Source organism: Thunnus maccoyii, chromosome 4, assembly GCF_910596095.1.
Source record: "Thunnus maccoyii chromosome 4, fThuMac1.1, whole genome shotgun sequence".
In the NCBI taxonomy this organism is placed as follows: domain Eukaryota; kingdom Metazoa; phylum Chordata; class Actinopteri; order Scombriformes; family Scombridae; genus Thunnus; species Thunnus maccoyii.
The window spans coordinates 11,772,410-11,842,446 of NC_056536.1; the positions used below are offsets into that span (position 1 = coordinate 11,772,410).

The following is a 70,037-nucleotide window of genomic DNA, read 5'->3' on the forward strand; positions in this document are numbered from 1 at the left end:
AAACGGTATTCCTCTTGATCTCCAGCTTCCGGAAGTTCTGTCGCTTTGACAAACACGCCAAACTCTGTTTATAATTCTTGATACTTCAAAAGTTTCCTCACTGAATATCGGAGATGAATACTGGTTTTTAATGACTTTTAACTGATCTACATTACGTCATTACTCTTGGACTTGCTGGGCCTAATTACTGTAGTTTGATCCACAGACAGCCACTGTGTGGACACCACAACACGGCTAGCAGAGCTAAAAGCTAACCTCCGCTCTAGAAAAGCCCCCCTGAAACCTGTATTGTATTTTGTGAAGCACCTTGTAACTCTGGTTTGAAAGTGACACACACACACACACACACACATGCTCCGTTCAGTGAGTGTATCCTTAAAGCTATCCTCTTTTCAAAACAGTCACGTTACGTGTGTGTTTGTGTAATGTTAAATGTTAGTCTATGCATATGATATCAATTTAGATATGTGGATTGCAGTCTAAGACAAATGTTGTTGAATCATTGCAGCTAACTATTAGCAACCCGAACCAGCTGTGTTTTTACTGTCTTGAACACACCCCATTCCTCCTGCAAACAAATGACTTGTGTCACTCACTCAGTCAATTGTGAGCGAATGTGATTTGTTCGAAGGGACACACTCACTCCCTGAGAGCTCACCTGAACTGACTTCAGGAAGTGATTCACTTCAGTTTGTTCACCCAAATGATTCGTTCTTTTGAACAAAACATTGCTGAATGACACAACACTACTGAATGTATATTTTGGAACTTCAGGGGTATCAGCAGATGTACGATATTTATTTAACGATGTAAATGCATATTTTTTTCTCTAAAACATGAGATGCATATCAGCCATTATACAGCCATGATTCATCTTCCAACTGGTGGCACCTTGTCTTAAAACTCATTATACCTTCATCTATTAAATGTATTATACTGATTATGCAAAGAGAAACATGTCATTTGTCATTTTGGGACACAAGTACACAGTTGGGCCTTTTTTTGGAGTGACAAAATGTGTCATCTTTTAGGTTTGGTTAAAATGTTGTGGAGGTTGTGATATATAAGATGTGAAGAGAGACATGGTTCTGTTTCATCTCACAAACACTACTTTCCCACACAGAGGTAACTTCTGGATGTCTACGAAGAATTACTTATTGATGAGAGATTTGATACAGCTCATGTGGCAAATCACATGTTGCTCTAATCCCTTCAATCTGTTTTCACCCTGTGCTTTTCTATCCCTTTTTCTCCTCTCTCCCTCTGTCTTTATTCTTTTCCCATCTCTGTGACTCCCTTCTCTGCCCCGCTGCTTTGTTTTTGTTTTTTTTGTATTCTTTTGGCGAGCACTTCTTACTGTGGATTAAGTTTGGTTAATGAAACTGTTGGGGGCTTGGCCTGCAACACGAGGAAACACAGAACATCTATAGGGATGTGGCTCCGTGCTGAAAGACACTTGAGATCCTAAAATATAAACCAACACACACACAAGCACTAAACGTTTAAACTGACAAACTCACTGAGTTTAAATCACCATATTAGTCAACACCTTTTATTTCCATCATGTCTTCATTATTTTAAACATTAGACTGTTGATCCTTTTTCTCAAAGCAATTTCTGCTGTTATTTTTGATAGTTTCACCCAAATTACAATTTTCACATCCATAGAGATATCATGCCATTAAAGACGATTTATTTATTTGCCCAGGTTCTGACAGATTCATCTCTGAGATTTCTGCCTCCACCCCAGTACAATGGAGGAGAACGGTACCTTGTTTGTTGTGCTAACAGCATGTCCTGGTTACGCACTGTCAACAATTTTCAGCGATGGTTTCTTTGGTAAAAATTGGAAACTGTTGAGAGCAAGTTCTGTTGATTATTTGGGATACTGTTAGTAAAAAACAGGCAATAATCTGAGACAGTACACATGATAAGTACCAACTCATTTATTTGAGTTTTTGAGAAAGAACCAGGACGTTATACAGTAGTTTTTGATTGCCAAAGGAATTTAATTAAAAAGCTGCAGAAATCTTAATGCCTGAAAAAACTCCCTCTGGAGGTGTTCTGAACAAGGCACATCCAACTGGTAGGATACCCTGGGGCAGACCCGGAACAGGCTGGAGGGACTACATATCTCTTTTGGGAACGACCTGGAACCCCCCAGGAGGAGCTGGAGGGCGATGGGTGAAGGAGGTCTGGATTTTCTTACTCAGTCTGATGCCACCGCAACCAGGCCCCAGATAAGCAGCAGGAAATGGATGAATGAAAAAAATGACTGAGATCCAAACCAAAGCAAATGTTAACAAATTATTGGGAACTTTATTCGTCATATGTGTTGTACTGTATGCTTATTGTACCTGTAATTTACAACTAGCCTACAACAAAAAGAGAAGACTTTCTAGGAAATGTTTTTGGCCTGCAACTTCTCCACACCCCCTTCTTTCATTTTTGCTTATCAATCTTGACAATTGACAAAGACGCCCTCCTTCATTCACAGATGTTTGGCTCTGAGCCACGGCATCTGACACAAGAAACAGAGAGGACAGAGGGGTAGGCGTGGGGCCGGCCCAGTAGGAGATGTGATTGGGCCAGCCTGATGTCATTTTAGAAAATGGGCCAGTTGTAAAACAAAATAAAAAAACCCAAAAACACACATACACACTCACACATACATATATATTTTAATATTAAAAATAAGCATAGACTGTATAAAAATACGGACATAGTCACCATGATGTCACCTATTGGTTTGTGAACTGCTGTTTTGAAGCCTCGAGTGTAGCGATTTGACCATCGTCATCTTGGATTTGACCGTTGCCATGTTTGATTTTTGGAGCCAGAAGTGACCATATTTGGACGAGAGAGTGGAGCTGATCATAGTGCTAGCTGCTAGCTTGGTTAGCACAGTGCAAAAGATGCACTGCACTGGAGTTAGCTCAAAGCTAATTTACATCCGCAGTCCCAGTATTTCTCACACTACAAAAAGAAAAAAAAGGATATAATTAACAAGACAGGCTGACTGTTGCAGGACTAGCCATTATCTAATTCTATTTCACCACGTGTTCACACCACTACCACCAGTCACACACACACACATACACACACGCTATCACTGCAAGCTAACACCCTTAGGTGTCATGCAGTACTTATCTGCATGTGCAGTGGGTTCATCTCACAAACAGAAATAAACAATAACACAAATATGTTAAAAATATGCTAAAACATAAGAGACAAAATAGGACTAAATAGATTTAGGCCAAAAAGGGAAAAAAAGAAAACAAAGGGCAAAACAGGCTATAAGCTAAACAGCAGCAAACTGAAAATAAAGAAAAGAAAAGACAGAAAAGAAAAGTTATTAAAGAAAAAAAATCCTCAGGTGGTTTCAATAGAGTATATACTGAATTGTTTCATCCTACCTCTACTATAGTCACGCCTGACAAATATGTTGCAGCTCAAATGCCCCCCTCACTGGACACCTATATCATAAAGAAACTTGACTTGACTTGAAACTTGACATTTTTTGAAACTTGTCATTTTTGATAAAACTCAGTACAAAAATAACGGGCAATAAAACAACTAACAGCACCTACCCCTACAGGTGAGATCTCCCTGGTCTTCAACAACTCTGGGTGCTCAATGCTGGGGTTATCTGTACCTGGCATTTACAATTGCTACTATTAATGGAAAGATAAAACCAGCAGTTTAACATAAAGTAGAATAGTGCACTACACATACCTCAAATAGGATTTCAAACTCCCTGTCTGCCAGTTGAACGCTGTTGTGGAGACTCTGACTACACATATACACTACTGGATGACAGCTCATCTTGTTGCTGTCAAAACTGTTCCCCTCTCTGCTACTGTTAACTGTAATTTCAGTGTCAGATTGATTCAACTCTCCTCCGCCCCATTTACCTCAAGTGTTCTTCAGATCCAGTGTCCTTGGGTCCTTCCACTGAGCTTATCAGAGTCCTGTTCCACATTACATCCATCCAGATCTTCATCTACCTTCACCACCACCACCAGTGTCTAGACTCCATCAAGGGGATATTCCTGTACAGCTCATGGCATCATTTCACCCTGAAAACAATGATGGCACGATTACGCCTAACCGCCAAAGACTTCTCACATATTCTTCAATTTCTCCCTATTGTGCACACCATGTCAAATAAATTTAATAACTCTCTAAACCTTTCCTAACAGTTAAATCAGACCTGGCACCTAAAAAACCAACTACTTTCCTGGATGCAATACAAGGCAACCTCATTTTAACACATGTAGCCATCATCTTACAACAAAGGTCACTCATTTTAACCATCTACAGAAAAACAATATGGATTAAAAACAAGATTACCTGTTCTACAACAAATGTAGTTTATATGCTAAAGTGCATCTACGGATTGGTTTGTGTGGGGAAAGACAAACAGAGCCTTAAAAACCTGTATTGCAGAACATCACAGTACAATGCAAACCAGTATGATACATGTTGTGGAGGCAAAAAGACCCTGAGATATCTAGAAATCGAGCATGTCTTCCCCCACCAACAAAAGGGTGACACAGAGAAATATCTCCTCCAAAGAGAACTCTATTGGATTTATCATCTCCAAACCAAACCAACTTTCTATTAAACCCTTTCTCATGAATAGGGTGGTTTTGACAGCTTATCTTATGGTTCTCTGCCCCATTCTGTTTACCCTCTGCATGCTCTCCCTTGGTCGTGTCATCAGCAGACATGAGATGTCTTTTCATTGCTATGCTGATGATACCTAGCTGTACGTCAAAACTGCCCTACTGCAGCCATGTCACACATCAGCGCCTGTTTTAAGGAGATAAAGGCCTGGATGAGCACAAATTTCCTCCAGTTAAACAGCAGCAAAACTGAAGTTCTCCTTTTTGGCACTCCACACCAGATTCAGTCATCCCCCATACGTCATCTCACCTTTGACGGCCAGGACATCCCCCTTTAGTCCTCAGTCACTAATCTGGGTCTTATGTTTCACCCTCACATTACTTGTGATGACCATATAAGACATCTGCGTAAAACCTCTTTCTACCAATCCCAAAAACATCTCTAAACTCTGCCCCTCTAACCTTGTCAGATGCAGGAAAACGTGTCCACGCCTTAACCTCCTCAAGACTGGACTACTGCAATGCACTGGTCCACAGGGATCCCTGGCAGGAGCATCCAGACACTCCAGTACATTCTGAACAGCGCTGCCAGGATCCTGGTGAGAGTGCAAAAACATGAAAACATAACACCAATTCTGTTGTCATTGCCCTGGCTCCCTGTCTCCCTCAGGATCGACTACAAAGTCCTGCTACTCACATACAAATCCATTAGTGGACATGTACCTCCCTACGTACAGGAACTGATCATACCACAAACCTTTTTATTCAGGAAGGCTTTTTCATCTTAAGTCTTGTTATTTTCTGTATGTTATATGTTTTTTAAGTTGTAGCACTTTGAAATTCACTGTGAATGAAAAGTGCAGTACAAATTAAATGCATTATTATTATTATTATTATTATTATTATTATTAGTTTAGAAATCACAATTTTTTGGACTCAGCACCTGGACATGAAAGATGTGAGTGTGTTAATCACACTGATTGCATAAATGAACAGAAGAAAAATGTTTTCTGTGAAACCTCTAGCTTTATCGTTTTTGAGGCAAACCAACTTAATCAGATTAAATCTTCAGTCAATTATGTTGCTAATAGTGGATTATACAGGTAGTTAAGAGAAAGTTATCAGCGGTCATGGGGTCATGAAATCAAAACAGAGTTTGAGGTTCAGATATGCAGGTTGTCTGAGAGGCAGATATATGCTCAGGTTGAGATGCTGAACAGGTACTGACTGACAGGCAAAAAAATTCAGGCTCAGAGAGTTCAGACTCATTCTGCACTGTCAAGATATCTTGTTGTCTTATTTAGACAGACTGAACGACTAACTGTCATCCTTTGTATATTCTATTGGAGAAAAATAATAACTCTCCTAAATCCTGTCAGTTTATGAACTATAACATTTAAGAGAAAACAAATCAGTTTACAATCTGTTTAGTTTTTAAAGTATTGCTTATCACTCACCACATTATATCCCACATGTTCATTGGAGAAAAAAAGGAATTTTAATTGAAGTTAGCTCACATGTTAGCTGCTTAGCCATCTGGAGAACAAGCTAACTGGACAGTTTCACAGCCAAGATGCCGACAGCATTGAGATTATCAGTGAGCCAAACCCCATGGTGTGCTGTGAAATATGGCGTTGTGTGATATTTTACTGCTCTGCCTTGACTCTGAGGTGATAGGGGGGTTTAAAGGATTAAGAATGATGAGTGACCAAGGATTAAAGAAGGGAGGTTCAACTTTAGGTAGAATTGTTTCTGTCATATTTACTTTTCAGTCCACATTGATCAACATGTGCTTAAAGCAGAAAAAGCTGATCTGTGACATGACCATGCACAGGTTTCTGTGAATCACACAGAAACAGTTCCACACAGTCAAGGGTTGGTTTCTGTTTGTTCATAAAACTGCATCTCTTAAAGCAACTGGAATTTAATAAGTTGTACAAAATTAGCTGCCATAAAACATGATTTATATCTGAGTTTTGTGCCATATTAAATGTGTCATTTTTAATCAATTACATAAAAAGGTTTATTATCCACGTGCACTGTTCAGTAAGAACCTAATATTTTGATGTTGTGTTTACATAAAAGATTTCATCTTCTTCAGCTTGAAAAGGAAGCCAAAGAATCCCGCACACTGTCCAGCACTTCAGCTCACCTTTGGTCTTATTTTGAAGTTAAGAGTTTTTGATCCTACGCACCTGACACTGAGACTTTATTGTGTGTGAGAACTTTATTGAGAACTTTATTGTGTGAAATGTCTAACTTGAACTTTTTCATCTTGCAAGATGTAGTAACTATGTATATTTTTATTTATGTAAATTTAGCAGCAACACGAATAAAAAAATATGTACCTATAAAACACAACATCAAAAGATCAGTAAGTAATCAAGACAGCTAAACTCTCATCAGAGGCAGTATAGTCTTGGCAAGTGGGAGGATTGAGTGGAAGAGGCTGTTTTTAAACAGGAATTATAATGTTGTGAGTAAGACTATACCATTGAATGACAGATGGTTCATGCTGGAGAGACGGGGTTTTGGGATAGGTTTGAGATGAAGTGTGCTGAGGAAGACAGGTGAGCAGACAAAATAAGTTTATTATCTCCTGAAGTGTAATTATATGATATCTCTGCTCCCATCGCTCACTCTCTCCATCTCTCTTTCTTTCAGTGCTCTCTCTGTCATGCCTTTCTACTTTTTCTCCTATGCCATTCATCTCACCATCTGTTTTTTTTCTCATGCTTGTTAATAATCCCTTTCTTGTCTCTCTTTCATCGCTTGTTAGCAACCTCCCACCCTTCCTCCACTCCTCACTCTCTCTCTACCTCCCATCTCCAGCAGTGAAAGACGTCGGGGTGATAGACCTGCTATTATTATCCTCTCCTGGGTGACTACTGGAATGACGTGTGTGTGTGCTGGCAGACTGATGGAGATGATATGAATATTCAGGAACAAAGAAGGCCTTCACTGTTGGATGGACGGCACATCAGCCTGACATTCCACAGAGAGTCTTGGACTTTGCATGGAAACATCACAGAGGAGAGAACCGGACCTACATCAGCACTTCAGGGATACAGCTGTGCATCAAACGTCATCTTGTGACTAGTGGCTGCATGTTATTCAACTGCAGAAAATGATCTCACAGTCCAAATGAACATGTACTAAACACACAGTCAAAATTTGATACTGGAGCTGATCCGAGATGCATTTGCACACATTAACAAAAATGTTCAGACTGTAGTTTCACTTACGGGATGATCCGCAACAGTAATATATTTTAATGCCTAACTTGGAGGCAAAGACATGTAGAGGGGGTGAGGTCACTTTTCCCCTGGAGGGAAAGCTGATTTTATTGTCGCTGGTGACCTGGATGCTGGACACACACAAACACACAAACAGAAATACACACACAAAGCTCATTTTCAGAATGGAAGTCTGTATAAAGTGACATAAATAAAGGTTTGCACACATACACACTAATTATTGTTCAGAGAGACTCAGAATCAGAAGCATTTGCATTTTCTTTGTATGTTTCTCTTCTAGCATTTATTCTCCTCTCTGCATAAGGACCTTGAAGTGAAAATTTCTTTCTGCAACTGGAAACGCAACAACTTTTGGATCAGTAGTGACATAAAATCTAAGTGAAAATCAGAGCAAACCTGTTAATCCTTTCCTTTTTTTAAAAAAAAAAACAGGTGTTTTTTAACTGGAACTGTGTGTTGTGTGTACACAATAAGGGTGTGTGATAAGATGTGTGTTGGCACCAGTAGCTACAGATAAAGAATTTTAAAAGAACCATTAGGCTTCCTTTACTGTTCTGTTAGAGAGAGAGAAGAAAAAGAGGGTAAACCATGAACTTAACCCTGCTTTATTTAAAGGACTTTTAATGCCCAAACCAGCTCAGCCCCTTGGGTTTTTTTATGCCGTGTTATTCTTGGTCTGAACTGTGTAATCGGCTCTTCTGACCAGAGTCCCCACCTGAATTCTGTAAATTCTGTGTTTGACAATCAGGAAATCCCCATTTCCCACAAAAACCACTAAAAGATCAACAGGTAGACACAGTTACAGTATAACAGTTTTTGCTTTTGTTTCTGGAAAAAAGAGAAACAAAATGGAAAAAATAAAAAGTGAAAATGCAGTTGCTAAATAATGCTTTTTGAGGCTATAATATTGCTAGGTATAAAACCTGGGGTCCAAAGTTGAGTAATATCTATCATTTCACCTTTACAATGCATGTCTACACAGGCAAAATTTCTGAATAATTCACTGTTACTAATGTGACAGTTTCTGCTTTCCTGCTTATCCATCAGAACGTCCTGCTGCTTTATTGTCCTGATCACATCTCTGAAGCAGCATAGATTCAGCTTGTGTCTCCTGACGGTTATTCTGGTGAGCTACACGGTGCTTAGTTGATCCGCAGCCGCTGTCGTCCCATACTGTGAGGGGTGGAGTGGGCTCTGAATGGACACTTGTTGAGGCCGGTCTGGATTTACTCATGTCCAGGGTATAGTCAGCTGGGCGGTGTGCTAACAGTCTGCTCTGCTTGGCTTTTGCCTTTTGTGTGTGTGTGTGTGTGTGTGTGTGTGTGTGTGGGGTGTTCCCAGGTGCCTTAAAGGGGTCTGATTGTCTAAATGTTTCCAGTGAAAGAATTTAACCTCTGAACTCCGAGCGAAAGTGCTTTTCATTCATCAGTAAGAAACTGGACACACACTCGTACTCACATACATCCACAGGCAAACACATTAATAAGCACGTATGGGAATACTACACACACATACATTTAGTTATAAGTTGCCATGATGATTCATGTAGACATGGTGCATGATAATTTCCCTAAAGGCCGGACTCTGACCTTTCACCCCTCCAGTGGCAAAAAGCAGTTCAGCTCTCCCCCAGAGAGGTCACATCCGTACAGTTATCTGCGTGTCCTCTTCTTTCACCTCAGGTTTTTTCCCATCCGTCGCTCTTCACCTTCCGCTCACCTTTACTCTTTGCCTTCTCCAAATTTCTTCATGACGTTTTCTTGTCAGCCACTGAGCCTACTTAGAAAGGATACATACCAAACAGAGAGTTAATGTGATTTATGAGCTCCTGGAATGTTTTTCTGTTTGTCATCCAGAAATTCACAGCTACTCGTTTCCAAAAGTTAACGTGTAATTTCCTGCATCTGTGTGTTTTATTATGCTGACTGACTTGATTGATGACCTGACGTACAACACAACACATGCATGCAGGCATGTGAGGACATTTGTGACCATTCTGCATAGTGAGTACTTTTGATACTTTTGATAAGGACTTGGATAAGAAACCGAACCCTGTCTCCTCACAGAATTCATTTATATACTACTAATTTGCTTTACCATATATGTTTTCATTCTGATACTGCACATGGGGATGTGGCCACCATAGAGTTTTTCAATATTAAAAGAAGACCATAATATTTCCTGAACATAAACATAACCATTAAAACAGTATTGTATCATCGGTAACTGTATGAACACTGACTAACTGCCACTTTAAACAACTGACATGGTACTGGTTAGTGTTTCCATAAAGAGCTTTCCACACTCCATACCTACATTAAAATCTCTACTTTTCATGTGAACACACACAAAAAAGACAACAGACAAGTCTCTTCTCTCCTCCTCTGTGGTTCCTGCTTCTTCTTCTCTGCTTGACAATCTGTTTCTAACTTCCTCTCCTAATGTCCCCCTAATTTGTGATTAAGTAATTTGTCCAGTGTTTCCTATCATTATCCACCCTTATAAACACACACAGACCAGTCCCAATCCCTCCTCGTAATTTCCTTTCTTTTCCTTATCATTTGGAGCCGAATATTAAGTCTACATACACCGATCGTCAGCTAAGCACCGTCTCATATCTAATCTTCAGTAACCATTAACAGCCGAAACCTGCTTACCTGCAGCAACAAGGGAAAGAGAGCAAGAAAGAAAGAAAGAACGAAAGAATGAAATAAAGAAAGAAAGCTCAGCAGCCTGCTAACACTTATCCGTGCTCCTCTTCCCTCATCATTTTCTCTTGCTCTCTTTTTCCATCCCTTCCCCCCTCACTCTATCTTTTTCCACCTATCCTAAACCCCATCCATATGTGTCCAGCAGGCCTGTAAGACCATTATAGAAATGTAGACTGGATAAATAATCTCATCTGTCCAAAATTACACACAGTCCTTCTACAAAAAATCCCCCAAAAATATACAAACTCTCACCTACACATGCTCACACACGTATTTGTGTTTCCTGTTTCAGGACACATGATAAGGTTACAGGTAGAAGTGCCCACTCTCACACAGGCACACTCTCATGTGCTCGGTGTACACTCACTGTCAACACTTACTCTCACTTGAAATGTCATTTGTCTGTGGTGGGAAAATATTTCCACTTATTTTCCTTCTCAGAATTCACACTCTTGTTATGCATTTTACATTTCATACACTAAAATTGGATTTTCAGTTGCCTGTTACTTAGATTATATAGCTTATAGCAGAGTGCATGCTGTATTGTACACCTAAAGTTACAGGAGAATGAGAGGGTAAGAGAGATGAGGGAGTGGAAAACAGACAGTGTGCTCAGCAGAATGTGTGGACTGCCATATATATTTGCCATATATTTCATCATGTAAAGTGATGATTCTGTTGAAAGTTCCTCTTATTGTGAGAGGGCCGGCCCACTCGGCCAAGTGAGGGTGTGAAAAATAGCCGACCCCACTACTTAACACTAATGGACTCATCAATTACAGTCTTGTGAAAACACAGTCTAAGTGGGAGACACATTAGCAACAGGGGTCTGGTTGTGTGTGTGTGTGTGTGCGGGCGGGCGGGTGTGTGTGTGTGTGTGTGTGTGTGTGTGTGTGTGTGTGTGTGTGTGTGTGTGACTAGCAAGTGATTGTCAAAATGATTGATGAGTGTTTGCATGTGTGTGTGCATGCCTACACACCTGTATGTGTATGTCAAGTGTGTATGCATATATGTGTGTGTGTGTGTTTGTGTTAAAGGTGAGGTGTGTTGCAGAGAGATTAATATGACCACAAGTATTTAGTTGTCTCCCCTGTTAATAAACCAGAAAAAGTATAGGTTCTGCTGGCGCAGCAGACACACACACCAGCATAGCATTGCTGTAAAAAATGTTAATTGTACAGAAAACCTGTTAAAAGGTTGAAAAAATAGAACTAAAATGATTTACACTGAACTGAAATGAAAACTTTATCCTAACACACGATGTAAAACAAAACATTATTTTTGTTCTCTACAGCTTGTTCAAAGTGGGAAATACTTAATGAGTAATGAAGTGTAAGTACACATAATAGAGAAAAGGTGAGTCAACCACAACATTGCATAAAATAATCCACGGAAATCACTGATGAACAAGTCACTTTCATTCTGAGTTTCATTTAATGTTGCTCACTATTCATGAACAGACAGGAGCTTCACTATTATCTACCCCGTTGCTAAGCTTTGTCAGAGCTTTAATGAAATCCATTCCTCACTAGTAATGTTTACATCTAGATTCTGACAAACATTTATCAGATTAAGAGTTTGCCCTGTAGGTGGCATCAATATGCACAAACCTTACAACAGTGGCTTCAATACTGTAAAGAAACATAGAAAAATGACAGCACTTGTTTCTTCACCATTTCGGTAAATAATTTAATAATTTTCAGTAAAGGAAACAAATTTACAGTTTTTATTTTATTACAAAGACATAAACTGAGTATTCTGTTGTTGATCTAAAGGTTATCCTGTTAGTAAGATGTTTGAAAGGCTACAAAAATATGAACATTTATGCTTTTCAACACAATGATCCCCCCACTCTCTTGCATCAATAACTCTGTGACCTCTGTGACACACTGACAGTCTGACTCAGTGTTTCTACTTAGATTCGCCACAATTCAAAGCTTAATCACAAAGACACACACATATGCAAAAAACATAAGCTGATTGCTAAAATCTCTCTAACCTTCCAGCCACAACCCTTTACACAAACACAGATATCTGAGATCAGTGCTGCAGCACGCTGAACAAACCAGCCACCATTTGCATTTTGTCTCCTCTGTTCTTCAAGTCCTCACGCATGACCAATCTACTGTAATAATTTCCAGAAACTTCTGTGCGTGACTAACATGGTATATGTGAGCAGATAACCGTGTGTTTTGTGTGTTTGTGTGTTTGTGTGTGTGTCACAGGAACACATCAACATAAACAGGCATTGAGAAATTTAGTGTTCGGCCTCATGTGTTTCATTCTTCTCAGTTTTTTCCTCATTTCTCCTCATCTTGTTCCTCTTTATTTATTTATATACATATTTTTCCTCTCCTCGTCCTTTCGTCTTTCCTCTCACCTTCAACCTTTTCTGTACCCTCACCTCTCGTGTGTGTATTACAGTATAATCATTGTTGCAGATGTGGGCATCAAGTCATCAATAAAAGAGAAGAAAGTGTAGCTGCAAACCTCAGATCTCACCAATGTAACTGTTGAAAAGGATGTTAAAACATAGCAAAAACCACAAAAACAAGCAAAGATTGCATTAAAAATGTATTTACTTGTAACAATCTGAAGGCAGCCATTCAGATTACTCTGACTTCCTGTGCTTCATTCTCATGATGACATCAAAACTGTGTGACAGCCAGCTTTCAGCTTACCAACGCAGGTTATTGATCCATCTAGGACTATGAGAAAAAGAGAAGTCTGTGTCATCATACTCCCATTTGAATGTGGCCATACTCCTGGGAAAAAGGGGGATCAAGTCAATAGATAACGTCATTTCCTAAAAATCAAACATGTCTTGCAGCCAAAACAAAGGAAAAAGCAAAACATTGATGCAATAGCTATTAAACCATCTTGTCTTATCCCCCTCACTCTGCTTACAAGGAGACATATCAAAAATCAACCTGAACAAAACAAACAGTAAATTACTCCTCGTGGATTTAACTATCGCCAAGAAAACTATCCTCATTAACTGGAAATCAAGGAACACCACACATATTGCACAGTGGAAAAACTTACTCATAAAATACATCTCTATGGAAAATGTATCCACCTCTGTCAACAACACTGCAACTGAACCCAACATCTGGTCATCTTTTATTAAGTTCTTACAAACCTGATTCCATCCAACTGTTTTTTTGGGGGTTTTTTTGCCTGTCTACCAATCATAATTTCAACACATTCACATCAGTATCTATACCTACATGTTCATCGAAATCTACATACATACATACATATATACATAAAACAAAAGGAAGAGGAAAAAGGTTATTAATTTTTTATGTTTATCATTTTGGTTAATTGATCACTATTTAATCCTGTTCTTTTTTATTTTTGCATCGCACCCATAGATCCTATTCCAAAACATAGATTAGTAACTTATTATTACAATTCATTTTGATATAAATGGTGTTGAATGATGATGAAGATCTTTATTTCAATGATCATTTTAATGATGATGACTGTTATTATTACTATTAGAATATTACATATGCTACTATTATATTTTAGGATAAGAATGAGGAGGATGTTGATGCCGATACGTTATTATTATTATTATTATTATTATTATTATTATTATTATTATTATTATTATCACTATTATTATTATTATTATCATTATTATTATTATTATTATTATTATTATTATTATTATTATTGTTGTTGTTGTTATTATTGTTGTTGTTGTTGTTGTTGTTGCTGTTGTGATATAATTATTATCATCATTATTATTGTTATGAATGCTATAAAGACAGATTGGTAGGATGAGGATTAAAGTGGGATTATTATTATTAAACATTTATAAGACAATGATTATGAGGCTGATTAGTATTATTAAATAGATTATTATTGGTAGGTCAAATGATGATGATTTTTTGTTTGTTTATTTTGTTTTAAATTATTACCATTATTATTGTTATTATTGTATTATTATTACTACTATTATTGATATGAATCTGATAAGAATGACTTCACCACCAGACAGGGCTGTTCTAGAGGGGATCTGACCTGCAACAGTCCAGCCACCTCCTACGGGCCTGGTGGTGGCCTAAAGCAGGCGAGAGCAAAGAAAGCAAGGAAGAGGGGAAAGAGAAAAGACATAAATACTAAGAGGGGAAAGGATAAAACAAGCAAACAAACAAAATTAAAAGGAAGGGAAAACAAAAAGTAAATACATAAAATTCTTCCCTGACCCAGCTGTCCTGACCTGGCCCATCCCGGATCCACACAGATGCCTCTTTGTCCTCAGAGCCCAACCAGACATGCTACAAGAGCATTGTAGCTATTTTATTTATTTATTTTGGTTTGTTTGTTTGTTTCTTTGTTTGTTTGTTTGTTTCTTTGTTTGTTTGTTTTCTTTCCTCCTTTGGTTAATACTGTTCCCCCTTATGCTCTCTGTCCCTTCTATTTCTCTCGTACAAACACACACACACCTACCTAAACACATGTGTGCTACAATAAGAAAATCTAAGCCACACATTATGCCTTTTTTGTTTGTTTATTTGTTTGCTCTTTTGTCGTTCTTGTTGTTGTTGCTGTCTTGCCTTTTTTCTCTCTTTTTGTTGCAGTTTGTTTGAGTGTCGTTTTCCCTATTGTCTTGTGCTGTGTCATATGTTGCTTGTTATATACGGCATATATATTAAACCGTCTTTTCTGTGAGAAACCACAATGCTGACTTGAAGAGTGCTTAATTCATTTGAACATCAGTTCAAACTTCAGCATGTAACCCCGTCAGTGTGTTTATGTTAAGGATAAAAATCACCCTTAACCGCATTTTTATCTCTACTGTACAGCGTCTGAATGGAAAATGTAAATTAAATAGATTCAGTGAATTTTTCCTTCAAATTCAAAGAGTTCACAGTTTTCCAAGTCTTTCTTAAAACAACAGTTGGGTGCTGAAATTAATATTGAAACAGGTTTTTCTTGCTATAATCATTCCTCTTGTTCATACTGACCATTAGATGATCCCTTCACATGCACTTACAATCTAAGTGATAGAGGCCAAAATCCACAATCCTCCTTCTGTGCAAAAGTATGTTTAAAGTTTTTCTGAATCTAATATGAAGCTTCAGCGTCCAAATGAGTCAAATCAAGTAGATATCTTTCAACATTACAGTCTTTTTAGTGTCTTTTTGTTACTATACTTCCACCGCAGCTCAACAAGGAAACACTGTCTGAGGAAACACAAAGAGGGAATTTGATGCTAAAAAGACTTTAAATGTGGCAGAAATCCACTTGATATGACTAACTCAGACTGCTGGAGCCTCATATAAGCTTTGGATAAACTTTTAAATACAATTTTGCACAAAATGACTGTGTGGACACACTGTGGATTTTGGCCTCCATCTCTTACATTGAAAGCACATTTGAAGGGGATCTTTTAATAGCTAGTATGAACAGGAGGAATGATTACAGCAAGGAAAACCTGTTTCAATGTTTATATGGGCATCTGACAGTTGTTTTAAGACAGACTTGATAAATTGTGAACCTGTCCTTTTAACAAAGCAGCAATATCTGTGAATGATATTTGACCCCAGTCAAAGATAAAGAGCAAGTGATGGAAGCAGAAAGAAAAATTCACGCAGCACATTCCAACAGTCAACAAGCGCTGAGTGTTTCCCTGTTGAGCTGTACTGACATTAGTCGACATTAAGCTGACAACTGCACTCTGGCTGCAATCCATTAAGAGTTCATGTATCTGTTTATGGGTGTGTCAGAAGAATGTCATTTCTCAATCATTGGGGTTAAAGGAACGGAGTGATATGTATTCAGAGAGACAACGGACTCAAAGCTAACCTTGGAGAAAAGAAGACATAATGTTATTTAAGTTGCTGTCATGCAACAGTTTAATTTCACTAAAGATGCCTTAATGTCAGATGAATGATATAAATTGCACATAAATAAACATTTTAATATGGAAAAATACACTTCATGAATACTCTTCTCACCATCTCTCTTGCTCCTTCTGTTCCCATGTGAGGTCACTATGCTGATCACTTGTTGTGTATGAACTTTGACCCCTCTGCCTGGGTCAGCCCTCAGAAGTACAGCGCTGTTTTGTCTGAACTTGCCACCTTGGACCTTCAGTCTGGGGTCATGGCCATCAGGAGCAGCAGCAAAGGAACATCAGTGTGGTTACAAGCTGCATCAAAGACGCACAACCTTCCAAGTTGTAGAGCTGTTTCTTTTTAATTCATTAGTCTTTCCCAAAGGGAGGTCTGGGAACCTAAAGGGGCCCTCGCAGGGTCAGAAAGGTCCCTATGAAAGTAAGGAATAGTATATTATCACTGTTAGTTTGTTAATGAGAAGGTAGAGCAGTGGAGCCAGACGCTCTGTAAACATGTCTGATTTGAACATGTTTTGATCATTCTGCTGTCTCTGCTGCCCTCTAGTGGTCCTAAAGTAAAAAACAACATTCATAAATGTCTTATTGTGGGGCAATCACAGTTCTTTCATTAAAATATAATAGACATTACTATCCTCAAAACACAGCATTTTTATTCACTCATTAATTGTGTTTGAGGTCAGTTCTTTTAAAATTTCCCAACCGACTTACAGAGAAACAGGACAAGAAAAAGACTGTGATCATTTATTTCAACATTTTCACATTACCCAGATGATAAGATTATGTCAGCTGCTGTTTCCAAGGTCAAGAATGTGTGATTTTGTTTTGACTATAACTAATAGTGGTGGAAGAAGTATTCAGATCCTTAAGTAAAAGTACCAATACAGCAATGTAAATAAATACTCCATTACAAGTAAAAGTCCTGCATGACAAGTCCTACTGCAGTAAAAGTATGTATGTATTATGAGCTTGATGGAGTTAAAGTATTGCAGTAAAAGTAGTGGTTTGGTCCCTCTGACTGATATATTATTACATGTGACATCATTAGATTATTAATACTGAAGCTTCAGTGTTAGAGCAGCATGTTACTGTTGTAGCTGCTGGAGGTGGAGCTAGTTTGAAGTACTGTATATACAGTTAACTTGTTTAGTCCAGTGGTTCCCAACCTAGGGTCGGGCCCCTCCAAAGGATCACCAGATAAATCTGAAGGGTCGTTAGATGATTAATGGGAGAGGAAAGAAGAAAAAACAAAGTTCTGATACACAAATCTGTTTTCAGTTTTTGGACTTTTTCTCTAATCTTTGATTTTTGGTGAAATATTGGATCATTTGAGCATTTATTGAAATGAAACCTTGTGAGAAGTTTAGATGGAAAAATCACTATTTGGTGGAGCTGTTAACAACTCATAGACATCTGAAATGTGACCCCGACTACACACTGCTTTTTGTAAGACGTCAAAAACCAAAAAGGTTGGAAACCACTGGTTTCATCTTTAACAATGTGTTGTATTTTAAAAGCTTGTTATATTATCCATTGTGTCAAATCTTCATCTGAAAAGTAATTAAAGCTGTCAAATAAATGTAGTGGAGTAGAAAGTACAATATTTCCCTCTGAAATGTAATGGAGTGGAAGTACAATGGCGCACAGAGTTGAATAGCATTATGACATATTACTTTATTCTGTTTAGATTTTCGAAGCCTTTGTGTGCCTTTATTGTGAAGGACTTGTGCCAGACGTGTGTTTAATGTCACTGCCAGCAGAACAGACACAGAGGGATGATCTGGTACTAGAGGAGATATTAGTATTAATCAATACAATATGGGAACATGGACATTTGCCAAAAGAATGGAAACCCTCAACTGTTGTCACAGAAACCTGGTGAAACAACAAATGAACTGGCTCTTACCGCCCAGTAGTGGATGTGTTTCTCAACATGAGGAAGGCATATGATATGTCATGGAAGGAGAGTTTAGTGATAAAGTGGTATGATGCTGAAGTACAAGGTAGGAGGATCAAGAACTGTTTGAGAGATCGTACTATTCAAGTGGGGCTATATCCTGTGACGAAACCCCCCAGGGAAGTGTAATCAGCCCAGTCAAAGTGGGAAATGGTTTTGGGTGTATCGTTATTTGCTGATGAAGAGACCATATGGAAAAGAGTTCGAAATTTAGACCATATTCATAAGCAATTGCAGCAGGCATTGGATAAAGTAGTGACATGGACGGAGGACTGGGGTTTTAAAATTTCATTTACAGAGTCAAAGTATGTGGTCTTTGGTTTTAAAAAGAAAGAATCACAGCAGGACCTCAAGCTATATAACAAGCCTACTGAAAGTTAAAATACTCAAATTTCTTGGTGTCTGCTTGGTTTGAAGAGGGAATGACATGGAGGGTTAATGTAGAGAGACAGTTGTAAAGTGTGAAAAAGTCATTAATGTCATATGATGTCTGGTAGGATCTGACTGGGGAGCAGATAGAGGAGCATTAATGATGATATACAGGGTAATCAGAAGATATGCAGTTGATTATGTCTGTACAGCATATGGGACAACAGCTTCCTCTGTTCTAAAGAAGCTTGATGAATATGTGGCAGGGTTTATTATTATCTCTGGTCTAAGCTACAGAGTTATAGGTTCTTAATACCTGCTAAGTGTTTGTTAGGGGAGCACTGGGAACTTCAGGGAAGGGGTGGAAAAGTAAGGAGGGGAGTAAATTCCACGAGTGAGAGAGCACAGGAAGTGGATGTAAAAGATTTGTCGATGGGCCCGGCAATGTGCTGGCCACCTGTTTCACCATGGCTTTAGTTAGTGACCATCTTAAAGAAAAATGGGCAGATTACATACAGATTTACACTAATGGCTCCAAGAATCTGAACAATGGAAAAGCTGCAATATGAATAAGCATTCCACAATTGCAGATGCATGGGAAGCGGATGTCAAATCATGTGCCAGTCTTTAGTACACAGCTTGTGGCAATCTTGTGGGCACGGAGGAAGTTAGACCAGGAAATATATGCTTAGATTGTACGGCAGCACTAATGGCACTGAAGGGTGGGAAAAGTGGGGCCGGACCAGATCTAATAGTAGAAATTTTGACTGTGTTAAATAGAGTGTCTAAGTTTGGGAAAACTGTTGTTATTGTAGCGCACTGTTTTCTGGCTCCCAGCTCACGTAGGAGTACAGGGGAATGAAGAAGCTGATAAGACTGCAAAAAGAGCCGTCAACAGGAAGGAATTAGATCTGGAAGTACTGTATGAAAGGGTTGGTGTAAGAGCTTCATACAACAAGGAGTAGCAAAGTTATGGCAAAAAGAATGGGAAGAGGGAAACAATACAACACTGAAACACATATCAAATAAAAGAATTGGCAGGAGGGACAATGTGGGAATAACTAGGCTGAGACTGGGTCACTGTGCACTGAATCATGGGGTGGCACTGGTTGGTAAACACCCGGATGGAAAATGCATCTGTGGAGGGGCAGAAATTGTGAACTGTGCTTTGATGCAATGTACCAACTATCACACAGAGAGAGGCCATGTGCAAGCAGAGCTGTCAGAATTTAGAGTTACAGCTCATTCATTGAAATCAATACTCATCGCGGAACATTGTGAAACAACCGAAACTGTAAATAGTTTTCTCCATCGCACTGCTCTGCTTGAGGATTTAACTCAGTCAATGGGGTTTTACAAATGACCTGCGGAGGGCAGCAATACGGCTTTGCTGCGTGTAGTCTGCCGCAAATTTAATTAGACGAAGAAGAAGCGTCAGCATCAGCAGCAGCAGCAGCAGACGAAGAAGAACAACAACGAGAAGAAGAAGAAAAAGAAGAAGAACGGCTGCAGATGTGAGTAGACCATGACGGCTAAACCAGCATATTAACTGCCATCAAATATCTACAAAATGTAAGAACTATGAATAAATATTACATTGATGGAAATTAATATACGAGCTTGTTGTGTGTCTTGTTAAAAATTTCTATATTAAAGTCACCTGGCTGAGGTTTTCTCCAGGTTACTTGAACGTTACGTTAACGTTATCTTACGTTAGCCTTGCTAGATCTACATCTATCCAGCTTGGAGCTTTATACTATCAACATCTTATTTACTGGCTTTGTTTTGTTTACAAACTTGCGTTAACATAGTGCTCTAATGAATAAAAGTCATACTGTGCAATTTTGCTTCTTCCATATAGAGACCAACAATGAATCTGGATCCCCTCCCACACCCTGCACTTCAGTGGACAACATAAAGGAAAAAACACCTGAAAAACAACTTTGAAGTAACTAAATTGTAGCTACAGAGGGAGCTGCTTAATTATTAGCTTGACTGACAGTTGGGATTGTCTTCCAGCTTCAGAAGAGACAGTCAACACCTGCACCTCTAATATGAGTGAGTTAACAGACTTTGTCAGAGGCCAAATAGTCGGTGCCCAAGTTGCAGGTCTGTCGGTCAGAGATACCGCCCAGTTATGTGGTGTGTCAAGTCGAACAGTCATTAAAGTCATGAGTGTGTATAACAAACACGGATATACTTCATCAGCAAAGAAGAACCGTAGGCACAAGCCACAGATGAAAGGGATGAGTCAGACAGAAGCTGGTGGTGGTGGAGGAGCCGCCAGTGAGAAACCAGTATCTGACTCTGAAGTCGACACACTAGCGCTTGATGAAGAGAGTAAAAGACTTGAATCCCAGACCAAAGAACAAGTGTAATTTGGTCTCATGTACTGTATTTCAGACTTTGTCTCATATCTAGAGTGGTTAATGTTTGCATAAAGCCACAGGACGCCTTCATTTAACCCACAGCGTCACCCACTGCTGAACATTGTCATGAATCTATAATCCCATTTCAGGGTCTTGGTTCAATCATTTTTCAGAGTGGCTGGATGATGAGCATGTTATATGCAACTATGAGGTCAGCTAATGTACATTTCCAAACAAAAACAACAAATTTGTAAATTTTATTTAATACAAGTTTTTTTAAGAGAAATGGGAACAGAGAGAGAAATGTCCATAATGCACACTTCTATGGTACATAAACACTGACTTTCTTTTAAGTTTTAAATTGACAAATGGATTCATGTGTTTGTTTATGGGTTTCTGAATAATGTCACTATTTAGTTGAGAGGGAATTCAGAGGAAAAACTAGGAAAGGGATGGAAAGAAACTAGAAAGAAGTAACGTTGTTGGGGTGGACCTGATTTTGTTCATTTAAACTCACTAAAGTGTGGTGTATTTTTTTGTTTGTTTTTGTGGAGCAGTAATAAAAATACTATTGCATCTAATCCATGCAATATGATTTCATTAAAGGACAGGTTCACAATTTTTATGTCTTAAAACAACAGTGAAGTGTCCATATGAACAATCACAGAAGTTTTCCTTGCTGTAATCATTCCTCCTGTTCATACTAGCTATTAAAATTAATTGACTATGATGTCATCCTTAAGCTAGCCTCTCTATTGTCTAATCAGAGATGGCCCTTCTTTTCTTTTCTTCACCATTTTACCTACATTTTGTGTTTTTTTTCTTTATGATTTCAAAAATTGTCCACTGTTTTCATTTTATCTTGATTTGTATTGTATGTATTTTGTGTTAATGTGGACAGCAGGAAGAGTAGCTGTTGCCTGGTGTAATGGCTAATGGGGATCCTAATAAACTAAATTAAAAGATCCCCTTCAAATGTGCTTTCAGTGTAAGTGATGGGGGGCAAAATCCACTGTGTGTCATTTTGTGCAAAAATGCATTTAAAAGTTTATCTGAAGCTTATATGAGCTTCACATTTACAGTATCTTTAGTATCAAATTCCCTCTGTGTGTTTCCTCGTGTTTCTTGACCCCCTGACAAGTAGTCGTGTTTTGTCTGAACTTTGAACCTTGGACCTTAAGTTTGGGTCATGACCATCAGAAGCAGCAGCAGATGAAGAACAGAGTGGCTGCTGGCTGCTTCAAAAAGTCTTCACAGTGGTAGAACTGTTTCTTTATAATTCATTAGTCCCCCATTGAAGAGTAATGGATAATGACGCAAATCATTAGTTGCAGCCCCAAATCAGTTAATCCAGAACAAGTCATTTTTGTTGTAGAATTTACTTTTCGTTTAATGTTCCCTGCAGCATTTCTCTATTCAAAAGCAGAAGGAAGGTTTAGAAAATTCTTTACAGCCAGTACCAGAGACAAAGAGCGCATTATTGCACTGCTGTGAACTGCTCAATTATATATATATATATATTTTTTTTTTCATGTAAAATACGTTTTTGGTCAAAAACGTAGTCGCACGCCAATTTTTTTTTCTAGGATGGCAAGGTCATGACCCGTCCTACTCTGCCTCCGATTGGCCAATAGTCGTCACCTCCGTTGTTTGGGTTGGTTAGATTTAGGCATGAGGAGTGAGATTGGCTGGGGTTAGGGTAAGAATATCAGGGTAAGCCAATCAGAGGCAGAAAAGGGCGGGTCATGACTTCGCCATCCTAGGAAATAAATATCGCGGGTCGTACAGACCATGGTCTAGATGGTAACCCTAGATTTGCGAAAGATCTCGCGAGGGTGATCGTTTAATCAAATTATGATTTTTTCCTAACTCTAAGCAAGTTATTTTTGTGTCTAAATCTAACCAGCGTTGTCATTTCAGAAAACATTATTATTTGTTACATTGCCGAACAACACGTACAAATCTCGCGAGAGATTCGCAAATCTAGGGTTACCATCTAGACACGACCCTCTCCCTTGTGAAACATAAACACAGCTCGGTTTTCATGGCAGTGGACAGACTGACTACCCTCACCCACACTGGTTGTAAGTACAACAAACAGTAACGCACCAGCTAACATGTTTAATGTGTCTTTAAACGTCACTAAAATAAAAACATTGAACTGAATACATATTTTGTAATGGAAGCTAATCTAGTAGCTTGCTACCTGGCTAGCATCGAAAATTACCATCGAGTTGATTGAACACCTTGACAGTCAACCCGAGCCAGCGTCAGTGAACTTCATGCAGTGTTTTTAGGTAAAGTGTTTATTTAATTTTTTGTTCTTAATTGAATACATCAGGCAGTGTGGACTCCCACAGGATGATTGAGTTAGTTTTGATAACCTTACTGGATTCATTTTAATACCAAACATCTAGTTTACACTTCAGTGCTAGTGTTTCAGACAGATGCAATGTTTAAAATATTAATTTCTGTATGTAAATGTTATTTTCTTCCCCACCCTGGATCCCTCTGCTTCAGCGGACAAAATAATGGAAACACCATATGAAAGAGGACTTTCGAGCACCTGAGTAGTTATTACTGAACCTGCTGTCTGCCTGTTAGCTGGGATTGTTTGTCTGCTCTAAGAGAGACAGTCAACACTCCAATATGAGTGACTTAACAGAGTTTGAAAGATGCCAAATAGTTGCTGCGAGACTTTCAGGTGCATCTGTCACCAAAACCGCTCAGCTGTTCAATGTGGCAAGGGGAACAGTCTCCAGAGTCATGACCGTATACATCAAACATGGACGGACAGCATCAGCAAAGAAGAACAGCGGGCGCAAGTCAAAGCTCACAGAAAAGGACAGACAGACACTCCTCAGGATAGTCGATGAACACCCCGAGTATACAGCCTCAAAGATAACCACAGAGCTGAATAGACACCTCTCTCACGCCGTCTCTGTGAAAACTATACGGCGTGAGCTTCACAAAGCCGGTATTTTTAGAGGAACAGCCAATCGGGTAGCAGAGACAGAGACTGACACACAAAAGCATGATGGTGAGAGCACCAAACCTGAATCTGAGTCAAGTGACAAAGAGTGTGACATGCAAAAACCTGGAGAAGAGAGCGCGAGGTCTGAAATGCAAACAAATGACAAAGACAATGGGGTACAAAAGCTTGTGAGAGAGAAAACAAAGTCTGAACCCCGGGCTAGTGGCAAAGAATACAGCACACAAAAGACTGGTGAAGACAGCACAGGATCTAAATCACAGACCAATGAAGAGGATCAGAACTCACAAAAGCTTGATCACAAGAACACGGGTCCTGTACCTCAGAGCAGTGAAAAGAAATAACCTGGACTGATGTGTTGTATTTCAGCCTTTCTAATACATTCAGATTGGTTATGTTAAGGGAAAATCACAGGATGCCTTCGCCCCTTAATGTCACCAGCTGTTAAATATGCCAGTGGATCTATAATGATGTTGAGGTTGTGAGGTTTGATTATTTATTTTGCATGGGTGGGTCATGGTGCAATGTTCAAGCTTTTTCATTTTTCTTGGTTTACAAGCAAACGTTATAACTTCAATGCCGAATGTTGAGATTTGCTTGATAGATGAAAATATTCATACTGTAGATGTTAGAATATTATGATATTGTTCAATGCAAAACACCCAATTCAGAACACATGGTAAATAAAAAAAATTGTTTCAAGTTTGTGCTAAGCTGATGAGCTGAGATGATGTTGGATGTTTTTCACATATGGATGTTTGTGTATTGTAAAGCATGGCCTTTTCAGAAAAACCTTCTTCTTCTTCTTCTTCTTCTTCTTCTTCTTCTTCTTCTTCTTCTTCTTCTTCTTCTTCGGGGTGTAACGGCAGCTTGCATCCTTGGTGTTGCATTACTACCATCTTCTGGAGTTAGTTAACTCCTACAGTGTCCGGTTTGTCAGATTTTTCCTATTAATCCTGTTCTCTTAAGACAGGTGACCAGACACTTCCTGCCTTGTCCACTTTCACAAAACTCCAGTATCCCCTTTAAACCCACTCCTGTTAGCCCTGATCTTCTCATTCCCTCCATCATGTCCTTTCTCTCTGAGGTATATTTCCTGCAGTTAACAAGTACATGATCTACTGTTTCTGGTACCTGACAGTGTTCAGAAAGTCCAATTGGATGCCTCCCTATAATGTGTCCTATTCTCAGTCTGGTCATTATTACCTCCTCTTTTCTATATCCTCCCCTATTTATCTCAATACCTACTCAGTTTTGTGTTGCATGTAGTTGTCTTCCTCCTATCTCCTGATCCTGGTGCTGCTGCCACTCTTTATTGATTGTCTTTCATGCATTACCCTTTCCCTCGTTCAGAAAAACCTCTTGTTGAAAGGGTGAAACCAAGTAGTAACCACGATTGCAGAAGAGCCTTAAGATATAATTCCTCTACAAACTCAAAAAGTCATTTTGGTTGAAGTCATTGTAAAATAAAATATATATAGTAAATATAAAGTAACTTTTTTGTTACTTTGTTAAGATTTCAGGTCCTCAGTTGAAAATCTCAGTGTGTGTTTTCTAACGTGGGTCTTTTTGGTGATTTTTAAAAAAAAATATTTTTCCATTAAGGGGATTTTAAGGCTTCTTTACAGGTTTCTTGGGCGATCATGCTCAGCTGTGGTGGTTGCTGTTTGCTCAAGTAAAGTGTAATAAAATAAAACGTTGGGCTCATTCACCAGCACCATCTTCTCTTTGTATTGAATGATGACCTCTTAATAATGTATTGAATTCAACCATGAATCATCACATCACTACTAAGCTATGTTTGCTTTTGTATACTCAGTTTCATATCTTTGTAACACCTGCATGCATGTGCACAGCTGTGGCAGGAATAGGAGTGGGACACAGAGCATCAGACAACATATGTAATGTTTGTACTGCATATTAAACAAACAAAACAAAACAACGGCACTCACTAATCCATCTTGTGTTTTTTATTGTGGACAGATAATGAACGCATTTCAGTGTAAAGCCATCATCAGCGTACTGCATATTAAAGCATTACACTGAAAATGATGTCGCTTAACATGCTATGTGCTCACTGTTTCTCATAACATACCCAGATAGCTCTTAAGGTCTCCTTCCAGAAGCATATCTCTTTAAATGTCTGAATTCTGAAGAGTGGTTTCAAGTGATTTCATTAACATCTACAAAATCTTGTGTTTGTGTGAGCATTCAACAAATAATTCAATCATATTCCTGTTCATTGCAGTCCTGCAGCAGATTCCATGCTGGCAACCTTTCATTTACACTGTAAGTGATGGATATCAAGCAGTACATGTATGTAAACTTATCAAAACAGTTAACATAATTGACTTGTTATCCTGTGAATTGATATCATGCATATAGATCCATCAAATGTACTGATGTGATTGTGGTCTTAATGATGGTTCTAATAATAATATATCAATGAGGGTGTAGACTAAATATTAGATACACTTCTCAGTAAAACACAATTCAAAGGCACCATAAACTATGGCCTCCAAAAAGATCCTTAACTATAATTAACATCCATCTAAAACTGTTTTATCAAAAACCTCCATGAAAGTTATAATTATTGAAGGACTCTTAGTTTTAGCTCATGTGTACTAATAAATTACAACTTTGTGTATATTGTTTGAATATCAACAACTGTATTTGAATTATATATTCTTATTTATTATGGAAATGTAATGGAAATGTTTTGTTTTGTTCCATTTTGGCATTTTTTCTTTAAGCTATGTCATTTATTTTCATTTTTCACAACGGCTGCACATGCGCGTGCGATAATGACGCAACAAAATGGGACCCGGAAGTGCAACAGTAAACAAAGCAGTGAGAGCTGCTGTTAGTTTCTGAAAGATGGTGTACGTGTCTAACGGTGAGTGGTTTGCCCATTTTCAGAGCGAATTCGTCGCTTTCTTGTAAAATATGTTTCCTCTGCTGAACATTTCTAGTTAAAACTCATCTTTTCAACAAGGATGTGTAACTTTATATTAGTAGAGCGTTAGGCTACATTCAGCGAACTAGCTTGTTAGCTAACTTGTTGGACCTGCGCAGTAGGAAGAACCGCATCTTTAAAATCCAACGAGTCTCCTCTAAGAGGCTTTCTACCAGCATGTCATTTCAGTTAATTGCAGTAGTTAATTCATTGTACTATGTTGAACATTAGGACGTGTTTACCGGTGTTTCGGTTTAACAAGGGACCGTGTTAACTAGTGACTTGCGTCGTGGTTGCTCGTAGCGACGACGTAGGTGTCCTCCTAAAGGCCTTAAATTCTCTTAAATTGAATATTCAATACAGTATATATTCGTTTGTTTTTTCAGTCTTACCTTAGATAAATTTAATCACTTGCTTTTCCTGAAGTCAATCTTTTTCAACGGCTTTTTTGAGAGAGAAATGATGAATCTCGTCGTAGTATCCACACTGATGGGTCACAAGTTAAACAGACGGTAGATAGTTTGTACACAATATTTAGTCACAAACTGTACTTTTAATATGTACACAATGGAAAAGCAAGTTCATCGGTTGAATATTAGCCACTTTCCGATTGAGGATAACGGTATAGAATCCGATGATAGGTTGTAGCTGCACTGCTAACGTATAAGGCTAACGTTAAATAAACACAGATGAGTATATATTGATTAAAGTAAAATTGATAAGGCTTTTAAGAGGAACAGCTGCCGTCACCATGACAATCACGACACATTCGCTTGTAAGTCACCAGTTAACACGGTCACTGGTTAAACCGAAACACCTGCCGTGTTGTCTCTCCCCTTTTAAGCACTGATTTGGCTGTTAGCATATTTTATTCTACTTTTACCTTCCTAACACTGGCTAAATTTGTAATTTGTAAACTGATGAGGCATGCGTACATAGGATTTTGATATTAATGATATTATTGGCTATTAACTCCTACTTTGGCTGGTCCCCGTTGCTACTTGTCTCATTTGTCCCTCTTTGTCTCCCTCTGTCTGTCTCTTTCTCAGGTCAGGTCCTGGACAGCCGGATGCAGTCGCCATGGCGACTGTCCTTCCTGGTCGATCTCTTCTGGGGAGTTGTGGAGTTTTTCGGCCTGTAGTAAGTCATTCACACAAGTATTTAATCAAGTAATGGATGTGTGACCTTTTGAACAATATAATCTACTTGTGAACAACTTTTGAAGGTGTGAGCTTCTGTAAAGATTTGTAATTCCAGTAACTTAAGTGTTGCCAGTCAGTTTTTTGTTTTCAAAAGATGGTATAAATCAGCTGTCTTCCTTGAGCAATCAGAAGAGTCACAAAATATTGGCTATTGCTATCCTTTAGAGCCTAAAAACATCCACCATCCATCTACCATTTCTTGCCCAGGTTGAATAGGGAAATTGGTTGCAGATAATCCAAGTTTAATACGTTTCTTGGAAGTTGTGATGAGAAATGTAACAATTTAGGTGAGAAAAGAAATAATGTGTTTGTGTCAGAACCCTGATCTTGTTTGTCCTCTACCAGTTTTAAGACATTAATTCACCCTAACATGACAAAGGATGGAAACGGTGCTTCGTCAAGCTTCAGTGATGGCAGAGGGTAAGTCCCTGGGGTAAAGTCATTTCTCTACTGTCACACACACTAGAGACATATCCTTTATGTCCCTCAATGCAAAACATTTAGATGGTAAGACTGTAGTCTGTGTTTTAGCATATCCTTGTCATATGTAGGAACCAGCTGAGGATTTTATTTAGAAAAGGGTATCATGTTTAACTGAGAGGAAAAAAAGATAGTGTCAATCACTGTTTCTGCTTTGTCCTCACTAGTTTTCATATTTCAGTAATCCTTCCACAGTCAATGTCCTGGTGGCCTAGTGGCCAAAGGCATACAGCATGTAATAGTAGCATCCAGGTTTTAATTTGTTTTAAAGGGCTGGTGATTTTCTGCTTTTCTTATTGTCAACAAATCTCACATGCAGAGCCAAACCAACAATTAACAAATGAAGTGTCCTCCTAGTATTGTGTGTGTGTGTATCCAAAGCCTGATATATCTTATTCCTCTATGGGCAGAAATATGTCACTAGAAATTGAATTTTTATTGTTTAACTTGAATAATTGCTTTGAAAAACTTAATCTGAATAGCATGATTTAAAATTGAATTTATTAGTTTGGAATGAGCTAGAAAATGACAAAAACAAGTCCTTTCTTTAGCCCCAATTTTAAATAATCTTCTTTCTTCTCTCTTCTGTTGCTTGCCTGTGCAGTCCTCCAGGTCCCCCTGGTGGCAGAAGAAGGATGGGGAGAATAAACCATGGTGGAGGTCCCAGTGCTCCACCAATGGGTGGAGGAGGATGAGGAAGGTGAGGAATACCATTTTTTCTGAACTACGTCACCCAACAGATAAGCCCCTGTTGGTGCATACCTGCTAACTCTGCAGACTGTATCAGTGATATAAAGTGTTTAGTCTAATAACTTTGCCTACACTGACAACTGTAAGTTGTTAACATTTCCTAGTTGGTTTTTAACTGCCTCATAGATATTTGGACATAATGTGAATACAACCTTACTTAATGTATAATCCTTGCTTTTCACCAGGTAAACGCCTACACATCCTGTGTAGGCGTGGGGCCTGGCATAGTGTCTGTTTGCTGAGAGCATAAAGAAAGATGGTGACAACACTGTGCCGAACCCCCTCTTTATCTGCTGCCACTGCCACGAGCAGTTTCTTGACGCCTTTCTGGGAATTCCTACACGTAGGGGCCAGATTGGCTGATAAAGCAGCAATCCTCATCACTTTCTACCCTTTCCCCGCTTCTGCCCCTTAATTTTCCTGTCACACCAGAGCTGTGTGTCAATATTATGATCATCCCTCCTGGGAATCATGACATTTGTTTGTCTTTGTTTTGTATCATTCTGTTTGAATAAAGATTTATGCTGTTGAAACACATTAGTATTGAGTTTTTCTTGTTCCATTATTGTCACACTTGGTAATGACACAACTTCCATCTATGTAGAGCTGAGACGTCACTTTTCACTCAATAATGAGGTTGTGGAGAGATTTTTTCTTACAACCTCTTGTTTAAATTCATTATGTTCATAATTCCAAGAAAAGTGGATTTTGTTTGTTCCAATCAAATGCAACAATTATTTATCAAAGTGTGAAGGGTTTATTTACACAGATCCACTCATCCATGAACATGAGAGAAGCACAGTAATATTTACAGAATATTAACTAGTAAACTCCCTCTCCTATTAAAGACTGTTCAACAGTTAAACAATGACCTCATCTGGGTTTTTGATCCAAGAAAACAGCCTACTTTACATCATGTGTGTCACAAAGTGGGATTTTTTTTTTTTTTTTAGGAATCCTCTCTTAGCTTCAAGTAAAATCTGATTGATTTCACCAGACGAAGGCAGCTCTCTCGCGGAGCATTCTGACACCGAAGCGCTGCCACTCCCCCTGGTGGATCCACATTTCCTGTGTGGTGTCAAGACACGCCAGCACTGCTCCCCCCTTCCACGATATCAAGCGAGGGTCCATATCCTAGAGCACATGCACATCAATATACAGTACATTAAGGAAGCTGTATAACATACAGTATGTTCTGCGTAGTTCTCATCTTATTAACTCACAACCTCTGACATACACCCATTTGTCAATTTATTAGGTAAAATTAGATAAAAACTAATACGGTCCTGCAATAAATCCTACTTTCATGAAGGTTATAATGTTCAGTTTATATTTAATTTGTTTTTAACATTTAGTCTACCCTAATTTATATAAATCTAGGTGTGCCTAATACACTGGCAAGTGAGAGCACACGGAAATATTAAATGAGGGTCACTACTTTGCAGATCTGTATCTCAGTCTGAGTCTGTGCAACAATTACCTTTGGCCGTGTGATAACTTCCACGTTGTCTACAAGCCTTCTGAAGGAGGGCGGCATCTTGTTGATAATGCGGTGAAGCAGAAACTCCTGAGCACCATGAAACATGAGCCCTCCTCCCACCACCAGTATGGAGCTGTACATCTTTCGTTTGGTCTCGTCCGATGCTGTCAATAAAAAGACGAGAGTGAGCTAGAACAGGATGTTCTGAGCATCGTGAAACATCTCTCCTCCTCTGCATCCTTGACCTTTTACTTCCTTGTAAATAATATTAAAAAATAGTTGTTTTTTTTTCATTTTATTTACATAATTCCTTTCTATTTCTATTCTGTGATCCAGCTACAGAGTACTCCTTTGAGTACTGCATTTTCACTCTCTTTTCAAGCACTTTGTTAACTTTGCATCTCTTCCTGCTTACAATACCTACTTAATCCTTGTTCCCTTCAACCTCTCTTTCACCCTGTCTTTCCTTACCGCAGCAGTCGATGCTATGCAGGATGGCCTTATCCAGGCCCAGTGCTTTGCTCTCAAACTGGCTCATGATAGCAGTCTTCCTGGAGAGGTGAGTAGACAGTGGCTCTTCCACCTCTCCTACCCCCATCAGGCACTCCCCCTGGGTAGGACCAAGCTCCATCTCCCCCTGCATCCCTCCAGCACCGCCACTCCCGCAGCCCCTGGGCAGGTCTGAGAGCTCCCCAATCCCTCCCTGACCGCTCATTTCTCCATCCAAAGCTCCGCCCGGTCTGGAGAAAGCCTTCCGGTCTGAAGCAGATTTGGAGGACTGTTGGAGAAAATAGGAGAATAAGCAAAAAAGGAAAAGAACCAAAGAGCCTCTATCTGAAGAAATTTAATTCAATGTGTGAGATGGGCACGAGTATCTCTGTGTGAGTTACCTGGTCCTGTTTGCTCTGCGTGGACAGCAGGTAGTGTTCATCATGAGGGTCCTCTGAGTCACCTTGGGAACGGTACTGCAGGGATGTCATCTTCTGACCTACGATGCCAAATGTGGTCGGGTAGAAAAGTCCCATGGGTGCCTAAAACATGCACACACACACATATTAACCAGTAAACATGAGGGGGAGAGACACAAATAGAGCCACAGATGCAAGCTGGAGACAGAATAATGTAAAGAGTATTTCAGCATCAATCTAAAATCAGCTTAGATTTATATTACAGCAAAGTACCTGTAATTTCTCATCTCCTAGTCGAACCTGGTAGAGCAGAGCTGGAGCTTCTGGGAAGCGTGTTTGGAATTCATGATCTTGTAGTCCTGATATGTCCTAATAAGATGAAGAAACATTTAGAATTTATTTGCATAATTGCATATTTCTCTGTCAATTTTTAAGAATAACTGTGGTTAGTTCACCAGAAACAAACAGGCCAGCATTTATTTTAAAAACTCGATCAACGCACATGCTGGGATTTCCAAATATTCCCTCTAAACCATTAACACACATACACAGATCCCACCCCTGACCCACACACTTGGTTTAGATGGCAGAAGGTCTCCTTTATATTTTGCAATAGCTGGCAGTCCAATCTGTTGGACAGCTGACAGTCTCTGTAGGGAAATCCTGCCCTCTGCAGGAGCCAGAAGAAAGTACGGGTCACATCTGAGCCACCGTATGCCAAAGACAACCTGCAAAGTCCAACAGACAGATAAAAACATAAAATACAGATGCCGCAAAAAAGCGAGATGTCAATATGAAACTGCAGGAACCCAGCATTATTATTATCAATCTGGCAGGCTGTTTGTTTTCTATATATTTCCAGTGGGGTTTACAAAACTTTCACTATTGTCATCTATATCACTGCTCTGTGGTTTCCTGTGTAAAACATAACTATGATCTCTGCAATTATAATCCAGACAAATTAATTATTTCAAAGACATATTCATAAAAAGTTGTTCTCAGCCCCACCTCGAGTTCCGGTGGGACACTCCGTCCTCTACACAACAGAGACTGGTCTTCTGGTCTCCTACATCCACAACACAAGCACTGCTCAACCCACTGCCAAATGTAGCACACACCGACTCCTGGTGCACGATGATTGCTATACACACACACAGGACAGAACATAAGGTGATAGCAAGGGAAAAGATTGGATAGATTGACCAGGCTGAGGCAGAGTACAACGATGTATATGTATGTCTTTGTATATGTGTGTAATACCCGAGAAGCCCATATTAAGCAGCAGCATGTTGACAACTTCTTTGATATGCTGCCTGTTGTAGATGTCAGGAACCAACAGGATGCATCTGTAATACTGTCGACCAGCCACAAGAACGAAGCGTTGATGTGAGAAGAAAAGTGCATTGAAGAAAGTGATATAAAAAGCTGCAGAGGTCTCTCCTACCTTTAAGTCCTTCAGGGGGATCTCCAGATGCTTTTGAATGACGTGACTCCAGATTGTCTCAAGGTCGGCCAGAACGGCGGTCAGTGAGCCTCCGGGACCGCCATGCACATTGAGCTGACCTCTGACTATAGGCCAGTGGATGTTGTAACAGTCAGATGGATTCACATACAGAGCCTGCATGATGGCAGGATGGAGAAGGTAGAAGAGGAGAAAAAAATTGATGAAACAGAGACAAGGAATTCGGGTAATGCCAAGTTTTAGATGGATATTTCCTGACTTATAAATTCATTGCACTGACCTCCTCTCCCACCAGATGAGGAGGATGGTGAGCTGTGTTGGTCCACTTAACCCTGGAACTGTTGTCTAGTACTGCCGGACGGATCTGACAGTTGTAGGCTCTGGCCTAAACACACACACACAAAAAACAGGTATAAATATAGATTTTTGCACATGAAAGCATACACCATACTTGCTCTTACAACAGCGATAGATACCACAATACTCACTGATGTTAACACTAGAGTCATTCATTGTAGTTTAAAGCAACCTTTTCCCTTTTAGTCAAAAAACAGAAATGTGACTTAAGCCAAACAATTTAAAGGCAAATAAGTTTGTAGTTTTTATGTATCGGTAAACCCCTCTAAGCTGTTTTTATTTGCAATGACTGCAGAGGTTACAAAGTCATTGTCTCCTTTTTTTTTTTTTTACTTTCTCATAAGCAACGATTTTCTCTCTTCCTGTTCCTCTCTTCCATAAAGCGCACCTGTTCAGCCGACACTGGCGTCCTCCGCACACCATTGGACATCTTCTTGGACCAAATAGCCTGGTCGACCATTTTAAGCCCGTTCTGCCTCTGCTCATTACTCTCTGGTTTCTGTTGGACAGGATAAGGAAGCAATAAGGGTAAATGAAGATATGACATGAATACTAAAAGTAATTTGAGACTAAAAGACTGTGTTGTGACTGTTTCTGGTGACGAGTGACGTACATTTAGACCCTCTCTCAACAGCCAGGGGTCCTCGTATCTGGGCTGTCCACTTTGCTTGTGTCTGCGAGCTATCACATGCGGGATGGTCACCGGAAGAGTGTCTGTTGCTCGGCCAATGCGGAGCGTCCTGGAACCAGGGTGGATGACAACTATAAAATTGCTCTGTATTTGCTGTAAAAGAGGAGAAAATGGTTTCGAAATAATCAGAATGAGGATCACAATATCATGAACATTAGGTGAATAAAGATTCCATTACATGGCCAAAAATATGTGGAAACCTGAACATTTCATTTGTGAAGTTTATGATTGGGTAAAATTATGGGCAAAAATCTGCTGCTGTAACACACCGCACACTTCTGGACAGACTTTCCACATGAATTTGAAATCTGAAGGGATTTGCTCCCATTCAGCCACAAGAGTAATAGTAGTATTAGTATCATTAGTATTAATGAAGCTGGGTAGGATGTTGGGTGATAAGACCTAGCAGTCTTTGTTCTAACTCATCCCAAAAGTGTTTGATGGAGTTGAGTTCAGGGCTCTGTACAGGCCAGTCAAGTACTACCAAACTCAGAAAACCATTTCATTGGGCTAGGCACTATGGAGACCATAACAGTCCCTGGACAGGAGTTATTAGCTGATTAAACGATTTCTCAATGGCCAAAAACATAATAGAGTGAAAATAAAATCTAAACGTAAGTGTATCAAGTAAAAGTAACAAATACACATTAAGCTGCTGACAGCTTCTCTTGCTTTTCATATCAATGCACACTGAACACCCTTGAGGTCACCTGTGCGGGGCTTTAGCGGAACCTTTGACATTATCTAGAGCAACATCTAAACCGAAAGGATCATTAACATTTTAACCAATAATGAAAATAATCTACCAAACTAAATTTGTTCACTGCCAAGTCACAGATGAGTTCATGTGACGGATATTAAGCGCCAGTCAAGAAAAGTGGATATCTGTGTAGGACAAATGAACAGATTACTGGGATGTTTTCCAAGCACTGATATTCGGCTACTTTACAGGAATCTGAGCATTAGACAGCGGTTGAAACTCTCCATCTCACCTCCTGGAGGGGCTCCGGGATGGCCGGCGGAGCGATGGGTCTTTTCACGCCGCGCTGTTGCTCCTTCTCTTTCTCCTTGTCTCGCTCCTTTTCTTTCTCCCTCCCGTTCTCCTGCTCTTTCTCAGCCTGAGTCATGTTCACGGTTCAATGTCATCGACTAACAGGCAGAATTAGTGTATCGTTAACTTCTAATAAACGTGAAGAACTTCAAAATGCGACCACAAGTAACTACCTCCCTCCTGACTGAAAAGCTGCAGCACAGCTTCCGTGTTTGGTCACGTGGACAAAACATCGATTTCTATTCGTCGAAAGAAGTTTTTTTTTCTTGGTATTGTTTCTCATTCATTTCATTGTTACATGACCAAAAAAAAAAAAAGAAAAAAGACAAATAAATAATGGGAGGATTAAGTCTCATGGGATCCTTGGGCACAGCAGACTTGTAAGCCATGCTGACATTCCCAGAACAACCATCAAAAAACCTAATATGCAGGTTATAGTTTCTCAAGGCAAAGCTGCTCAGATGACATATATTTAGTGCTTTTCTAATTTTAATATAGGTTTATTGAAGCTTAAGTATGCACTGTATGGCTGTATTATGTGGGGAAAAAAATAAAAATACAATATCCTAACTTGACTCAGATACTTATGGGAGCCAATTTCTGCCAGTGAAAGAAAAAAATATATTTTTTTGGTCAAAATTATGAAAAAATAAGGCAAAATTCCGATTTAGTCAAAATTATGAGGTAAAAAGTCAAAGTTTTGACTTACTAGGTCACTTAGTATGTCATCTTGTAATTTTTACTTTTTTCTAACAATTTAGACTTTTTATCTCATAATGTTGACTTAATAAATCAAAACGTTTTTTCTAATAATTTTAACTTACCACCTCATAATTTAGACTTTTTATCTCATAAATTGGGCTTTTTATGTCATCATTGTGGCTTCTTAATCTCATGATGGTGAATTTTCATCTCATAATTTAAATCAAAATTGTGATATTTTTTTATCTCATGATTCTGACTTAGTAAGTAGGCATTTTGACATGATTTTTAAAATCATGACAAACTTTTCTTCTTTTTTTCTTTTAATGGCATAAACGGGCTTCCACATTTACTCATAGTTACATCATTGCCTATGCACAGTCGGATGGTTCATTAACTCACTCCTGGACGAATGCATTAGAGCAACTGAAAAAACATGTCCAACATTCATACCAATATTTACCCATCTCATCATTTGAACTGTGTATTTATATACTGTAACTGAATAGTGCTGCATATGATGCCACTGGTGTTCACGGCCTTGGCAGGAGTCCCAGTAGGTCAACACCTGTCATCAGCTGACCTTTGCAATGGACAAGTGTTCTCTGTATTATTTGTGAATATTAATCTTAAATCATGTAATGCTTATATTTTAATTAATGTTTCTCAATGCATTCAAATACTACTTGATGACACAATTCGAAGGACAATATAAACCATCAGTTTTTTTATAACCAGTTCTTTTCAAGGTTGCAGGGCGCATGAACCTATACCAACATCCAGCAGTAAGAAACAAGGTATACCCTGAAAATCTGCCCGGTATATCACAGGGATAGCATAGACATGAAAAAACATGTTCACATTTACAAGCAATTTATAGCTTCCAACTGTGGACAGAAACCGGAGACCATGCAAACTACTTTGCAGTTGGTCAGGTTGGGTTTGCGCTCAGAGTCCTCTTGCTTTGAGGCAACAGTGCAAACCACTGAGCCACCATTCAACTTTATAAACTGAGTCTGGATTAAAAAAGTTAGCTAGGTACATTTTCCAAAGAGTAGTAAAAAAAATTCCATTAATATTTCACAAGTTATAAAATAAACAAAAAATCCTGAGGGATTTGATGATATAATGTAATAAATATAACATCTAGCCTTTAGCTTTAGTTGGTAGCTAATTAGAAAATGTATTCTGGTTTCTTTAATTAAAGCTTACAGATTAAATCATCATAACAATCAAATACAGTAAATGAATTATTTCTTACATCTATTAAGTAACAGACTTTGTTGTGCTGGTGTTCATCCACCTTGAAGCAGCTTACAATTTCTACATGATCATGACGACAGATGAAACGCTAACAGAGCATGTCAGTGGCAGGTTTCCACACCTTCCTCCTCAACGAGAATAGGCAACTTTGGTGTTGTAACAAAATGGATAAATAGACTAGTAGGTGGTGCTACATACCAGAGATGAAATACTGAGTATCCACCTTGCAGTATTCAACTCAGTGTTTTGCTATTCAAAATAAACAGGTCTATGTCAGTAAAAAAAATAGAATAAAAAATACATTTTAGAAAACAGCATAATGAAATCACTTTTCTTTGACTAATTCATTGACCCTTTAAACTATATCAGTCTAAACATTTTCATTACACACGTTCAACCAGAGGTGATCACAGATTTCAATGGTTCTGCCTCTCCGTGAATGCTTGGTTGATGTCCGCTTAGCTTTTCTACAGTTTCTCTTAACTTCACTGTACTCTTCTCACTGTAGGAAATCCGTGGTCTTAAGATCAGATCTGATGTCTTCTTCTTGTCATCCTGCCTCTGAGTATAAAGACTCTCACAGAGCTTGTTCAAGTCCTTCATCAAACAAAAACTCTTGCAGGACCCCAGTTCCAGCGGCAGGTTACTGGGCCTCTTGTCCTTCTGCTCACCCAGCTGCACCACCCAGAACCGAGCCAGCTCTATGGCACTCTTCGCATGACTTGCCACCATGTTGAGAATCAGGGGGTAAAGGTCATGAGCTGCAGCTGGGATGGTGGGTTCTGGGGAGCTGTGACTGGGAGGAGAGTGGCTGGGCTGTGAAGAGGGCTGAGAGAGGAGAGGAGAGGAGAGGAGAGGAGAGGAGAGGAGAGGAGAGGAGAGGAGAGGAGAGGAGAGGAGAGGAGAGACAATAAATTACACATAATTACAAAATGTCAAGGATTTCCCAGGCATATACCAGGTGAACTCCTGGTATATACATATCCATACATGAGAGCTCAGAGGTCATCTCCTTTTGATGTTCAGTGGCATGTACTCCATTTTTTTCCCACTTTACTTTTGTTAAAGTTAAAGTTTTGGGTTACATCATACAATACAATAAAAACAATCATCACTAAAATCACTTCTAGTCAGACAGTAAAAAAATTAATTATAAAAAATGAGACAACTTTACAGTCTCTACCTGCGGGCAGACGATGAGCACTCTCTCTGCAGCCTTGACCTGTTCTGCCAGCCAGCGCATCGGCCCCAGCTCTGCGATCCTCCCCTGCTGCCACATGTCGATAGCCACACTGCAGCCGCTGTGCCACTGCAGGAACTCTGCCAAGGCTACCACAGCCCGCTGGAAGGCCACATTCTCAGCAGGGTAGACCACGAGGACAGAGACAGGAACCATGGGACATGTAGACAACCTTTCGAAACTCAATGATGTGGCGGAGTTTGTTCCACAGCTTTTATCTTGGGAGTTACAAAACACTGGAAAAGAGTGGTAAGGTAACCTCAGCACAGGGTAGCAGTGTCAAACATTTTACATTTAATATGGAAAACACTGATACATATGAGTCTTTAATCAAACCTTCAAATTTAGGATGTGAAGCATGTTTCCATTTCAAGATAACAATAAGACCTCTTGCCAGTAGGGTAGTTAAAGCTAAGGTCTTTGCAATCTGACAGAAAGATTGCTGTAAAAGTTTTTGTAAGTAATTGATGACATATACAAAGTATGTGTACAAGATTGGCAGATGAGCCCATACATCTGTTACAAGGGAACATTTTTGCTAATGTGGCATTGGTATAATACATTCTAGATCAGATTTTGCATTGAAGTAAACCATGTTGCTGAGAATAAGTTCTCATTTATCATCTGAAATGTTGGTGCCAAAGTCATCTTCCTTATAAATGTATGTTTTAAAAGTGTTTAAAAGTCTATTTACAGAAAATGATGCAAGTAGTCAGGATCATCAAACCGGCCAGTCCTCCAAAAATGGCTGCCACCACTATGCTGGTGAATGGTGTTTTTGGTTCTGCAAGGAAAAACATACACTTACACACAAAACACATTCCTTATTTTACATCATGTAATTATATTGAGATTCAACTGATTCACTGTATGTACTGACGGTGCATTGAAGTCCAACTGGAATCAATTTAGTTGTATCTTTATGCAAAGATGTTTTTTTAATTTTAATGTCAATCATTTTTTTATTATTTAAGGGAAGAAAAAAAGATCTTTGGGGAAATATTAGAAATGCCCTCATTCCTCTAAGCAACTGGAGGGGTGTTTGGTGTCTATGTCTTGACTGACTGGAGCTAGCAGGCTGACATTCAGCAGTAAACAAACTTACAAGCCATGGGCAGACAGTGTGTTGTTCTCATGAAGAGTAAGGACCACACCAGCATCGTCATTTTCAGCTACATTTATAAGGTGTTTAATGTGCAGCAGCTGAGCAGCTACTTAACTATCTAGCCTGCAAACTGACGTTAGTCTGTCTTAACTGACTTTTCCTCAGTGAATGTTTGTTTGGTGGTTCGTTCAACGAGCTGAGGTGCGGGACAAGATGTGTGTTCATGTTTGTAAGTTTGATAAGAAGGAGGCTTTAGCAGGAAAACTAATGTGTGTTGTTCAGAAACTGTGGCTCTTGTGTTGCAGGTTGCTGTCAGGCTCAGTGTGACCATCAGTTTATGAATTCACGGTGATGTGAATGGAGCAATTTTATTGACTGTATGGAAAAACTTCTCTATCTACATAGACGGAAACACAAACCACCATGAAATTAAAAATATATATATATATATATATATATATATATATATATTATATATATTATATATATATATATATATTTTTATATATATATATATATATATATATATATATATATATATATATATATATATATATATATATATATATAAAATAAATTTATCTGTTTTGGTTAAAGAAAAAGAGAAAAAACTTTCAACTGTACTTTCAGTAATTGTGAAGTCTCACCTGAAGTAGGAATCTCAGTAGTGATCTTAACTGGAGTGAAATATTTAAAAAGTATTGTTAGATAGAATAACAACAACATCTTTGTTATGAATAATGATTTATATACACACATACACACTTGCACAAGACATGAGATTGCTCACCTGTAGTAACTTGAGTAGAACTTGGGGTTTGGTGTGTCATACCTGCTGAGAAAACAGACACTAAGGCTGAAACATTTGAAAACTTTTCAGTTCATGCTGCCTGTATGGAAACAACAGAGTAACCATGACTGAGATTACAAAACATATTTATGTCTTTTACATATTTTATACCCATCATGTTTGATGATAAGCCTGTAAAATGTACTCAATTCATTATTCTGTACTATCAAAACAACATAGTTTGAGTGCAATGTCGCTAACTAAATACTTTTGACTTGCACTAAGTTTCATGCCTGACAGTGTTAACAAAGTAACCAAAAATACTCAAATGGAAATGTAATAAATCCAAACATTTTTTGCTTTTTTTGTTTGTTTATTCTTGCTGTCTTTACTTTTTGATGCTTCTTTGCTGGGTATCAATAAAGTAGTGAATTAAAAAATGAACTTACGTTGTGGTGTATCAGGTATTTCAATATCGGTATATTTGTAAGACGGACCACTCCCATGTGGTGGCAAAGGGAGATTGGCAGCGCCGATCGCGTTGAGGCCAGTGAATCCGCTTACTAAATGATGAAACCATTTCTAGATTTGAAAAGATGACAATAAAAATATGTAATTAGAGAGCATTTGATCTTTTCACCTTCACAGTCCTTTCGTAAGTCTATCATTTAAAACACACGTTGTGCGGACAATCACTGCTTAAACAGACTAAAATGTATTTTCATTCCTATTCAACATCCCATAATGATAAAATGTATCAAAACAACAATTAATATGTATGGATTATGAATATAATCATGTGGCTGTATGTTACCTGCTTTGAGCCAGTGAGGTTTGTCTCGGCCAAAGGTGGGTTGTATTCACAGAAGTACGCTGATACGCTACCTGTGATACGAGTGCCTATCAGATATTCGATACTAGCTGCAGGGAGACAGAAAATGACAGGGTTTGTATCAGAGTTCACATTATCAGTTTATCAGCTGGCCTTCAGTAGTGTCCTCAACTTCATATATGTAAACTGCAGTGAAGGCTTGTTTATCCATATTTTATTAATTCTTTTAAAAGTTCAACATCTTTTGTTGAACATCAATTTGAACACCTTAGTTTTTCTCTAGCATTATGTGGCTTTTGCCTCATACATAAAAGCCTTTAATTATTCTGGGTTTCAGTGAAAAATTTCCATGCCCAGTGATATAAAATTGAGGAGAAAGTGTGTCGGCTGACTTTCATCTTTGACATGCTCTTAAGAAATCTGTGGCAGAGCATGTAATTATCAATTTTGAATGATTTCCATTATTAAGTTATTTCATTACATCCATTTTGGGGAATTTTCACTATTTGCAGTAAACCACCTTGAAGTTCACTGAAGAGAATCTGAAACCTCTAGAAATGTTAAGCAAGTTTGACAGTCTTGACTAGCGCTGCAACTAAGGACTATTTTCACGATCAGTTTTTTGGTCCTAAAAATGTTGAAAAATGTAGATCACTGTTTCCCAAAGCCCAGTTTGACGTCTTCAAATGTCTTGTTTTGTCCACAATCCAAAGATCTTCACTTTACTGTCATAGAAGACTAAAGATACAGAAAATATTCACATTTGAGAAGCTAGAATCAGAGAATTTTGACATTTTTTCTTAAAAGATGACTCAAAACAATTAATTATCAAAATAGTTGGCATTTATTTAATAGTTGGCTGCTAATTGATCAATCAACTAATCATTGCAGCTCTAGTCTTGACACCATATTTACTGAGGAAACAGAACTAAGAAATTCTTTTACCAAACAGACATTAAATAACTGAGGGACATCATTACCAGTTCATGCACTGAGGTTACCAACTTGACCATAGAGAACAACAACCTCAGAGTATAATACATCAAGGATACCATGTTATGGTATTACCATGACTGTAGGAGCCATGAATGGATTAATTTTCAAGTTTGAATGAATTGCAAAGTTGTAATTTTTTGTTTTATATTTTGGGTTATTTTGGTTTATTTATTATTGCACGATCACAGTGATTGATAATCAGGTCACATGGATACGGGCGGTGATATCCTATAGTTAATATAAGCACCTGTTCACCTGCATGCCGACTGGTAAGAAAGAGACAGAGGGTGAGTGGGTCGTCGTATTTTTTGTTGACCGCTGTTTACACCTGATCGCTGTGATTATTTTGAGTATATTTTGTGCACGTTATAATAAGTTGAACCTTTTCATTAATAAAAGTTATTAAACTTATTTTTTGATCTCGGTGAATCTTTTTGGTTGCGTGTCAGACAAACGGCAAACAAGGCCCAACCTCAGCCTCTCAGCGACTTTTACATTGTTGCCAGTAGTCGCTACATTTTTGTCAACAAAAAACGGCATTAAAATAAACATCACCGGATGGCGCATGGGCTCAAGGATCGATTGGAAGGGGATTAAACAAAGCGATCGTCGGGGGTAAATGACTGAAGAAGGCACCGGCTGTCAACTATTACAACTTCAGGAGCCGCAGTCAAAGCCAACCACAGAAGCCAGGTAGGCTTACCGGTGTTTGTACGCATTAAGCTGTGTATTAATGGAAGGAATGCGGCTTGCATATTCACTGCTGTGTGTCCGCTGGGGACGACTGACTGATTGATTACCGGTTGAGAGGTGGCTCACCCGGAGTGTTGGCATTAACCTGATTGTATGGATTCCCGGTGCTGAATTATCTCCGTGGTGCAAAAATAAGGAATCTCTGCTTGGTCTCTTTGAAGTTGCCGCTGCGCTGTTGATGTTGAAATGTTTGCTGGATGAATTGCCTTTCGGTCTGTGGATGTGTCCTTAAATGCACAAATAATGTATTGGAAAAGACATCGAAAAGGAACTCAAGAGGAAAAATTAGTCAAATAAATGCTGGTGTTGCAAGTTCTCAAATGGAGTGTGGGAAAAGAAAAGCTCAACTCACTGCAAAGGCGTTGGTGAATAAAATTGAAAAGCTTCAACGGGAACGCAAACTGACTGAAAATAAAATTAAAGGGCTCATACCACAATTGAAATCATTCATGAAAAAAAGGGAAAATGTCTCTCATGTACAACCCCTTTTAGAGAGTTTAATTAAACTTTGTGAAAATGCCAACATGTCACATAATATGTTGATTCCTTTACTCCCAGAGGATGAACAGAGGAAACAAAATGAATGGTTTTCCAGCATTGTGAAATACAGCAACACATTTAAAGGGCATGTTGAACAGTGGTTGAGTGAACCAGAGGAACTGCTCCACAATGACAGTTGTGTTCAATCTGATCCTGTTGGAATCAATGAAGATGTGTCTTTTCTTCAAATAGCCGATGAACCTCAAGTAATAATGCAGGCTGCATCCATAATCATGACAGATGATATACAAGATAATGTAAAGCCAAGTGACAGTGTGTCAAATGTGGGAAGCAGAGTGTCCAGATCACAAAACTCTGCAACAGGAAGAAAGTCTGCTGCTTCTAGTATTTCATCTGTACGTCTTAAAGCTGAGGCGGACTTGGCAGCTTTAAAGATAAGACAAAAATTATTGAAGGACAAACACGAACTGGAAGAAGAGGAGGAACGACTACGTAAAAGGAAGGAGCAGCTTCAACTGGATGAGGAAATTGCTACACACATGGCTAAGCTAAATGTGTTCAGATCTCAGAGCATCCTAAGTGGGAAAACCTCTATAACAAAGCAATCAGATGGAATGAATTCTTATTTGGAAAAAAGACAAGGAAAAACACAAACCCTCAGTGCTAAGGCAAATCCATTTATTCCACAAATGTCACAAAAGGAAGTCACATGTGACCACCTGGATACAGGAGCAAGGCCTGAGGAGAAAAATCCATCTCAGTTCTTTCATTTGAAGCCTATGTCTGTAGGGTGCCATGAACACCTGCAACATTCAGTGTATCATGATGCTCAAGCAACTACACAAATGCAATATGGAAATGTGTCATATGCAAATATGGGTCCAGAAAATGAAGACCAAAACAACATGCTTGGCATTATGAGGAAGCAAAATGAAATCACTACACTGTTGATACAGCAGCAATGTCTTTCATCTTTGCCCAAGCAAGATATACCAACCTTTTGATGGTGATCCATTCAAATATCATGCATTCATGAAGGCTTTTGAGGATGGTGTGGAAAGGAACACTGTGAGCCACAGTGACCGACTCTATTTCCTGGAGCAGCACACTAAGGGTCATCCAAAAGAGCTTGTTAGAAGCTGCCAGCACATTGATCCAGAGAGGGGATATGTTAAGGCTAAGGCTTTATTACAGGACCAGTTTGGAAATGAGCAGAAGGTTGCATCTGCATACATGGAAAGGGCTCTGTCATAGCCTCCGATCAAAACTGAAGATATAAAAGCTCTTCAAGATTACAGCTTTTTCCTCAGAGGCTGCTGTAATGCCATGGAAGAGGTGCAATACTTGCATGAGCTAGACATGCCTGCCAATATGCTGGCTGTTATAAGGAAATTGCCTTACAAATTTAGGGACAAGTGGAGAACTGTAGCCTGTGAACTGCAAGAAAGGCGTAGCCAGAGAGCTACATTCATTGACATCACTAATTTCATTGAGAGACAAGTGAGAATCTTAACTGACCCAGTGTTTGGAAACATACAGGATGCTCCATCGCTGACAACAAACAAAGGTGTAAGCAAGCACAATCCACAATCTCGTTCTGGAATTAAAGGAACTAGTTTTGCTACCACCGTAGCCCCTGTGGGAAACAAAACTCAACCTGGAACCAAAGGGAAGGAACATGTTCAAACTGAAAGGAAGACATGTCTTTGCTGTGGAGGAGGTCACACATTGGATTTGTGTCCTCAGTTGGGGAAAAGAGCACATAAAGAGAAGATTGGCTTCTTGAAGGACAATGGTGTCTGTTTTGGCTGTTTGTGTATCGGACACATCAGCAAAGATTGCAGAAAACGGATTTCCTGTGCAAAATGTGGTCTTAAACATCCAACCATACTTCACATTCCTCCAAAGGAAAAGGAATCTGACCTAGCTGAGAGGAAAGCAGAGGTGTCAGTGGACAGCACTCTGGTGTCAGGTGGTCTTACTGCGGCTGGTGATCATGATTGTAAACTTCCCATAGTTCCAGTGCAAGTTAAATCCAGAAAGGGGAGCAAGATTGTCACCACCTATGCTTTCTTGGACCAAGGCAGTACAGCAGTATTCTGTACAGAGTCTCTGATGCACAAGCTTGACCTTACAGGGAAGAAGGTACATATTCTTTTACAGACAATGGGCCAAGAGAAAGTTGTGAGCAGTCACATCAGGAGGGCCTGGAGGTAGCTGGCTTGAATGAGGAGCACTTCTGTGAACTGCCCAAGGCTTACACGCAGGTGTGCATGCCTGTTCACAAGGGGAACATTCCGAGACAGAGTGATCTTCAGAGATGGCCTCATTTAAAACATGTCAATTTGCCTGAGATTGAGGCAGGGATTGAGCTGTTGATAGGGACAAATGTTTCTAAGGCCTTGGAACCATTGCAAGTCATACGCAGTGTTAATAATGGACCCTACGCAATAAGGACGATGCTGGGTTGGACTGTGAATGGACCACTGAAAGGAGACAGTGGAGATGCAATGGACTGTGAGCAGCCAGAGTTACAAGTGAACAGAGTGTCAGTTGTGTGTTTGGACGAACTTTGGCAGCAGCAATTTAAGGCAGATTTCCCTGAATGCAGCATGGATGAACAAATTGGCATGTCAAGAGACGATCAAAAGTTTATGGAACTGGTCACAAACTCAGCAAAGCAAGTGAATGGCCACTATCAGATCAACTTACCTCTGAGGAAAAGGGACGTTAGCATGCAAAATAATAAGAAAATCATTGAGCAGCGTGCCTTACACCTGAACAAGAGGCTTCAGAAGGATTCCTCATTTCATGCTGATTATATGGCCATCATGAATGACCTTGTTGCCAAAGGTTATGCTGAAAGGGTGCCTGAAGAGGATGTGGAACATAGTGATGGCAAGGTCTGGTATATCCCGCACCATGGCATCTACCATCCTACAAAAGGAAAGACCAGAGTTGTCTTTGACTGTGGAGCGCGTTTCCAGGGAACATCACTTAATGCTCAGCTCCTACAGGGACCAGATCTTACAAGTTCACTGATAGGAGTGGTGACCAGATTCAGGAAAGAATCAGTGGTGATCATGGCAGATGTTGAATCCATGTTTCACCAAGTAAGAGTGCCAGTGGAAGATGTTGATTTGCTGAGGTTCCTCTGGTGGCCTGATGGGGATTTAAATCAAGATCTCATCGACTTCAGGATGATGGTGCATCTCTTTGGCGCGACGTCGTCTCCCAGCTGCACCAATTTTGCCCTCAGAAAATGTGCAGAGGACAACAAAGAACAGTTCAACCAGGAAGTGGTGGATAAGGACCTACATTGTTTCTATGTAGATGACTGTCTTGTGTCAGTGGCTTCGGTGGAGGAAGCAGTGTCACTTTATCATGACCTCGTCTCCATCTGTGCTAAAGGTGGATTCCAGCTCACAAAGGCGTGATGTTCTGTCTGTGATACCTGAGAGCCACAGAGCTAATGATATGAAAAGGTTGGACATGGACCAGTATGTGCTACCAGTAGAGAGAGCACTTGGGGTGGAATGGTGTATCCAGTCTGATACTTTTAAGTTCAAGATTGTGATCAAGGACAGACCCCTCACCAGGAGAGGGATTCTCTCAACAGTTAGCTCCATCTATGACCCTCTTGGTATCTTGAGTCCTGTCGTCCTGTCAGCGAAGAAGATCTTAAGGAATCTGTGCAGGAGAGCACTTGGCTGGGATGATGTCATACCTGAGTCGGTTGCACAGGACTGGACAAGTTGGCTGGATGAACTTTGTCATTTGGAGAAATGTAACATCATGAGATGTCTGAAACCACTGGACTTTGGAGAAGTTACTACAGCACAGCTGCATCATTTCTGTGATGCAAGTGAAGAAGGCTATGGAGTAGTGACTTACCTGTTGTCATGAAATGGACACTCTCAAGTACACAGTGCCTTTGTTATGGGGAAGGCTAGGGTAGCTCCACTGAAGTCTGTTACCATCCCCCGACTAGAGCTTATTGCTGCCACCATGGCAAGTCGCATTGATGTCTTGTGGAGGAAAGAGTTGCACAAGCATCTTCGGGATTCTGTGTTTTGGACGGACAGTGCTTCTGTGCTCAAGTACATCAGAAATGAGACTTCCAGATTCAGAGTCTTTGTTGCCAACCGAGTCTCAGAAATTCGCAAGGCCTCACACCCTTCTCAATGGAGGTATGTTGAAACTGCAAGCAATCCAGCCGATGTTGCCTCCAGGGGTGTGAAAGTAGATACATTTCTCAAGAATGCAACGTGGGTGTCAGGGCCTCATTTTCTCCTTCAACCTGAGAGTGAGTGGCCTGTCTCTCCTGACGATGCTCTTCAACTTCCATCAGATGACCCTGAGGTTAAGAAAGCTGTTGCAGTGAATGCTGTACAGGTCAGAGAGGAGGTTGATGCAGTGACTCGCATGATCCATTACTTTGACTCTTGGACCCATCTGAGAAAGTCTGTTGCTTGGATCTTGAGATTTAAGACTTGGCTCTTGTCTGTTTGTCAGAAGAGGAGACAATTGAGCATGGCTCTTGCACAGTCTGACTTGGATACGGACCAACAAAGACGTTCATTGGAGAAGGACATGGAAACTTTTAAGAGAAAGACAGTTTCAAGTTGTCTATCAGTGGGGGAGCTTGAGAAGGCTGAACTGGAGATCATCAAGCTTCGTCAAAGGAAGAGGTTTCCAGAGGAATTCTCCAGGCTGAAAAAGGGCAAAAGTGTGAAGGGGCACAGTCACATCTACACACTCTGCCCACTGATGGAGGATGGTGTTCTGAGAGTTGGTGGTCGGCTCAGCAGGTCATCTATGCCAGCAGAAACTAAACATCCCATAATACTGGCTAAGGATTTACATATATCAGCCAGTCTTCTGAGGCACATTCATCAAGAGGTGGGACATGGTGGTCGTAACCACATGTTATCCAAACTGCGTGAGAGATATTGGATCACTGGTGCCAGTACAGCCATAAGGAGAGTTCTGTCAAAGTGTATTATCTGTCGACAGTTGAATGCTCAGCCAGTGTCCCAGCAGATGGCAGACTTACCTTTATGAAAGAATTAATCCAGATGAACCTCCTTTTACTGGTGCTGGAGTAGACCATTTCGGACTTTTCGAGGTGAGGAGCAGAAGGAGTGTAGTGAAGAGGTATGGAGTCATTTTTACCTGCCTGGCCATACACGCAATCCACATTGAAGTGGACACAGACTCTTTCATTAATGCACTCAGACGCTTTATAGCGAAACGTGGTCAAGTTCAGGAATTGCGCTCTGATAATGGGACAAACTTCATTGGAGCAGAGCGTGAATTGAGAACAGCTATTGAGCAGTGGAATCAGTTGCAGATTAATGGTGTTCTTCTTCAGAAAGGAATAAAATGGACTTTTAACCCCCCGGCTGGCTCACATCATGGAGGATCTTGGGAGAGGTTAATTAGATCAGTGAGGAAAGTCCTCAATTCCACTTTGAAAGTGCAAAACTTGGACGAAGACGGCCTTCACACAGTTCTCTGTGAAGTGGAAGCCATCATCAATGGCCGTCCAATTACTAAAGCATCCACAGATCCTAATGACCTGGAGGCATTGACACCAAATCTCCTGTTACTTTTGAAGACCTTACCATCTTTGCCACCAGGAGTCTTCCAGGGGACAGACATGTATGCTCATAGGCGATGGAAGCAGGTCCAGTACATGTCTGACTTGTTCTGGAAAAGATGGGTTAAACAATACTTACCTCAACTGCAGGAGCGTCAGAGGTGGTCAGGAGTGAAGCGCAACTTCATCCCTAGAGATATAGTGCTTATAGTGGATAACACTGCACCTCGTAACTCCTGGGTCATGGGAGGAGTCCTACAAACCTTTCCAGACAGGAGAGGTTTTGTGCGTCAGGTGCGCATCAAAACAAAGAGCAGCTGCCTGGACCGACCAATAACCAAAGTCTGTCTACTACAGGAGGCCGAAGCTGGATAAGGAGTGGCTGATGCACATTGTGACACTTTGACCTCCATTTTGACTCTGATTTTTGACTGACAGACATAGTGATGGTAAAGATCACTCTGATAAGACTATGTGCTAGTAACCTCTGGTCTTACTGACTTATGACTCATGTACAGGATCGGGAGGAAGAAAGAAGATCGAAAATGTAAAGTAAATTTATGGACTTTGATTATTGAGCTTTTAATTGCTTCATGCCTCCTATTAACATTTGTAATGTGAGTAATTATTATGTTATAACCTAATAATTAGGGGCTGGCGTGTAGGAGCCATGAATGGATTAATTTTCATGTTTGAATGAATTGCAAAGTAGTAATTTTTTGTTTTATATTTTGGATTATTTTGGTTTATTTATTATTGCATGATCACAGTGATTGATAATCAGGTCACATGGATATGGGCGGTGATATCCTATAGTTAATATAAGCACCTGTTCACCTGCATGCCGACTGGTAAGAAAGAGACAGAGGGTGAGTGGGTCGTCGTATTTTTTGTTGACCGCTGTTTTACACCTGATCGCTGTGATTATTTTGAGTATATATTGTGCACGTTATAATAAGTTGATCCTTTTCATTAATAAAAGTTATTAAACTTATTTTTTGATCTCAGTGAACCTTTTTGGTAGTGTGTCAGACAAACGGCAAACAAGGCCCAACCTCAGCCTCTCAGCGACTTTTACATTGTTGCCAGTAGTCGCTACAATGACATTCACTGGATAAACACTGACTGTAGGTGTAAGAACTTATGTTGTTTGTAGCAGATTATCAGTGATAATCAATAAGATACTGTCTTAAATCCAACAAATCAAGTGGTTTCATAAATTTCCATGTGGAAAAAAATATAACTATATAAGTGCTGTCTCCTACCATCAATGTTGATTGCCCAGCTTACGTTAATCATATATTTACTTCCCATTGGCACCAGCTCGGCTTTCAAATCCGCCAGCAAAGATGGAGAGTTGTCATTGCTGGGAGGAAAATCTGGAACAAGAGATAACAGTGTTGCTTAATGCATGCATTGATGGTGTCTATGTTATTTAACCAGATGTCCTCTGTTAATTCAGAAATGTAGGCTACATTTACATTATAAATTTGGCAGATGCTTTTGTCCAAAGCGATGTTCAAATGAGGTACAATCCACCAGTACATCCTACAGGAGATCAAGAAGAAGCCATTGAGAGTAAATGCCTCAATATTCAGTTCCATGTTACACCTGACACAAGTGCCACAAGGCTTAAAGGTGGTTGAAGCAACATAAAACTTCTTTTTTGAGTAAGAGAGAAAGAGCATATTAAGTAAGTGTTCTGTAATTTCTGTGACCATCAAAACATGTAAAAATCGTTATTAAATGATTATTTATATTTATATTTTTGCATAATATCCGCATTAATCTGGAAATCAGCATAATGAAGTTGAAAAATGTGTTGAAAACCAGTGTGGCTACTGATGTTGTTCAATTTCAGTCACACATTTTAAAAAAAAATATATTATTTAACCATGGCCTTCATAAAAAGAATAAAAAAAATTTTATTTCATATTAATTTCTTTCTTCATATTTTTTTTTGTCTATTTTTGACACACTTTGGTGGCTTATATGTAAGCCACTGACTTTGTGTCATCCTGTCTGAAAGAGCTACCAGCCCTGTAACAACCTCATAGGAAGTTTTAGTGTCCAATTATGATCAAAATCCTACGTAAAAACTAAATCAAACAAAATATTGGCCAACAAACACCTAGTTGGGTCAAAACCTATAATTGCTCAAATGGTGCCTTCAGATTTTTAAACTAACATATTGACATTAAAGGTCATAGTTCTACTCCAAAGTATGAATAAAATATCACAACATACCGAGCGATTCACGACACTCCACTTTCTGCAAAGAAACCCACCCCCCCCAAAAAAGATAATTTAAGTCACTGTTACTTTTAACTGAAATCATTGATGTCTCATTCGCTGAAAGCTGGGAACTTACAGTTTCCTGCGATGTCACCTGAGCCGCCACGTAAAGAAAGAATATAAGTGAGACCCTCCACATCATGAAGACCTGGCTGCCTAAAAACACAGAACACACGTCTGAGGGACAGGTACAATTTTACAACCCCGGTCCCTACCAAACTTCAGCCCTGACTAGTCCATGTAGCATCCCACCTGCTGTGTGTCAAGTGATGACTCCGTTGTAACGACTCACTGGGTTTGGTCCGTTAAAATATAACTTTACGTCTTTACGAGGTGACGCCCACACCGTGACGTCACCTCTGGTCAAACTAGATCGGGCACGGTAAGGTCCGCTTATTTCATTTATTATTTTAACTCCTCATGTCTCTCTGTGTTGACATTACCGTTACACGCCTCCGGTACCACGTTGTTTTATATTAAACGTAAATTATGTTTGTGAAGTAGGTTAACGGTTAGTGATGTCCATGTTGTGCTGCGAGCTTCGGATAAACAGTAAAACTAAACAAACGTAGCGGACAAACACGTCCCGAAAGAAGTTTCAACATCGCTGTCACCATCAGCCGAACCACTGTAAAGGTTATAAACACACTTTTAAACATCCTTTAAATCGTTTGTAGTGGCTAAAACGTGTTTGAATCAGGCATACATCTGTCTTAAAGTGTAGTCAACTCGGTTAGGCAATGGAGCAGACTTATTGACTCAGGCTGTTATAACGTTACTGATAGCGTTAAGCTAGCGGTTGCGAAATTGGACTTTCATCAATGCAAACCAGCCCTAAAAGATACATTTGAGTTCATTGCTTGTAAAAAGTTGGGAGACACCTTGATGTTTCCCACTCTTGAATTTTGTGGTGTCTCGCTTTATAAGAAGTTAAATTACTTAATGACATATCAGGCTGTTTGCTGAGTTCAGTTGGACAATAAACTGCTGTGAGTAGCTGACCTAGATATGCCTGCCCGGCTTGAATAGGAAGACTGTAACTGTTACACCTTTCCCCTGGAGTAAACGCGATACTGAATACTCCACAAATAAACTATTGTCAAAACAGTTTATTGCAGCCTTTTCTCTGTAGCCTTTTACACGGAAAGGACATAAAAACTCTCGTATATTCTCTCTCACACACGCACAGATGCAGACACAAGCTTTTTTTCTGTCCTTCCTCTGAACAAAATTAGTATAAATTAGTGAAGTTGGCTAGGCATGATTTTAGGATCTTATCAGGGTGACTCACAAAGTGAGGCTGCAACAGAAAAGAATGTTACATTCTTACTGACAAACACTCTCCTTGTTGGCCCAAATCAAATGTAACCATTAGGCCTAGATATCAGGCAGATCAAAACACAAAGATTTCTCCTTTACTGTAGTGAATGAGCCATGAAAAACAAGGCCCCAGGTCAGACATTTGGTTTAGTTGTTAATTTAAATGCCAGTAATTTTAAAACTGACTTTGACAAGGACAAGGTGAGGCACAAGTAATGAGTATGATGCAAGGGATCCAAAATGACAAACAAAAGTCTATTTAAGGCTCTGGAACCACAATTTGCATATTTAGCAGGACAGTACACAAATGAGTGTTAATTTTGGACATGGAAATTTCATCCAGCACCATACTAGTGCCAGTTCCAGCTTCCCCCTTTCAGTGTGTCCTTTAACATGTGTTGTTCTTGTTCTCAGTGACAGCTGACCAGTGAATGAAAAGAACCCTCCCAGAACCAGGATGTTGTCTTTGGCCATGTTAGGCCAAACTGGAGCCCGACAAGTTGTGACCGGGACTCGAGGGAGATTTATGAGAGACAGCAGGTGCCTGTTTACCTGTTTGCCAGAATGTCAGTTTGTCCCAAGGACGAGACACATGGGCCCTTCCGTTTCCTGCTCTTCCTCCTCCAACCATTACAGATGCTTCAGTGCCACAGCTGCTCACTGGAACTCTTCAATGTCACCTGCAGCCAATCAGAAAACGCCGTCATACAGTTATATCATTGTTGGAGCGGGGTCAGCGGGCTGCGTCCTAGCTAACCGCCTTACAGAGGATGACCATGAGTCTGTGCTGCTGCTGGAGGCAGGGCCTAAAGACATGTTGCTTGGCAGCACACGACTCTCATGGAAGATACACATGCCAGCTGCATTGACCTACAACCTCTGTGATGAAAAGTAAAGTAGTTCGGATATTTCACTTGTCTTTCACTGATCTTGAAATGTTAAGGTGCAGATGTATAAAACTGTTATTTGTTTTAGTGGCTGTCAATTATTATTACTACACTGTTTTCACGTATGTGCAAACACACATGACCTCTGTGACACTTTGATTTGACATTTTACCAAAAAATACATCCTCAAAAGCCTTCCTGTGAAATGCAAAATGCAAATCATACAGTTGTACTCAAGTTAGTTTGAGTAGTCTTTCTGGCCATCAGCTCCGTCATTAGAGAAGAGGAATTATTACAGTTTCTATAAATGCACAAAAAGTCAAATATTAACAGAAGTTATTTTAGACTATTAAAGCCACAATAAATAAAAGGTGGACTTCTGATATCAGTCCCAATATAACAACATATTATAATGTTGTTGTCCAAAACCAATAAGCTGACAGTTATCTTTTCCATTTTGATGACATGCTGTATTTCTTTGTATTTCTCCTCAGGTATAACTGGTACTACCACACTTTACCTCAGGCCCATATGGACAACCGGGTGATGTACTGGCCAAGGGGGCGTGTCTGGGGTGGGTCCTCTTCACTCAATGCCATGGTGTACATCCGCGGGCATGCCGAAGATTACAACCGCTGGCAGAGAGAAGGGGCAGAGGGCTGGGATTACGAACACTGTCTGCCTTATTTCAAGAAAGCTCAGTGTCATGAGCTGGGAGAAGACAGGTACCTAACAAAAATATCTGGAGAGCGTTTTTTTTATTCAAAGGCTCTTGGAGTAACTTTGACTTACGTGCAAATATATAATATACAGTAGGGCCCAAAAGTCTGAGACTATTTTCCCATTCACTTGAATGGAAAAGACTTTTTCTAGACTTTTGGATCCTACTGTGTATAAACTATGTAATATAAAATAATTTTAATATGCATATGGACCAAGTTTAAAAGGAAGCCTCCACAGGCTCATTAGACTTCAAAATGCATCCTGGGTGATTGGAAAATGTCGCAAATGTTACATGCAAATGTGTAGTGACCAAAAGCGTCATCACCTGGTCATATGGGCATCACAGTCTAAATGAAGTGCGTCAAAAATCTAATGTCAGCAAAACATGCAGGGAAACACTTGAGACTTGGAGATTGCATATTCTCGTTAAAAAAGGATGATAAAGCCTTTTGTGGTTTAGGAACAAATATAACATTCTGGGAAGTCTATCACAGGCAGAAGTGAAACGTGTGTGTCATTGTGAAAGACAGACATCAGATTTTGTTATGTACATTACACACATTTAAATTGAAGGTTTGAATGTGTTTAAGTTATCAGAGACTTTAATAGAACTTTTATCATGTCATGCCTCCATGGAAAGCTAATTATGCAGTAGCTGATTAATGTGATGCTTCTACTGAATAATACAGCACCAAATTTTGTCACTTTGTTTGTGTTTAAACTAAGCCGCAAGACATACACTCAACATGTGGTCAGTGCCAAGTCTGTTGGCTGTCAGCAGTGTGGGTATTGTGGAGGTAGTGCAAATGTCTGCATTTCATCAGAAAGACAATAAATATAAAATAATTGCATAATTCTTTTGGCATATGTTAGCATTGAATAGACAGCAGTGTGTTGGAGGTGAGGACATTTTTACATTATTATATATTTATGTGTTAAATATTCATATTTATAGCTTTGGAAACTGTTTTTATCTGAAAGATTTTAGATATAAAGTAGAAGGTTGCTTTACAAAACACATGCAGGGAGCAGCTGAGGACAACTTGGGATGTTTTTGAGGCTGTCTCTGTGAGGACTTTGATATAACTATTTACACATGCTCACATGAAAGTTATCTGAACAACTACTTGAACAGTTCTTTTCAGAAACGTAGCACTGCTGAAAACAAAATGATTCATATCTTTATAATATTGGTCATTGAATACCTGTACATTATTCCCATACTGAAAATGGAACTGCTCTCATCTTTGTGAAACGTTCAATGTGTTTACTGTAGGTACCGGGGAGGCAGCGGACCTCTTCATGTGTCCCGAGGGAAGACCAGCCACCCCCTCCATAAGGCTTTTATTGAGGCGGGGCAGCAGGCAGGATACCCCTTCACTGATGACATGAACGGATACCAACAGGAAGGACTGGGCTGGATGGACATGACCATTTATAAAGGTACTAGTGCAGTGCCCATTCAAAACGTGCCTGTTAGGAACGGGCCGATTTCTCAATACCTAGAGAGTGCCTGTCCCCTAAATGCCTCTCTTGCAGACTATCGGTAGACACTACGATTTACCGATGCTCCCTAAATGCTTTACACACAGAATATCTGGAGACTACAATTTTGCTGAAATTGATTGGAAGAACTGTATTGCCCATTCAAAACATGTCTGAGACGTCCTACAATATCTCTTGAACATACATGCAAAGTTTCCTTGTGTGAAGAACGGGAATAGACCTCATCTCTCTAAAGTTTTTCAATTCATTCTCTATGGTAGTTCTCATTACTACGAGTGTAATTCCACCTCCGACCAGGTGGTCCCCAGCAATCCATCCACCAGGTATGAAGTAGATCAGATGAACGGTTCTCAAGATATGCGAAGGAAAAAGTTACATACATACAGACAGACAAAGATGCCTAGATTTATATAGAGAGAAGACGAACAAAGAACTATTATAACTACTGGAAATGTTGATGATTAACAAATAACCGTTGAGAACTCCTGCAACTTCAGTGCAGTATTTATATATTTTTTAATTTTTAAATTATAGAACATATAGAACATATTCATACTGTCTGATGAAAAATAACTACAGTGCCTTATGTGAAGCAGAATTCATCCAAAAGTCAAAGATCTCTGTGTGCATAGCGGCGTTCAGATACATTACCATTTTCTATAGAAACAGGCAGGTTTACTGCCTGAAGAGAAAAGACTTTGTTTGCTATGTGATTTAGGTGAGACTGAGAACTAAGTCCATTTGATGTTTTATTATAGTTTTATATTATGATTTAAGGGCAACACTATTTAGTAAAATGTCCTTAATCTCTGATTAATTTTTCTGGATGAATGATTATAGCAAACATTACATTACAAACAAACGTTTTTTGTTTGTAATGTAATGTGAGTTAGTTAGTTAGTGTCTCGTAAATCCACATTGTCCAAGCTGGTTAAGCAGCTATTTAGATAACAGACGACAATATATACAGTTTGCTGGTAATACATCTGTGTATGAAAATTGAATGTGGAGTCACACAAGGGTTGGTTTTGGGGCCTAAACTCTTTATTGTTTCTATCAACGACATATGTGAAGTGGAAGACATTGCAGTTTGTTTTGTTTGCAGATTTTTTTTATTTTTTTTTTGTTCGGGTGATGAATCAAAAGCTTTAGCAGAGAACATTGTAAATGAGATATATATGGGAGAAAACCCATAATGAACCCATAAAAATGCAGGAGGGACGAGGCAGGGATCTTATTTGTTGGCAGCTTCACTATAAGAAAGAAAGAAGCTTGACTTTCTTTTAGTAAAGTTGCAATGCAGCCCCGATGCACCTCTCATCAGCTCAATCAGATGTTTAGTTCAGTGCAGCCGCACTTCCAGCACACTTGTTGGCCCCAGTACCCCTCTGGTCAGTCAAGACTCATCTCTGGCCGAGTACTGGGACCCCTGGTTCACCCCTTCAATGTGTTCTTAAACACCATCGATGTTCCTTATATACTAATTTTTTTGTTTTGTGGTACAGTTCTTCAATTGTTAGTCTGTTTGTTTCTGTTTGTCTCTTGCAGCTTTGTTGACATGTTGCCTCTTTATCCACTTTGACAGCTTTGAATCCTTTTTGTTGGCCTTGAATTAAGGACTTCCTGAGCTCATAATGGCTTCATAATTGCTGGCTGAGATGTGTCCTGACACCATGGAACTGAGCCTGTTGAGAAGAGTGTGGTACTCGCGCAGGAGGCCCTCCCTCTTATGGCAAGTCGTTCTCATAGTGTAAAACTTGTCCAGCCAAGGTTTTACGCTTTCGTAATCTGCTGTCATGTCCTGGATTTTGCCCTCGAGGTAACGACAGTCAGCCATATTAGCATGATGTTGGTTTTTCAGCATATGATACTGAGCCCTCATTTGGCCTTCGTCTTTCAGTTTGTCAGTCAACTGCTGAACTTCTTGCTGCAGGTTGGCACGGCGTTTGCTTAGGACTTTGTGTTGTTCTTGTTTTGTTTTATATTTCTCTTGCAACTGATCGTACGTGTAGATTTTTTGAAGGAGGTCCTGAACCCTCTGTTGCAGGATGTCGTTCTGCTGGCTCAGGCTTTTGCACTCCGTTTTTATTGCCTTGTATTCCTCCTCCAATGTTTCTCGGTCCTGAAATCTCCTGTGAATTCCAACAATTTCTTGCTCGAGAATTCGATTCTTTTGGACCATCTTTTGTCTCTCGTCTTCTTCAGACTTGCATTTTTCCTCCAGGGCTATTTGACTCTGAAGTTTTATGTGCAGCTCTTGAGCCTTTTTCTGAAGCTTTTTGTTTAATTCAGTTGCTGCTTTTCTCTTAGCTTTCAGCTCTTTATATTTCTCTTCTACATCTCGGCTATTTGCAAGCCTGAGGTGGAGCTCATCTATTTGGTGAGCCAAGACCCTGTTCTGCTGGTCCATGGCTTCAGTCTCTCCACGAACCTTGCAGAACTTGAAGAGGAGACTTCTTTGTCCCTGTGTGTTGTTGTCAAGGAGGGGGGCCTTGTCGCCTTCAAACTCCTTAGGAATGGTCTGTTTACGCTGAAACATTTCTTTCATTTCAAACATGTCTTCGTTCTTGTCTTCTTCTGTGTACCACTGTATTTAATGTGCTCTGTATATGGCGAGCTGGTTTATGAGTATCAACACAACGCAGTGAAGGTGTTCTAACAATGTTAGAATGCTGGATGTTGGATGTTCAGCATCAAAGTCCTTTGATGTTTTGTGACATCAAGAGTGACATCACATTCTAAATGACATTTTGTCTTGAAAAAACAGAATGTGATGTCATAGTGACATCACATACCAGCCATCACTGTCAGACCACAGAATTTGAGGTTGCTATGACTCCCACATTGATTGACAGGTCTGTTAAATCCTGATGATGTCATCAGGGCAGTTTAACTGAGGGGGCTCGTACCTTTGTCCCTCTCAGCAAGTCAGAACCCAGAAGCCCCGCCCCGCTGTGATGTGACAGTGTTTGTATCAAACAGTCCCCGCTGCACTCAGACACAGAGGTCAGCAGCTCGCTGTTCACTTGTTTATTAAAAGTTTATTAAATGTGTCGCTTATCCAAACAACTTCACACTCATTCAAAGCTTATTAATATTAAATGTGTCATGTGTCCAAATTGCACCAAAAGAGCGTCTATCTCCACAGACTGTCTGTTGTTTGACTGATGGTTGTTTATTTGTGCTTTAGAACGTAACCGCTGTGAAACAATCAATAACGCTGTATTTCTGTCATTCACAGGCTTTCTCTCTCTCAGAGAAATCTTTCCAGCCTGTGTCTCTCTGTCACTCACTTGTGCTCTCAGCTCGCTCGCCCTCTCTCTCTTTTTCTCTTGTCTTTTTTAAAATGAGTTAGGAAAACCACAAGAAAGTCTAACTTTTAACGTCATTAAACACAGAGAGTTCATGGCAGGGTTGTAAAGCTCTGATTATGACATTCAATAGCAGAGCCCAGAGGCCCCGCCCCGCAGCTGCAGAGTGGAGCTGATGGCTTTTTTTTATTCAGAGTTTAAATTTATTAATATTTATCGTGCCGCATGTCTACATTGAACCAAATTCAACACAGCACTCCCTTTTTTCCCCAGCAATGCACCTGGCAAGTGTGGAGTTGATCCAATGAACGGTTCAAGAGATACATACAGACAGAGATTTTTTGTAATCCAACCCTTTAGAATTGTCTACATTTCACTGCCCAAATGTGTCCAGGGAAGAGGTGGAGCACAGCCAGTGCCTACCTGAGACCGGTCCTGGGTCGACCAAACCTGAAGACAGAGGTGCACTGCCTGACCACCAAGATCCTGTTTGATGGCAACCGTGCTGTGGGCGTGGAGTACACACAGAAAGGACAAAAGAAAAGGGTCAGTAGGACAGAATTTAAAAGATAGAAAAGAGGAAATTATGTTGTCAAAGATTCACTTAACAAAATTATGAACTAAAACATGACCCTTCTTAACTGATTATTTTAATTCATCCATTTACTTTATTTATTGAGTTATCCCATTTTTGAGTGTATTTTCTCATTGTAGGTGGGTATTTCTATGATTCACAGACTCACCAATCAGTTGTTATGGTCTCTCTTTCCAGGTGTTTGCAGACAAAGAAGTGATATTGAGCGGAGGTGCCATCAACTCCCCTCACCTTCTCATGCTGTCTGGCGTGGGAAATGCTGATGACCTGAAACAGCTTGGCATCCCCGTGGTCCAACACTTACCAGGTGCATTGCAGATACAGATCTTTCTCTTATGAGCATCTAAGCATTTAAAAAGCCTAAATTTCATCAACAGAAATGAGGGGGAAAATGGATTTTATAACTGAAGAAGGAATAATGTTTCAACTAATGCAGATTTTATAGAGTTTTTGCTCATTTTTAAGTAATTATGTTCATGATAAGCACATCCACACTTTAAACATAGCAAACACTCATTGTCTCCCTCTCTTCTCTTGGTTGTCTCTCAGGTGTTGGCAGTAACCTGCAGGATCATTTGGAGCTGTACGTCCAGCAGCAGTGCACTCAGCCCATCACCCTGTACAAGGCCCAGAAACCCTTCCACATGGTGAAGATAGGCCTAGAGTGGCTCACCCTGTTCACTGGTAACCAACAGCACCCACACAGGCATATGAGAATACATACGTTCTCCCACTTACTCTACAGAAGTAGTGAATTTCTCTAGGTTGATATCACTGAACAGACATTATTCTTGAAAATGCATTAACATAATTTTAAATCAAGAGAGTAAGTCCCCTTCCTTCAAGTAAATTTAGTTTAATCTATGCCTGTTGTTAATTCAGGAGATATTAGTCATGGCCAGGTGTGGGTTAATATGAACTCTGTATCATGGAGTTAATGGAGTTTGAACAAAAAAATATCCCCCTTAACATGCAAATATTCACAGCATGGTTCTCCACAGTCAAATCAGATTATTAATTTCGTAGAAGTCATACATGTTAAATGTAACTCAGCTGTTTTCCTTACCCAAAAAATAATTAATTATTAAGTGACAGGACAGGCACTGTTAATATAACTAAAGAAACTCTACCAACTGATTTTTCTATTAAAAAACTATTTTAAAAAAGAAAGACAGGTTACCTGTCTATTATAAACAGGAGAAACACAAAATAAAAAGATAATGATAATAAACTTCATTTATAGAGCACTTTTCAAAATCCACATTACAAAGTGCTTCCAAAAGGCAGCAAACTAAAACAGACAAATCATAAAACCATTAAACAATTTAGTGTAAGTTAAAACAATAGAAATTTTAAAAGAAATTAAAACAGAAATAAAAGACAGTTCAAAGAAAATAAAAACTCAAGTAACATCAGGAAAGGCACTCTGATAAAAGACAAGACAGAGATTGAAACAGTACACAGTCCTCCAGTACAAACTTTCATAAAAACCCAGAGTATGACGTATCTGTCATCTGTTATTGGCACATAACGGAAGATAGGGGTTAGACACACCGACACCGCATGTCTGATGTCAGTGCCCCGCTGTGTCTCTTACCATGATGATTGTCCCTTAGGCTACGGAGCAACAGCCCACTTGGAGAGCGGAGGGTTCATCCGCAGTAGGCCACACGTGTCACACCCTGACATCCAGTTTCACTTCCTGCCCTCGCAAGTCATCGACCACGGACGAGTTGCCTCCAAGATAGAGGCGTATCAGGTATGTGTGGCTTGTGTTCAGGAAACATGTCTGCTTTTTCTGTGGGTGGAAAAAATTATAGTGGTTTAATAAGAAAATTCCATTAATATGCAGATTGTTATGGTTTCGACTTTACATGATGGTGTGATAAATGCTTATGTTGCCATTTTGTCATACAGGGAAATTTGGGTTTGTGTGTGTGGGAGGTTGCTCTGGATGTTTGTTCAACAGTGTGTCACTCAAGATTTCCTGTTTAAACTGATGTATGTACTGTCATTGCAATCTACCTCTTGCACTTGACTTCAATGAGGAAAGAGACAACTCTCAATATAGTATTGTCACACTTTCTTTAATGCTCAGAGCGTGGCACACTCACACTTGATACATACCTACAAGCTTCTGTAGAGGATTGAGCCCTGAATAGTGGGGCAAATACGTCTTAATCTGTTTCACACCAACCTCTAGGAGTTGTTGTGACCACTCTTCTACTACTACTTATATGCATTATATCCAAACATGGCAGGATCTGTTTCAGAATAAACAGATCTTCTTTCTTTCTCACTCAAGTTCACGCAAGCATTCATACATATTAATACAGTAGTTTCCCTCAAAGTACTCACTCCCCTGTGCACACTCAAACAATCTCACTATTAGTCATAATTTTCTAGACAAGACCCCCACATAATACACAAGAGACAAAGGAGTCTTTATAGAGTCTCACACATGATCAAAAGAAAATGATTATTGATACCAGACATGTAATGACACAACAGCAGCTTACTAGAAGAGGGGTTTTCCAGAGAAGTGTATTCACCACGAACTAATAAAGATACTGAACACTGAAATTGGGAAATACGGAATGTGACAGATGCACCAACACAACATCTAACGCTGTGTTGAGGCAACCAATAGTGATGCGTTCACAGACCACCACATGGGCCAGTCTTACGTTTATGGAAGGTTTGGTAGTGGAGAGGGCCGAATCAGAGTATCATATCTTCCTGGCTGCTGCCCCCCAGCTGGCCCTCCCAAGAGGAGATAGATTCTCTGTCCGAGGAAATCCAGGACCTGTTTCTGAATTAGGCTGTCTCGATCATTCCCGCTCATGACAGACAGAAGGGGTTTTACTCTGCGTACTTCTTGGTTCCCGAGAAGACAGGAGGTTTCAGATCCATTTTGGATCTCTGCATTCTGAACTAGTGTATCGCCTGACAAACTTTCTGCATGCTAACCATCAGGAGATTGCTGGATCTGGTTCAGCCAGGCAACTGGTTCATCACCATCAACTAGGGCTGGGCAATATGACCAAAACCTCATATCCTGATATAGGTCATTTCATATCCCGATAACGATACCTATCCCGATATAACACATTTTAATTCAAAGAATAAATAGTTGGTCCGTCCCCTCCGCCCGCCCCCAGCCCCCCCTCCCCGCCGGCATAAAGCCGTCTCCGTGTGTGCTTTTATGATGCAGGTGTTATATGCAGGTATTCCGGATTCAGAGGTGTGACGGAGATCAGACTGATCAGAGCAGTAAACTCTACCATGAGGGAGTACAAAGACTTTACTAGAACGAGGAGAGGACATTTCTCTTCGTTTGATAACATTAAAAGTTAAGTTAGACTTTTCTGTCGGCTTCCCAACTTTAAAAAAGACAAGAGAAAAAGAGAGAGAGAGCAGCTGTGGTCGAGTGAGCTAGAGAGTGAATGAAGAGAGGGAGCGCTGGTAGTGAGAAAGCCGATGAATCAGATTAGAAAACGGTATTTTCTGATTGTTTCACAGCAGTTACATTCTAAAGCACAAACACACCCACACACCTCCGCTCAATACTGCAGATGTATGCTGCACCACCTGGTTTGGTCTGAATATGGGTTAAGGGCTATAGAGAGCAGAGAAGACTAGCACGACCATAAATGACAGCAAAACGCAGCAGAGACTCTCACACTGAGCTGAAATTAAAAGTGTGCACATACATTTGGTAAATAACACAAATAAAGACAGTCTCTACTGAATTTTGCTGTCATTTATGGTCGCCGTCTTGCTGCCTCTCTGCTCTTTCTCAGCGCAAGTGGGACTGAGCCCTCTGCGTGTGTGCAGCGTAGCAGAGGAGACAGACAGCGGTGGAGAGTTGACAACAACTAAACTTGTTATGTTACTGTAAGTGTAATAAAAGCTTTGCAAGTAAAAAGCCAAGAAGAGTAATTTATCAATGTAATCTGCGCAAAAGATGGACAGACTCCAAATGACGAAAAATATCACCGTAAAGAGTGGGATTTGTGTCACAACGATGTAAACGATAGAGCAAAATGCTGGTGCAGGGAAAGGACCCCGTCATGTGCAGTGGGAGAGGGTATCTCCTTTCTACAGTAACTGGGAAAGGGGCTCATGCCACTATTAAAGTGTGTGCAGGAGCAATTTCCTCCTGTCATGAGGGCTTTGGCATTGGAATGTTATGTTGAACAAGCGGCCCCCTTTCGGCACACTGAACAGCTGTTCATGTGCTATGGGAGGGAGTGGATGGTAAAAGCCCTATCCAAGAAGTGCCTAACTAGTTGGCTCTGTGAGTGCGTCTCCCAAGCCTACAAACCACACACTTTCATCCTGAGATAATCCACTGCAGGACTTCCAGTCGAATTCCACAGTGCATGAAATGTTTTAAATGAATCTCCAGTTTAACAATGAATACGTGATCTCTGTCACAACATCCAAGCAGCTTGTGAATCATCTTTTGGTTTATTTTGTAAATTAATGATCAGTCAGTCAGTGCTCTTGAGACATCGGTCTCAAGAGCACTTGAGTTGATATAATCTCCAAGATTCTATGAATCAACAAGTTTGATGTAAGTCCACTTGTAGTAAAAATAATAAGAAGAATAATTTGGCCTCTTCTCTTGTCTTGTTTCAAATAGAGTCTTAAGACACAGTTTGTTGGAGCAAAGTCTCCAGTCTGACAACAAATATCACCAGTATTCCTGTAAGTCCCTGCCCCCCACACACCACCGCCACTCCCCACTGTTGAGACATTGGGCCCTATTTTAACGATCTAAAGCGCATGATCTGAAGCGCATGGTGCAATTGCATTTAGGGTGTAAAAAATGGTCGATGCTACAGGCGCATGGTTCAAAGGGGTTGTCCATAGTCTCCTCATTAATCATGGATGTGTTTGCAGCGTAACATGCAATAAACCAATCACAGTGTCATCTCCCATTCCCTTTAAGAGCCAGATGGGCTCGCACCTTGGCGGATTGCTATTATGATGGCGCATCTTCTCTGCAGAGGAAACTGATCTGCTCGTGCGCAAAGTGAAAGCGCACGATCCATAACACACTGGCCTCTGCTGCTCCTAGACCTTCCTGTAGCCAGCCCCAGACCACCGGTTTAAGATCCTGTTCATTAATTTGTTGAAAATTTATCTTCGTTTGGTTTTTGAAAAGGTTTATTTTTTTAGTTACAGCTTTGGTTTCTTTAAAATCATTTTGTTCTGTCATGGAGTAACAGTTCAAACCAGCAGGGTTTTAATTGCCGAAAGTATGGAAACCTGATCACTGTAATCTCAAAAATGTTAAAGAATATTTGTTAAATATTGTTCAAAAATTAAATCATTAATTTTAATCATGCAAAGAATCATCAACATAGTTATCAGGTCTTGATCAGCTCTCCAAGGTGCTGATCCTGCTGCTGCACCTCATTTATTTCCTCTTGTGTTCCTCATGTCATCATGTATTGATGCTGCAGGAAAGTCGATCTGTGTCTGATCCGTTGTTGTCCGTCTGTTTAAATACCTTCATGTATTGTTGCAATTTGGTCAAATAATTAAACAATTCAGTCCGTCATTACTGCGATTAGTTAATTCTGATAAATATTATGACTAAGCATTATGACATGTATTTTTTTAAATATGTTAATATACACAATAATAATCTTTCACATTACGATCCTTTTATTTGTTCCATTTTGCATGTTTGTGTGCTGCTGCGGGTCCTGTGTGTGTAACAGGCAGAGTATATGTTGTGCACCCGCCTGTGTAGGCGCACATTACTATAATGATAATGCCTGACCACACCTCATTTTAAGACCAACACGCCCATGGGCACACTGATGGGCGCAAGTTTCTTTGCTATTTTAACAACGTGGGCGCTGGACGGGAAAATGACAACTGCGTCAGTCTTAAAATAGCAATTACACTTGCGCTGCACTTAGTGCAGCTTTGCACCGGGCGTAAGATAGGGCCCATTATGTTCATCAGGTTGTTGATGTACGAGAAAAGCGTGTCTGGTGCCTGCCGCCTTCACAGGCAATAAGAAACACATAAAGCTATTAAAGCTGCAAGCAGCGTTGAACGGGCCCTCACGCCTCCGTGCAGGTCAGGCCGCACTGCAGTCGAAGGGCCTCTGTCACGGGCATGTAGATGTCTTCAGACCCGGGTTGTTTTCAGACAGTGCAAGAAGGAGATAAACATCACTTCCTTTGTCCACTATTTTGCCTGCTGCTGGGGCTGCTTCGCTGAAATTTCGTAGGAGGCGCTATTCATCCAGTTTGCATCACTGATGTAATACTGTCATGTAGACGTGTTCAGGCCGGGACTCTTATCAAACATGTAAAGTTTGGTGCAGACTTGAGCATTTACAATAAAGTTATAGCAACTTCCTCTGTCATGGTGAAACATTAAATCTCAACGGTGTGAGGATGAGAATTTTCTGCAGGGTGAGACATGTCTGTCTTGCTTACACCTGTGTTATCAAAATTATTGTAAAAAAAAAAAAGATAATAACACCAAACTTCATACAAAGTTTGTATATAATGTACTGTATGTATATGGATCCTACAAAAATAACCCCCCCCCCCCCCCCCTACTCTCTCAGTTGGAGAGGAGAATGTCACTCTCCTTGTGAAATCTCCTCATAAATCCCATGACTTTGGCCAAATCTTACATTAAAAATGACATTTTTTTGTTGGAAATTTTGTTGCGAATCCATTGATACAGGTTTGAAAGTGGTCAGACTTATAATTCAAACATCAGAAGCCTCAGTTTGACACAAAGTCCATGCCCATAGATTGCCTCCCCATTGGTTTACATTGTAAGGTGTGATGTGGAACAGCAACTTTCAGGGCTTATGAAATCTAAACCGTTCGAGCTATTACAAAGTTTTTAACAACTTTTGTTCAGCACAGTGTCATAAGTCATGTAGTAAAGTTTGAAGCCGATACCATTAACGCCCTAGGAGGAGATAGCGTTTATTCGGGGTCCAAAATTGGCACATAGTGGTACTTTGATGGGCTTATTGCGAACGTCCTGTTGGATTTAGGTAAGGGGTGTCAGCGTATGATTTGTAGGTCTTGATGAGACAAATAATTGAGTTTTGGTTTGATCTCTCTACGACATTCCTACGGGCCGTGGCGGCCATATTAGTTACATAAGTGGCGCTCTCAAGCCCATTTTGGCACTTTGGGGGTTAATTGTTACATTTTATCCAGACCTGATGTGCGTGCCAAATTTGGAGTGTTTTTGAGCATGTTTAGGGGGTCAAATTTAGGGTTTAAGTGGCGTAATAAGAAAGAAAGAAAGAAACACAGGAAATACAAGAGGGTGTTCGCCCCTAAATATGGAACAGATAGTGAAAAAAAAGCCACAGCTGTATCCAGCAGCACTTGTTTCCTATATTTGAGGTTGAACTACTGATAGATGTTTTTTTTGTTTGTTTGTTTTTTTACGGGTCCAGAATTGGGTTTGATTTGCTCTGATGAGGACTCAAGCTCAACTGGTCCCAGATCTTGGAATTGACTTGACCACGAGAGCGCTTTCTCTCTGGCAGTTCAGTGTGAAATCGGGAGTGATTTGCCTAAAATTTGGTAGTATACATTGGGCCTCATGCAAGAAGCACTCGTACAAACAGGTTTGTTCTCCGCCTGTGCTTACAGAACTAGGGTTAAAATATCTTAAGTGCGCAAATGTCAAAAGTATCAAAAAGTGTGCAAATGAATGTAATGTAATGTAATCATGTTGTAGGTTCATGTGGGACCAATGAGAAGCACTAGTATCGGCTGGATGAAGTTGAAGAGCACCAACCCTCTGGACCACCCAATTCTCCAGCCAAACTATCTGTCCACTGGTAAGATCCAGTCACTGAGCTCTCAAGAACCAAATCCATCAAATGTTTTGAGAATTTCCCCCTATTTCCCAAGAGAATCCACTTTATAAACCATCACTAATCTTCTCATACAGTACTTGATCCACCCAAGAAACAGCTGCGTCATTTGAAAGGATGGTAGTAATTTGAAAGTTTTGTAAACACTGTTCTCATTATTGGATCTCTGAATAAATATTAACATTAGCGTCAAGTGCATCTCAGCAATGTGGATATTCATGTTCAGGATGAGCATGGAGTTGGGCTGACTGGCATACCACTATTTCAGCAGAATTTAAAAAGCCAGTTTCTAATTTTTGTCTTCTCTATCCTCTCCATCTCAGACATTGATGTCTGGGAGTTCAGAGAGAGTGTTAAACTCTCCAGAGAGATTTTTGCCCAGAAGGCCTTCGACTTGTTCCGTGGTCCCGAAGTCCAGCCTGGTCCTCAGGTCCAATCCGACGCTGACATTGATGCCTTTGTCCGCCAAAAGGCCGACAGCGCCTACCACCCCTCCTGCACCTGCAAGATGGGCGCACCTTCTGACCCGATGGCGGTCGTCGACTCGAACACACGCGTTCTGGGTCTCGAGAGGCTCCGTGTGGTCGACGCCTCCATCATGCCCAGCGTTGTTAGCGGCAACCTGAACGCTCCGACCATCATGATGGCTGAGAAAGCTGCTGACATCATCAGATGTCGCCCTCCTCTTGTAGACCCAGGAGTTCCAGTGTACCAACCGCCGACACTCGACACGCAGAGATGAGAGAGAGAACGAGGTGATGGAGGAGAGGCAGAACAGCCTGAACCGTTCAGCAAACAAGTAAAGGGTACGTGTTTTAAGGGAGATGAAAGGAGACCGTATCCCTCTTGTTTGCAACTATTTGCATCCACGTCTCCATGGTAACTAAACAGATACTGGTGATCCACAATCAGTTATTAGGCAACAGTAAACATGTTATTGTGTGTGATTGGAAGCTGATCATTGATCTGTTATTGTAACTTAATGTGAGTCTGCTGTCTTATTGTAAACATGGTAACATATCAGGGTTAGATGTGGTTAGCAGTCAGTAAGTTAACAATGATAATGAAGGTCTATGTGATCTAAATTTGCCTTGAATACAGTTAATTTTAGCAGTTTATATGTCGTGGTGCGACTGTTTTAATCAGGCAGCAGTGGTTCTGTCACTTCCTTATATTTTTCAATTATGATTTTGGTTTTATTTGACACTCTAAATTACATGTCGTCAGTAATCTTAAATCTAATGTGATGAAACATGCAGACACCCTGATAATGGTTTCCTCCCCTGTGTTGTTATTGAGCATTTAATGACTAAAACCAGTTGTTTGCTCAGGTTTACAAAGTCAGATTGTACTTTAAACTGTGGGACCAAGGGAGCCAATGCTTAAGATCAACAAATTTGCCAACAAATCTACTTTGCTTGACACTACAAACTTACTCCTGCCTCATGGTTCTAAACGTAAACATGTCTGCTGTCAGCTGTGTGCTGGCACTTCATGATGGTTTGTAGGGAAGACGCTAGGCGCCTGCAAAGTCACTGTGGATGAAATGGAAAATTGTTCATCTGAAAATTTGGCCTAGTATTACCTTTTTAATATGAACAATTTACCAACTGTGGCATTTTTGTGTTTGTTTGCGCTCTGAAGTTAAAAAAAACTATACAGCTGCACATGACCATGGTGAATTTAAGCCTTATAAATATCTAAATTATGCCCTGTATGTGAACTTTTATGTAATGCCTACAACAGTCTGACCTAAATATTGCATTCAGCCTCCTTCATTCCTGTAAAACTAACATTGCTTTGATAACATTTCAACCACATACTTTAATCCTGAGATAAAAACCACAGTGTTTCCAGTCCAAACATCTTTACTCTGTTAAAAAGTTAGTCATTGTTTTTCAGTTTATTTTATAAATTCATGGTCACAAGAAACCCAGTTTTTATATAACTCACAGGTATTCATCAGCAGTCTCAGGAGCATTTTTTGTTTAGTCCTCAGATCAGATTGTTCTCTCCTTCCTGAAAACCTGCAGATTCATGAGTCTGACAAAATACTGTTTTCATAGAAGGTTTGCTACACAGCAAAATTGTCAATCTAAATTTAAAAGTAGAATCAACAAGTTTGATGTAAGTCTACTAGTAGCCTCTTCTTTGGTCTTGATTCAAATAGAGTCTTAAGACACAGTTTGTTGGAGCCAAATCTCCAGTCAGTGTGGCAGAAATTATCACCAGTATTCCT

General features: G+C 39.8%; 5 protein-coding genes and 3 long non-coding RNA genes across 15 annotated transcripts; 5 read left to right on the forward strand and 3 right to left on the reverse strand.

Annotated features, from left to right (window-relative positions):
- Nucleotides 1–9,454: 9,454 nt before the first annotated feature.
- LOC121896370 lies at nucleotides 9,455–16,917 on the reverse strand. Its single transcript, XR_006095986.1, has 3 exons — nucleotides 16,572–16,917; nucleotides 13,179–13,304; nucleotides 9,455–9,664 (listed from the first exon to the last, which is right to left on the reverse strand). It is a non-coding gene; the product is annotated as an uncharacterized LOC121896370 (long non-coding RNA).
- A 3,220-nt stretch (nucleotides 16,918–20,137) lies between these two features.
- Nucleotides 20,138–22,129, forward strand: LOC121895945. Its single transcript, XR_006095876.1, has 2 exons — nucleotides 20,138–20,366; nucleotides 20,656–22,129. It is a non-coding gene; the product is annotated as an uncharacterized LOC121895945 (long non-coding RNA).
- Nucleotides 22,130–22,967: 838 nt separating this feature from the next.
- LOC121896302 lies at nucleotides 22,968–25,872 on the forward strand. 2 transcript variants are annotated; one of them, XR_006095962.1, is made up of 3 exons: nucleotides 22,968–23,247; nucleotides 23,350–23,460; nucleotides 23,684–25,872. It is a non-coding gene; the product is annotated as an uncharacterized LOC121896302 (long non-coding RNA). The 2 variants fall into 2 exon arrangements; XR_006095963.1 differs by having other exon boundaries at nucleotides 22,971–23,247; nucleotides 23,378–23,460.
- Nucleotides 25,873–26,945: 1,073 nt separating this feature from the next.
- On the forward strand, nucleotides 26,946–29,497 carry selenok (selenoprotein K). Its single transcript, XM_042410098.1, has 4 exons — nucleotides 26,946–27,051; nucleotides 28,161–28,251; nucleotides 28,659–28,733; nucleotides 29,398–29,497. Exons 1-4 carry the CDS (start codon nucleotides 27,033–27,035, stop codon nucleotides 29,495–29,497), a joined length of 285 nt encoding a protein of 94 aa, XP_042266032.1. The 5' UTR covers nucleotides 26,946–27,032.
- Nucleotides 29,498–30,277: 780 nt separating this feature from the next.
- actr8 (actin related protein 8) lies at nucleotides 30,278–35,707 on the reverse strand. The gene is made up of 13 exons (XM_042409275.1): nucleotides 35,434–35,707; nucleotides 34,364–34,534; nucleotides 34,139–34,249; nucleotides 33,674–33,778; nucleotides 33,376–33,549; nucleotides 33,192–33,285; nucleotides 32,940–33,072; nucleotides 32,506–32,659; nucleotides 32,205–32,300; nucleotides 31,914–32,054; nucleotides 31,495–31,801; nucleotides 31,024–31,187; nucleotides 30,278–30,677 (listed from the first exon to the last, which is right to left on the reverse strand). Exons 1-13 carry the CDS (start codon nucleotides 35,566–35,568, stop codon nucleotides 30,534–30,536), a joined length of 1,929 nt encoding a protein of 642 aa, XP_042265209.1. The 5' UTR covers nucleotides 35,569–35,707; the 3' UTR covers nucleotides 30,278–30,533.
- A 1,126-nt stretch (nucleotides 35,708–36,833) lies between these two features.
- LOC121895541 (interleukin-17 receptor B) lies at nucleotides 36,834–51,900 on the reverse strand. Of its 5 annotated transcripts, none has more exons than XM_042408783.1 (11): nucleotides 51,824–51,900; nucleotides 51,648–51,727; nucleotides 51,524–51,548; nucleotides 50,542–50,655; nucleotides 41,407–41,513; nucleotides 41,042–41,174; nucleotides 40,593–40,634; nucleotides 40,450–40,479; nucleotides 39,392–39,481; nucleotides 38,641–38,933; nucleotides 36,834–38,285 (listed from the first exon to the last, which is right to left on the reverse strand). In XM_042408783.1, the coding sequence occupies exons 2-11, from the start codon at nucleotides 51,711–51,713 to the stop codon at nucleotides 37,851–37,853; spliced, it is 1,335 nt and encodes a 444-aa protein (XP_042264717.1). In that variant the 5' UTR covers nucleotides 51,714–51,727; nucleotides 51,824–51,900; the 3' UTR covers nucleotides 36,834–37,850. The 5 variants fall into 5 exon arrangements, with proteins under 5 accessions (XP_042264717.1, XP_042264715.1, XP_042264716.1 ...); XM_042408781.1 differs by having other exon boundaries at nucleotides 40,593–40,637; XM_042408782.1 differs by having other exon boundaries at nucleotides 40,593–40,637; nucleotides 51,648–51,748; nucleotides 51,824–51,883.
- On the forward strand, nucleotides 45,504–50,535 carry LOC121895540. The gene is made up of 2 exons (XM_042408780.1): nucleotides 45,504–46,732; nucleotides 47,799–50,535. Exons 1-2 carry the CDS (start codon nucleotides 45,948–45,950, stop codon nucleotides 48,736–48,738), a joined length of 1,725 nt encoding a protein of 574 aa, XP_042264714.1. The 5' UTR covers nucleotides 45,504–45,947; the 3' UTR covers nucleotides 48,739–50,535.
- Nucleotides 51,875–69,626, forward strand: chdh (choline dehydrogenase). Of its 3 annotated transcripts, none has more exons than XM_042408777.1 (10): nucleotides 51,875–51,953; nucleotides 53,306–53,782; nucleotides 54,273–54,503; nucleotides 55,778–55,944; nucleotides 59,713–59,864; nucleotides 60,091–60,220; nucleotides 60,463–60,597; nucleotides 61,530–61,672; nucleotides 67,660–67,762; nucleotides 68,122–69,626. In XM_042408777.1, the coding sequence occupies exons 2-10, from the start codon at nucleotides 53,349–53,351 to the stop codon at nucleotides 68,538–68,540; spliced, it is 1,914 nt and encodes a 637-aa protein (XP_042264711.1). In that variant the 5' UTR covers nucleotides 51,875–51,953; nucleotides 53,306–53,348; the 3' UTR covers nucleotides 68,541–69,626. The 3 variants fall into 3 exon arrangements, with proteins under 3 accessions (XP_042264711.1, XP_042264713.1, XP_042264712.1); XM_042408779.1 differs by having other exon boundaries at nucleotides 51,935–51,958; XM_042408778.1 differs by lacking the exon at nucleotides 51,875–51,953 and adding an exon at nucleotides 51,967–52,207.
- Nucleotides 69,627–70,037: the final 411 nt, after the last annotated feature.

What these genes read in the sequence shown, in the direction of transcription:
- actr8 (XM_042409275.1), bottom strand. Translation starts at nt 35,568, where the DNA reads ATGACTCAGGCTGAGAAAGAGCAGGAGAACGGGAGGGAGAAAGAAAAG. An exon ending in GTGTCCCACCGGAACTCGAG is followed by an intron (nt 32,660 to 32,939) that starts GTGGGGCTGAGA and finishes TGGACTTTGCAG; the next exon opens with GTTGTCTTTGGCATACGGTG. An exon ending in TAGGAGATGAGAAATTACAG is followed by an intron (nt 32,055 to 32,204) that starts GTACTTTGCTGT and finishes TGCATGTTTTAG; the next exon opens with GCACCCATGGGACTTTTCTA.
- LOC121895540 (XM_042408780.1), top strand. Translation starts at nt 45,948, where the DNA reads ATGCCTGTTCACAAGGGGAACATTCCGAGACAGAGTGATCTTCAGAGA. An exon ending in CTGATAGGAGTGGTGACCAG is followed by an intron (nt 46,733 to 47,798) that starts ATTCAGGAAAGA and finishes TGAGACTTCCAG; the next exon opens with ATTCAGAGTCTTTGTTGCCA.
- LOC121895541 (XM_042408781.1), bottom strand. Translation starts at nt 51,713, where the DNA reads ATGATGTGGAGGGTCTCACTTATATTCTTTCTTTACGTGGCGGCTCAG. An exon ending in GGAGTGTCGTGAATCGCTCG is followed by an intron (nt 50,656 to 51,523) that starts GTATGTTGTGAT and finishes CTCTTGTTCCAG; the next exon opens with ATTTTCCTCCCAGCAATGAC. An exon ending in ACCTCACTGGCTCAAAGCAG is followed by an intron (nt 41,175 to 41,406) that starts GTAACATACAGC and finishes TTTCAAATCTAG; the next exon opens with AAATGGTTTCATCATTTAGT.
- chdh (XM_042408777.1), top strand. Translation starts at nt 53,349, where the DNA reads ATGTTGTCTTTGGCCATGTTAGGCCAAACTGGAGCCCGACAAGTTGTG. An exon ending in TACAACCTCTGTGATGAAAA is followed by an intron (nt 53,783 to 54,272) that starts GTAAAGTAGTTC and finishes ATTTCTCCTCAG; the next exon opens with GTATAACTGGTACTACCACA. An exon ending in GTGGCTCACCCTGTTCACTG is followed by an intron (nt 60,598 to 61,529) that starts GTAACCAACAGC and finishes ATTGTCCCTTAG; the next exon opens with GCTACGGAGCAACAGCCCAC.